General features: G+C 32.4%; 4 protein-coding genes, 1 long non-coding RNA gene, 2 other non-coding genes and 3 pseudogenes across 15 annotated transcripts; 2 read left to right on the top strand and 8 right to left on the bottom strand.

Moving 5' to 3' along the window:
• Positions 1–1,299: 1,299 nt before the first annotated feature.
• LOC7476653 (pathogen-associated molecular patterns-induced protein A70) lies at positions 1,300–2,508 on the bottom strand. Its single transcript, XM_002324138.4, has one exon. The coding sequence runs from the start codon at positions 2,419–2,421 to the stop codon at positions 1,468–1,470; it is 954 nt and encodes a 317-aa protein (XP_002324174.4). The 5' UTR covers positions 2,422–2,508; the 3' UTR covers positions 1,300–1,467.
• Positions 2,509–11,137: 8,629 nt separating this feature from the next.
• On the bottom strand, positions 11,138–15,619 carry LOC18107609 (probable beta-1,3-galactosyltransferase 12). Of its 9 annotated transcripts, none has more exons than XR_008057988.1 (6): positions 14,713–15,619; positions 13,338–13,455; positions 13,078–13,189; positions 12,697–12,955; positions 12,474–12,587; positions 11,138–11,542 (listed from the first exon to the last, which is right to left on the bottom strand). XR_008057988.1 is itself a non-coding variant. In XM_052448835.1 (4 exons), exons 2-4 carry the CDS (start codon positions 12,735–12,737, stop codon positions 11,322–11,324), a joined length of 369 nt encoding a protein of 122 aa, XP_052304795.1. In that variant the 5' UTR covers positions 12,738–13,455; positions 14,713–15,619; the 3' UTR covers positions 11,138–11,321. The 9 variants fall into 9 exon arrangements, 1 of the variants encoding a protein (XP_052304795.1); XR_008057987.1 differs by having other exon boundaries at positions 12,697–12,770; positions 12,873–12,955; positions 13,078–13,455; XR_008057986.1 differs by having other exon boundaries at positions 12,697–13,189; positions 14,756–15,619.
• LOC112325120 (small nucleolar RNA snoR69Y) lies at positions 13,349–13,442 on the bottom strand (annotated as a pseudogene).
• LOC112325122 (small nucleolar RNA snoR69Y) lies at positions 13,621–13,715 on the bottom strand. Its single transcript, XR_002979183.1, has one exon. It is a non-coding gene; the product is annotated as a small nucleolar RNA snoR69Y (small nucleolar RNA).
• Positions 13,772–13,868, bottom strand: LOC112325123 (small nucleolar RNA snoR69Y). Its single transcript, XR_002979184.1, has one exon. It is a non-coding gene; the product is annotated as a small nucleolar RNA snoR69Y (small nucleolar RNA).
• On the bottom strand, positions 13,921–14,008 carry LOC112325124 (small nucleolar RNA snoR69Y; annotated as a pseudogene).
• An 18,431-nt stretch (positions 15,620–34,050) lies between the features above and the next one.
• On the bottom strand, positions 34,051–37,120 carry LOC7476651 (zinc transporter 4, chloroplastic). The gene is made up of 4 exons (XM_002324137.4): positions 36,847–37,120; positions 36,704–36,761; positions 35,560–36,314; positions 34,051–35,018 (listed from the first exon to the last, which is right to left on the bottom strand). The coding sequence occupies exons 1-4, from the start codon at positions 36,859–36,861 to the stop codon at positions 34,563–34,565; spliced, it is 1,284 nt and encodes a 427-aa protein (XP_002324173.2). The 5' UTR covers positions 36,862–37,120; the 3' UTR covers positions 34,051–34,562.
• A 5,192-nt stretch (positions 37,121–42,312) lies between these two features.
• On the bottom strand, positions 42,313–42,998 carry LOC7463753 (uncharacterized). Its single transcript, XR_002978945.2, has 2 exons — positions 42,844–42,998; positions 42,313–42,754 (listed from the first exon to the last, which is right to left on the bottom strand). It is a non-coding gene; the product is annotated as an uncharacterized LOC7463753 (long non-coding RNA).
• Positions 42,999–58,672: 15,674 nt separating this feature from the next.
• On the top strand, positions 58,673–60,401 carry LOC18107608 (putative GATA transcription factor 22). Its single transcript, XM_024590041.2, has 3 exons — positions 58,673–58,979; positions 59,385–59,765; positions 59,883–60,401. The coding sequence occupies exons 1-3, from the start codon at positions 58,785–58,787 to the stop codon at positions 60,216–60,218; spliced, it is 912 nt and encodes a 303-aa protein (XP_024445809.1). The 5' UTR covers positions 58,673–58,784; the 3' UTR covers positions 60,219–60,401.
• A 7,379-nt stretch (positions 60,402–67,780) lies between these two features.
• The window catches only part of LOC18107607 (glycine dehydrogenase (decarboxylating), mitochondrial-like), a 4,809-nt pseudogene continuing 500 nt past the window's right edge, over positions 67,781–72,089 (top strand).

The raw sequence follows: 72,089 nt of genomic DNA on the forward strand, positions 1-72,089 counted from the left end.
GAAAAAATTAGGAAAACAAAATAAGGCATTATGCCTGATAAGCCAGGCCAACCTGTCTGGTCCATTTTGTTAGTGCATGTGAGTCTATGCTTTTATTTTTTTTCCTACAATGGGACATAAGACATGTCGTCCACCCCAATTTTTTTTTTTAAAAAAAATCAGACAACGTGTCGTTTGATCTTGCTCACAGTAGCTAGAAAATCAGGGCTTCAATTCTTTTTACCTAAAAACCCGTTTCTCAATTTATTTTTTACCCAAAACACATATAAAACACTTTAAAATCATGATAAATCTATTCAGGGGCTCAAAAAACAAAAAAAAAATTCATCCAAAAAACCGAGATCAACCCGAACTCATATTTGTTTTTTCAGTAACTTTAAAAGTAAAAAAAAAAACACCTAATATGAAATCACCTCATCAAAAGAAACAATTTGACATAAATATTATTTTTTTTGTGGCCTAAATCGATGTCAATGGCATGTTTCTCTCTCTATCACTAAAATTCAACGACCTCTCTCTCCCCACTCTCAACCCGAGACTAAAAAATAATAAGAACAAACTTTTAAAACAAAATTATATAATTTATGTTATTTTTTAAGTTTAAAGACCAAAGTGTATCTTTTTCAAAATTTATAGAACACCATCCATATTTGATATCTTTTTTATTTAGATCTTTTTTATTTTAATTCTACCCTTTTAAAAGAAATCAAAATCAATTGATTTTTAATTAAGATTAAATCACCTGAAAAATAATAAGGATAAAATTAAAAAAATAAAAACATTCGCAATAAACAGTGATACTTTATTAGTTTTATACTTGACACTTAATGTAGGTATCATGCAATAACAAGTAAATGTGAAGTGGAGGACCCTACAGTACCAAAATTAAATCTCCCATGTGCATTCGGGATAGCAAAATGCGGACACAAAACTGGTTTGACCAGACTGCCCACAACTTTTCTGTTGACATCAACAAAATTTCTTTGGGCAAATCAGTCAAAATACAATAAAGACACGAGCTCTCTGCCAAAGTACCCACTGCAACTGGGCTCTTGTCTTTAACTTTCCCAACCTGGCAACAGCTACAGCCTTCTTTCCCTGACTGGAAGCGAAACCTTGAAACAAAAAATACCCAAGAATCGAGAACCCAAATGGCCATTTTTTCAATCATTCTTTTTTATTTTGTTTTATGCCATTATTTTATCACATGAACTCGTGAAGTCAATGGGGTTCAGAGTCACCATTCACATTATAGTGTTGTCGTACATGAAATTAACAAATAATTAGATGGAGACCATGTTGCGGATAAATACGTCGACAAGCAGGAATATTAATTAATTAAGCAAGTAAATTTCAGGTGGAGATCTGATTGATCTACACAATAAAAATCCTAAATTTTCAACAAAAGCCCCCAAAACAAAACAAAAAATTAAAAACCAACCCCAGAAAACAAAACCAATTTTGAGTTCAACTCCCTCTAGTAATCATCTCTTTGTACTTCATAATAGAATTCATCCTCTGCAACTTCAACTGCTGCTTGAACCTATTAATGAAATCATCGGCTTTAGCATCCACTTCAGTGTCATCAAACTCAGTAGAGGTCTTCCCTTCTTTCACGGTAGCTGGCCTACGAGATTCAACAATGTCATCTTCTTCAAAATGGGCAAAAGCAGATTTTGCACTTGCAGATTTCTTCATTTTCTTCGGTAGCTTCTTGGGTACTTCACCAGAAGTTGGTTTCGTGTCTGACTTGGATTTGCTCAGTTTATTTCCTTGTAACTTGCTGTATATCTCTTCAAGAGTCTGTTCTTGATCTTCCTCTTCCTCTTCCTCTTCCTCTTGTTGTTCTTGAAGCTGTCCATCAAGTTCTTGTATGTGGCCGTACATTTGTTGAGAAGTGAAATGGGCTGCCGTAGTTTCTTGATCTTTGTGGTTATTAGTAATGGTGGGGTTAATGGGTTCTTGGGAGAAGTAATTGTAGAGGTTGATGGACTTGAGCCTCTGCAACATTGAAGGAGATCTAGTAATAGGTGGCTGGTTTTGATTTTGGTGGTATTGATAACCTTGTTGAGGGGTTTGTTGATGAAGAGTGAAATGCTGGTCAGATTCTTGAGGTTTTTCAAAAGTGAAGGTTGTAGGTTCTTGGGATCTATAACTATAAAAGTTGATAGATTTGAGTCTTTGTAGTACAGAAGGAGATCTAGCAAGCTGGTGGCCATGACCAAGACCAAGACCAAGACCATGACCATTTTGTGCTTGAACATGTCTTTCTTGTTCTTGATGTTGGTCACTAGGTTTGTGGGTGGCTAGGCTTGAAGTAATAAAAATGGTGCCAATCATAAGATTGAGAAGCACAAATAGAACAGTTGGGGTAAACCAACTACTCATAGAAGCCCAGATTGACATGGATTCTTCAAGCATGATTTTAGGCTGGGAGTGAAGAAATCGTGGAGAGAAAGGGAGATGGGGTTTGGTAATTGCTGTGGGAAGAGAATGGAAGGTAAAGCAATGTTCGAGGACAAATTTATTGGATGCCCACACTAGTATTTTTTTTATTTTTTATTTTTTTTAGGGCTAGGAATGCATTTTAATTTTGAGTATTTTGTTTTAGAATCTCGAGGGACACGTTGCAGCATTTGGGAGTCTCTGATAAGTGAACAAAAGGGAAGTAGATGACTAGATGCAAGTATAAGTGTGAGGCTGTAGTTGTGTTCGTTAAAGGGCAAAAGTGATGGGGACAGGTAAAGATCAAAGAGTAAAAGACCTCCAACTGGATTTGTAAAGCTGGTTTTTGGGGGTAAAATTCCACACTGACTTTAACTATGCTGACTTGAATTATGCTGACTTATTCATTACCTTCTTAATTTCAAACAAAATTACAGAACAGAGTTCATATAAACCATTCAAAAATCCTCATTCGACGTGAGAGAAAAGATGTAAAACGAGATATTTAGACGAACTAAAATGATATATATATTGAAGAAATACCTATAGATGATAAATATATTCATATTGATCTCGAATAAATTGGGATCAAACCCCTTGTCAGAAAAAATAAATATACTTTCATCATAATTGTTCACGGAGATGTTAAATTCTAAAATTTTTATGATTCATTACTAAGTTCTATAGAATTCAGTTTATGCAGTAATCATGTTTTCTTTGATTGTTATCTAAACCTTATTATATTCCTCAAAGAAAAAAAATATCTTACAGAGTATGATTCTATATATCAAAACTCATAACTACAATATGCTTGAAGAATCATTTCTTATAGCCTTGATCTTTAAAATCCATTATAAAGCAATGTTTTTTTTTTGTTTTTGCCAATAAACATAAATTCTAATCCTAAAAAGAAGAAACCTTACTCCTTCAAATAGACATTTCTAGATCAAATATAACTATACCAAAATCTATCCAGTGAAAAAATATAACCATATCAGAAGACTGGATCTTTAAAGGTATCACCCAACCTGAACCTTTATAACCACCACAACCAAATATCCAACTCAAACAAATAACTCAATATAATGATGGTAAAGTTAAATTGTCATTCCATAGACATTCAACTAGTTTTAGATTCTTAATTGAATCTTCTACATCCAATATAATAAATATTGGAAGAATTTCTTAGATTCTCTCTGTTATAAACATGCCTTATCACATAACTCATCTAAGAAATTCACCTCTAATATTCCTAGCACTAGTTTCCAAAATACAGATTATACTTCAAATATGCCTAAACCACTATTTACAAACAATGACCAACCTTCTCCACCAATCTCTTCAACATTCTCTTATGTAATAGAGAACATCCAAAATGAGCTGAATATTCTTGAAACAAATTTTGTTATAAACAAAAATATTTTATTCATGATTTTTATTGTAACCATAACTCTTAAAAGAGATTTTGGTTTTTCAAAAAATTTATGCATCAAAGAAAGAAAATTCAAAAATGTTTTTATGATTTCGTTGCATTACATAAAATATAAATCTTATTATTTGATTGCTTTGAAATGTATTATATGTTTGAAAATCATATTACATATTTATTTGCAAAACATGCATGTCCCATTATATTTAGAAATAAAACCTCTATCTGGGAGTTAGTAAACGACACTCCTATTGAGTCTAAGCATCCTCCTCTGAGAAACCTCAAAATCTCATAATAACCAGACAATAGAAGTTGCTCCTTACAAATCTCCAAATGAAGATGTTACTATCAATACCAAACACATCATCTAGCAAAAAAGACTTTATAAATACCAACCTCAACATCATAGAAAAGCAATTGACCAAACTTGAAAAGCATATCTAAAAGTCTTTAGTCTCTCCTATTAAAACTTCATCAAAGCCTATTGACCAAAAACTTAGAAATCCAGTTTTCAAACCATACTAGGTTACCAAAACTAATCAACCCAAATTAAAAAAAAAACAAAAATTACTTCCTCAAAGCTATCAAAGACCATCTCAATCACCTTGAAGCTTTATCTTCCACCTTAACTTCTCTTAATACACCTCAACTTAGTAACCATCATCCAACCTCCACAAGTCATATCAACATTATCCAAAATAACCAAATCTAAACTTCAGATGAAAAAACCTTTCATGAAAAAAGTCCTAAAATCAATAAACTAATTTGGAGAAACCCTAAAACATATGTTGCACCAGATATAGCAATCCAAAATGAACCAATCATCATAAACCAACATAGATTCAATGTCTCTTCCCTTTATAGTTGGAACATAAATGGAATGTCTGAATACAATATCCTAAACACTTTACAACATATAACAATAATTGTTAATGCCTACAAAACCCAAACTAGAACCCTAGACAAAGCTATAGTTAAACTCTTTATAGCTAGTTTTTTTGGCCAATTAAAAGGATAGTGGGATTACCATTTCACTGAAATACCACACCTTGAAATCTTAAACTTTATCCAAATGACTGAAGACCAAATACCTATTCTTGACTCTAATGAAAACATCATTCAAAATACAGTTTCAACCATTATCTTAACCATTATCTTATATTTTATAGGAGATCCTTCTCATCTTAAAGACAAAAATGTTGAACTCCTTTTAAACCTTAGATTCAAAAAACTCAGTGATTTTTAATGGTATAAAAATATTTTCTTTACCCGTGTCATGCTCTAAGAAGACTCAAATCAACCATTATAGAAAGAAAATTTACTTGTTGGTTTACCAACTCTTCCAGAAGAAAGAGTAAAAAATAAAATCAAAGACACATTTGCTACAAAAACCATTCCATATAACTAATTGACTTATGGTGGGCTTGTTAGCTTTACATAAAAGGGAGGTCTTTAGATATATCAAGACTTTAAACTCCAAAAACACCTTACATAGGAGATGAGAAGATCTAGATAGGAACTAAGTAGTTTTTGTCAACAATTTGACTTATCTATAAAGAAGACAATTTATAGTGGAAATTGTTTCAAACCCAACACAAAACCCAATAAACCACCTCATAAAAAATCAGCCCACAAATACAGAAAAAAATTTTATACCAAAATTGAGCTCTACTATAAAAAGACCAATAAAAACCCACAAAACCTTCCCAGTCAAAACCCAAACCCAAATTTGACCTTAAAGTCATTACCCATTATAAATGTAGCCAGAAAGGTCATACCTCTAGGTTTTGCTAAGTAAATACCAAACTCCATGAACTTCAATTAAAAAAAGAAGTCATTCATCATATCCAAACCCTTTTGATTGAAGCCATTGATTCTGAGACAAACTCTTCCAACACTTCTGAAGAACCCTTCCAAATAGATGAGTTAGCAATATCTAGTTTTGACTTAGAAAATTCAACCCATACTACTTCAAAACAAATAAATGTCTTATTCAGAGATTAGGAATTTATTCTTGAAGCTATCAAAAGTCTTGATGATCCTCAATTATATATAAAAAAAACCTATCTAGACAAGATAGTGAGTAATTTTGATAAACCAAAAACACAACAACCTGTTAAAAAAATTATTGTTACCATTAACCAGCACAATACATATGACCTTACCAAAATCCTTAACAAGAAAAAGAAATCTAAACATGTTGCTATTATCCAAGAATTACAATCTGAAATCAAAACCCTTAAGAAATCTAAACATGTTGCTACTATCCCAGAATTACAATCTGAAATCAAAACCCTTAAGACTAAACTACAAAACCTCAAACAAACCCAATAAAAATATTCTACTATTTTACAACAGCTTCTTACAAAGTTAGAGAGTCAGTTTGATTATAAACTAGAATCAGAATAACAAACCCCAAATAGTCGTGCATTGCCAAATATTGAGTATGTTCCTGAAGACTTTCTGCAAGTTTTAATTTAAATTACTTCAAAAAAGTATATCATAAAAATTACGTTGATCTTTTCAAATGAATTTAAAATATTTAAAATAAACACTATTGTCTTGTTTGATACAGGTGCAAATTTGAATTCTATTAAAGATGAAATAGTTCAAAACGATTTTTACAAAACACTTCTGAAAAACTTTATGCAACAAATAATACTAAATTAGTTATTAAATACAAAACTCAAGCATCAGTTTTTAATAATAGATTTTATCTTTAAAATTTATTTGTTGTTACAAATGATATTAATCGTATTGTTATGCTTGGCACTCCTTTTATTGACATGATTACTCTTTACAAAACATCTCATGAAAGTATTATTTCAAAAATCAATGGTTTGAAACTTGTTTTTCCTTTCTTAGAAAAACCAAAGACTAGGAATTTAAATTTGATCAAAGCATGTTTTATTCATACTAATCATTTCAATGCATTAATCCAAGGAAACCATATTCATCTCATGCATCTTAAACAAGATGTCTTTTTACAAAAACAAAATGAAAATCAGTTATAAAGTCCTGTTTTACAAAAAAGAATTTCAGATTTTCAAAAGAAAATAGAAAAACAAATTGTTCTAATTTACCAAATGCTTTTTGGAAGAGAAAACATCATGTTGTTGACCTTTTATATGATAAAAGTTTTAATGAAAAACAAATACCTATAAAAGTAAGACCTATTTAGATGAATGCTAAATTAAAACAGCATTGTAGACTCAAAATTCAGAATTCAGAGTCTAAAAGTCTTATACAAAAGTCCAAGTCACCTTGGTCATATGCACCTTTTTATGTTAACAAAAATTCTGAAATTGAATGAGGCACATCAATGTTTGTTATAAATTATAAACCTTTGAACAAAGCTTTAAAATGGATCAGGTATCTGATTCCAAACAAAAAAGATTTGTTACAAAAATTACACTCTACATTTATATTTTCAAAGTTTGATATGAAGTCAAGATTTTGGCAAATCCAAAGTCATCCAAAAGACCATTACAAAATTGCATTCATAGTTCCTTTTGGTCCATATGAGTGGAATTTTATGCCATTCGGTTTAAAAAATACTCCCTCGGAATTTCAAAGGATTATGAATGATATTTTTAATTTATATTCAAAATTCTGCATAGTTTATATTGATGATGTTCTTATTTTTTTCAATTCCATATAACAATATTTTAAACATTTACCAACATTATTTTATGTTGCAAAACATAATGGTTTAATTGTTTCAAAATTAAATATTTCTCTTTTTTAAATTCATGTTCATTTTCTTAGTCATAACATTTTCCAAGGAACTATCACACCTATTGAGAGATCCCTTACATTTGCTAGTAAGTTCCTTAATAAAATTCTAGACAAAACCCAACAACAAAGGTTTTTAGAAAGTCTTAATTATGTTTTAAACTTCTACCCCAATTTAAGCATAATAGCAAAACCCTTACATGATAGGTTGAGAAAGAATCGTATTCTATGGTCTGATGAACATATAAGAATTATCTGACATATTAAAAAATAGGTCTAAGAAATTCCTTACTTACATATTGTCAATCTCTTAGCTCCCAAAATAATTGACATAGATGCTTTTGAGTTAAGGTATGGGGGTATTCTTAAGCAAGTGTAAAATAACAAAGAATAAATTCTTTAATTTATATATGCACATTGGAAAGATTATTAAAAGAATTGTTCTACTATCGAAAAAGAACTTTTCATTAAGTTATGCATTACAAAATTCTCAAGTGATTTATTAAATCAAAATTTTCTTTTACGAATTGATTTCAAATCAGCAAAAAGAGGTTTTACATAAAGATGTTCAAAATATTGCATCAAAACAGATTTTTTTTCTCTATGGAAAGCTATACTTAGTATATTTGATTTTGATATATAATTTATAAAAAAAAGATAAAAAATTGTATCTTTAATTTTCTAACTAGAGAATTCCTTCAAAATAAGTCCTTATGCCACCAAAGCTCAAAGGCACAACCCCCCCTCCCCAACAAAACCTAGATTCTCTAAAATCTCAAAAATCCCAAAGCCCTACAAAACTCTTACCTCAGTTATTTCTTCTGCAAAACCAATTAAATCTTGGTATGAAGCAGTAACTAAAGATGAGGAGACATAACATTCTTCACAAATATAATATTGTGTAGAATCCTTATCCAAATCCTCAAAATTACTTTCTACTTTACAAAATATAAGCCAACAATCATTATAGAAAGATAATTCCTCTCAAGTAATTTCAAAATCCAAAGCAAGTTCTTCATCTAAAAACCCCCTGCTTCAACCTTTTTAAAATACAAATCTTCATGTTCCCAAATAGATTTATCTTAAAAAAATTCAAAAGAAAAATCAGAATGCATTATCAAAAATAATTTTCATAATGTTTTAGCTATTGAAAATGGATTCTTCCATCCCGATCCAAATGTAACAACATCAAAGATTTTCCCTCTAAGCTAATATTTTAAACCTTGGAATTTTACAAAACCTCAGCCTTATTACATGACAATTCTTGAAATCACAGGTTTAATTAAATTCAAACACTTTAAACTCCACCAAATCCATTTTGAACCTACATATTCCACTTGTATTAACCAAAAACATCCTTTACCCTGTTAATTTATTTTTAATATTTATATAATATTAGATTAATGAATCTAGAGTAAAGATAAAGTTCATGGGACAAAAATACTTTGCAAAGAAAATTATAAAGTTGTTATAATTGTCATAACTCATTTTTTGGTTATTCCTCAAAATTTACCTTTTTTTCTTTTAAAATAAATAATAATAATAGCAATAGGATTTAATTATTTTTAAGAATTAATTTGGGTCAGATTAAAGGATTTAATTAAGTACAATGAATTAATTATACTTTAAATGGGTTAAATTAATTTTATTAGAGACTTAATTAGTGAAAAATTAAGTTTGAGAGCCCAATTTGAGCTTAATTGAGAAGATTGGAATTTTAGAGGACCAAACTTAATTTTTATAAAGTCAATTGGTTCAAATTATGGGTAAACTTGCAAGAAAATTGGAAGTTTAGTATCATTTGGGGGCTAAATTGAAGGAATTCACAGTCAAGGTGTTGCGATGTCACGATCACACAAATTAATTACCCTAACTTAGACAAACAAGATAGTATAGAGCAAATAAGATGTCGATCCACGAGAAAAATCTAGTTCAGGTCTTTATGCTAGATGATTCAAAGTTGGGGGGGTTTTGAAGTTATCTAGACTATGCTATGGTAAACACAATAAAATAATCAAGCTAAATTAAATAAATCTAAAACTTATTAAGAAAAAAAATCTTGCTCTCAAGTAAACCTCCACCTATGAAAATCAAAATTGATCATTGAAATGATATGTCAATTTATATTATGAATATCTATATTTTCTTAACATTAATCAGTTAACCGATCCTCTATGTAACTAACTCTAACCATTAAACAACCACAATGTCAGCACTAGTAATTTAATTTAATGGTAGCTTTAAGAACTAGATAAGTTAATAAATCTAGACAATATAATTACCTGTAATTTGAAGAAAGGCCATAAATTCAGTAATCGATTGTGATGATATTCTAAAAAATAAATAGTTCGGGAATAAGATTTATACCTTTAACAATTAGTTAATCTTTTAGTTTTGATAATCTGATTTATTTTTACTCGAGATGGCTAATTCCTAGAATGACTTGAAATGTTATTAAAAAAACCAATGATTTTTTAATAAATTTTCCATAAATATCACTAATTAATAATGTCCCAAAAAATCAGATAGATCAGAAGTAAAGCTTATGCCTTGCAAATCGATGATTGAGCTCACTGGACTCTTCCTCTGAGCTAAACCCATAAAACATGGGTCTAAATATATTGTCTGAGACAGTTGGGTTTGTAGCCTTAGAAGGGTTTTTAGGCCTGTTAATCTTGAATTTATCAGATTGATTTTTCAAATTTACAAGGATCCAATTGGACACGTCCCTTGAAGTACCCCAAGAAGAATCAATGTCTTCCCCAATATCTTACACAAGCACATGATTTCGATAAGCCAAGCCAAACTGTGACCCAGTAAATAATAATAGCCTGAAAATGATATTTTGTTTGTTCTCCATATAAACACCAAATGAATATACTGGCACAGCATGTTCAAAAGTAGCCTTTCTGAAAGCAATCGAATATAATTTCTGGAGAAAAATAAAATTTAACTCAACAAGGCTTCTTCAAAATCACACATTGCAACAGGATCATTTGAAATCTCATCCTTAAACGTTCTTAATTTCATCTCGTTTCTTGCCCACTATCTTTCGCCTCGGCCATTTAGAGGAAGCATCTCTGCAAACATTAGTTAGATCATCTCCACTATATCCCACCGTCCTGCGAGCAACTTCACCACTATTTATATCAGCGGCCACCTGTAGAATAACAATGTTAATCAACGTGTACTCTTTATGGCTGCTCCACGCTCATCAAATGGACTAGCATGGTTGACATTGCCATTTACAGGAACCTTCGTAGCAACGCCAGACGGAAAAATAAGGCAATGGAAGCAATCCCAAGAACCAACTTGAGCTCCACTTAAATCAAAGATCTTATTCCTTCAAGCCATCACGTAGATTCTTAATAGATGCTCCATTACATGGTTTATTATTAAGCAAAGGAATTTTCCTTCAAGCCATCACACACTTGTTTGCTGCATGAAATGACATGAGCGAATTCCATGTTAATCAATGTGTCTATTTTATGTATTTATTTTTTATTTCTTTGTATTCCATAACATAACTACAGTTAAATGCATGACTGATTACAATTAAAAGAAATCTTTAGAGCATACAACTACATAGAAATGATATCGGTTTGTTTTAATGTGTGCTTCAAGTATTCCCGCATACTAGCTCAAGAAACAACATATTGATTGTATAATCTTAACTTCTTCACAATAAGAATTCAATGGGCTGAGAAGGAAATCAAGAGAACGTGTTTGGCCTATTGCTTATATGCAAAAGGAAAAATCTATAGGAATTCAAGGTACTATTACTAGAACATTTAGGAATATCCCAAACTGCTATAGATGTTGGAGTGCTTCGGGGATCACATATTTCTCGGTTGTCTTCATGATGAACATTCATAGCAACCATCCACGATCCAATGGTGACATCCTCATTGCTGAACATTCTCAAACTGAAAGCTAAACGATGCATCTATTTAGCAAGACAGACCAGAAGGGAGGGAATGACAATGACCCAAAGATGAAGGAAGAGAAAGAAAAGGCTGCTGTGTTTCACACACACAGATAAGTAAAAGCAGTAGCACTTCAAAAAAAAAAAAAAAACATCGCCACTGAATCCAAATGGAAATTTGGATCCGTATGTCAGTCCAAAATAACAGACCAGATGAATTACTGGACATCTTTTAATTCAACCTCATTTTCCATTGTTAATACAGAATAACAATAAACCTGTCTAATGTGAGAATTTGTAACCACAGCGTGCTGTCTTCTTTTTACAAGTAGCTTCTATATCCAAGAAATCTACTCCTGATAGGGAAGATATTTGCATGGCAGCATTGACAACAATTGAGGAATTTGGATGTCAAGAAAGAACATCGAGGAATGGAGCTGATCATCATAATATCATAGACATGTTCTCAAAGACCAATATGAAAGCCATTCATCTCATACAAAGTATTCCACAGGGGACCATCTAAAGTCCAGCATGTCTTGAAGATTGTCATTGAAGTATTATATAACAGCTATCATTGGCATGAATAACCATTTTGAGCAAAATTTTCAATAGCAAGAGTAAAGAATATAGAGGGCCTAAATCAAAACAGAAATTTGATTTGTCTCCTAAATTTTCAAGCATCCATTTGTTGCAACATCAAGCCTCTCATGATTCCTTGATTTTCAATTACGTCATGACAATTAACAAGGAAAGCCATCAACTGATTAATTAAAGAAAAGTATGCTGAGGTCTGCTGAAAATTACATCCAAAGTTTTTCTTAGGTTACCATGCAAGAGCAGATTATTAGAAGTGCAAATTATTAAGATCGCTGACTGGATATATAGAATGATAAACACAACAAATCAATGGGAACAAGTTCCATGTAAATGACAGACCTGTTATTTCTAGCAGCAGCCAATGAAGCCACAACCTCTGCAGAAGGAACATATATGGGTCCATAAGCATGCAAGAAGTACTCTTTTCCAATCAGATGTCCAGATTTCTCATACCTGAAATTGTAAATTACCTAAATCACGTAACCAGCAAGAGCTCATAACAACAAACTGTACAAAATAATCACAAATCCAACAGTAAATATAATATGCAATATCTGGGTACCACTTCTTATGAGGGTCAGTGATAACTGGTCCTTTCTTCATGCATCAGATATAAGTTGGTGAATGGATTATTTCCTTAGCAAGAAGAGTTGCAAGGCAATCAAACATAGCAGAAATATTAATGTTAATTAATCGCAGTTATCTCACTAATAAATCATTACATATGCTACTATATACCTGGACGCAAATAGATATCATCATCAGCTTTGACATAATAATCTGCTTCAAAAAGCTGAAAGGCTGTTTTGAAATAGGCCAACCTAATGACAGAAGAAAGGTATTAGAAAACTTAAGGTGGAAAAAGGAACTGTTATGCTTTGTATGGGAGCTTTAGATATTCTTCCTCAACATCTATGAACATGAAATCTTTGTACTTATCCACCTCTTTCTCAAGCAGGGCCATTTTCTTTGCATCTTTTGAACGTCCTATTAGGAACCTAAATGATAAACCAGTAGCTTGCTCCAACTTGCCATAGAGCAGCAGTGAACTTGGCCTTTTCAATATGATCAGTGCATGATCAGTTCGTAAAAAACCAAATTTTAAAGCAAAGAGTCACAGCAGAATAAAAGAAATAAAGGGAGAAATAGATGAAGAAACAATATAACCAAATTATATTTGAGTAAAAAAAATAATGATCTTACTCAAACAATGTTATCGGCTCAGATAGAAATTGATAACATGTAGTCCTTGACCTTCCAAATGAAGATCTCATAGAGCTGGGATTATCATTGGTCATCATTGCCATTTGCCAGCAAGTTTCTACAATGATATATTTTAGTTGAACAATGTTACAGGCTCAGAGAGAAAATATAATCTATGATTAGACCTTCCAATTGAAGATCTCATAGAGCTGGTATTATCATCAGTAGGCTCCTCAAGACTCAAAATCTCAAAAGCAAAACAAAAAATCTTATACAAACAGTGTTAGAGGCTCAGACAGAAGTCGATAACATCTATTCCCAGACCTTCCAATTGAAGATCTCATAGAGCTGGGATTATCAATGACATCATTGCCAGTAAGTTACTCAAAACTTAAAAATATAAAAGTAAACCAAAATATTTTACTCAAACAATGTTACAAGCTAAGAGAAAAAATAATAAACATCTATTACTAGACCTTCAAATTGAAGATCTCATAGAGCTGGGATTATCAATGGTCAGCATAGCCAGATCCTCAAGATTTACAATTATGAAAATAAAATGAAACATCTTACTAGAACAATGTTATAGATTCAGTGGATAACATCTATTCCTGGACCTTCCAATTGAAGATCTCATAGAGCTGGGATTATCAATGACATCATTGCCAGAAATTTCCTCTCAACGCTCCATATATATTTTAAGAGTAAAATGAAATACGGTGTACTCAAACAATGTTATAGGCTCAGAAAGAATTCCTAGACCTTGTATTTGAAGATCTCATCGAGCTGGGATTATCAATGACATTATTTCCAGTAAGTTCCTCGGGACTCAAAATTATAAACATAAAATGAAATATCTTCTCGGACAATGTTATAGGCTTGGACATAAAATGATAACATATACTCCTGGACCTTCCAATTGAAGATCACATAGAGTTGGGACGGTATTCATTGTTCCTCAAAATTAATAATACCCACGTTAATAAAAACAAAAATCACATAGAGCTGGGATTATCAGTGACATCATTGCCAGCCAAGTTCCTCTAGACATGAAATTATAGAAGTACAACTTTACTAGAATGTACAGCAACAGAGAGAGGCATGGTATTCATTTCTCCTCCCATTAATTCATGGCCCCCATTTGGTTCTTCACGAATTGTAATGAGATGAGGATGCGATTTCCATTTAATAAAATTCAGATTTTGATTATTATGAAATGCAATCTACATGGCTTAAACAGAGTAATTTCCTCAACTTAAAATACAATTACTCATTTTTATAGGATTACTTTATACAGCAAGACTCCAAAACAAAACAGAATAGCATATTTATTAATAGATCATCATCACTGTTCTTGATAAAAAAAAAAAAATACCTCTCAAAGCTCTCGACTTTCTACGCAAAAGTCATGGTTTTACCTCAAAATTCCATCTGGGTCACAAGGAAACCAAGTACTTCTAAGTGCAGCCCGGCGATCACCGGATTCAAACCCGGTTTGAGTCCCAACAAACCCAAGAAGTTTAGGCCTGTCAATCAATGCTCCGTCTACCCGAACCAGAATAAAATGCTCGAAAAGTGTCCTCAGATTTGCCACAACGAAAAACTGGAACAGGTTTGAGCCTGCAGATCCGAGATAGCGATCCCAGAAAGGCCAGTGAGAAGAGATATCAGTGAAAAGACTAGAAAAGGTAGAGGGTAACGGGTTGAGGGAGGGATAAAGTTGGGTTTTGAGGTTTTGGGATTGTTGGTGGTTGGGATGGCGGAGGAGAGGATGAGATGTAGCGGTGGGAGAAGAGTGGCATTTGATTTGGTGGAGAGCCACCGTGTTTGGTTGAACTGGAAGAGCGGAAGTGCGAAACAGGAGTAGAAGCAGGGTTCTGGGGATGTTGTAAAAAAATTCACAACTAACAATGCTACGCTGTGATTTAATTTATGTATTTATTTTACTGCACAATGAAATAAACTTTGAAAAAAAAAACAAAAATATTCATAAGACTTGTACTCTCAGTCTCAGGGCAGGGCATTTTCAAGGGAGCATGAAGCAGGCTCTGAAATACAAAACCCGACGTCGTTGGATAGTTTTTGCATGAGGCATGGATGTATCTAAAGCATCCAAACAAAAGGGTCATTAGCTACTTTCACAGGTGAAAAGCAAAAACAAAAACTCTCGAGAAGCCAAAACACCAACTGATCCCATTCAAAGAGGTGTTAGAAATGTCCTCGTATTCTGGGAGGAGAGAATTGTCTGTTTGTAACGAGGGAGGGGCAGGTGGGACAAGAATGAAGAATTGTCTGTTTGTAACCCCATATCTAGAGGAGGCATGTGTTTGTGTTTCTAAAGTGATTTAAAAAAATTAAATTTTTTTATTTTTTTTTATATTATTTATTTTAAATTATTTTAAAATATTAATATTAAAAATTATTTTAATATATTTTCAAATAAAAAAAACTTTCAAAAATAACACAAGCTGTTATAAAAGAGTCAGCTATCTATCTCAAGACTCGTGACTTTTAATGATTTAGATTTTATTTATTTTTATATTTTAAAAATATTTTAGAAATAATTTAAAAATAAATAAATTATGGGGGTTAGTTTTGACCAACTGCTGTGGTTTGGCATGCCATTGTTTCTTCGGCTCCCCCATGATTTTGCATCTTTTCTTTTGGTTTTGAGGGTGTGGTTAGGTTTCTTTGGCAGCTCTTTTACGTTTGTTTTAGGATCCCTGTCTATGAGGCTGTTTGCTCTCTTTTCTTTCCATTTCATTTCTAGTCATGGTTTCATATGCTTCTCTCCTTCTTTGCAAGCTTTCCTTTGTTACTTTTTTTTGTTGCAGCTCCGTGTTTTCCCGTACTGTTTTAGAGGAATAGCTTTTGGCTCGCCTTACTGGGGATATTTGTTTACTTTTTGTAGTTCTTTCATTGCCAGGTTCTTCATCGTCTCTCTTCTTTGTTTTTTTTTTTCTTTTTGTCTTGGTCGGTGTTCCTTGATTTGTCATCAGTTGTCTGTCGGACACTGAATAGTTTTTTTAGCTTTACATGTTGTCATCATGCTTCTTCTTTTTTGTTGTGGACTTCTGTTTTTGTGTACACAGAACTTCCTTTTCTTTGTAGGTTGATTTTACAGAAAAGAGCCTAGGCTTCAAAATTAAAGCATGCATATAGCCATCTGAATCTTCTAATTATCATGATCTTTGGATAATTGATAAAACTCAATTTATATCTTCCACCAAGGGCTAGGCTGTAAATTTACATGATCTTTGGATAATTGATTCTGGTGCCACTGATCATATGTCAAATAAATTAACCAGCATCGATAATTTTAAATCATTCGTTCATCACACTTTTGTATCTGTTGCTAACGGAAAAAATGCTTATGTTAAAGGAAAAGGTAAGATCAACCTACTGTCTAGTAAGATAGAATCAGATGTCCTTTTCTTACATTCTTTCCCATTTCAATTGCTTTCTGTTAGTAAAATTACAGCTACTCTCAACTGTGAAGTAATTTTTACCTCATCCAAGGTTGTGTTTCAGGATCTTGTCACCAAGAAGATGACTGGTGAAGGATTTTTCCTGCATGGTCTCTATTATATCTCTCATAAATCTCCAGTCCCCAGGATTTTTCAAGCAACCATTAATCATTAACATGAGCACCTCTTATGGCATCGTCGACTAGCGCACCCCTCAAAGTTTGTTCTCAGTAAAATAAAATCTGTCCCAATACAAGAACCTTTCAATTGTGAGATTTCTCATTTTTTGAAATCTACGCGACTTCCTTTTTCCCTTTCGAAGTCGAAAACCACTCATGTTTTTGAACTTATTCATTCAGATGTATGGGGACCTTTTTATGCTTTTATTGATGGTTTTAAGTATTTTGTCTCTTTCATCGATGATTTCTTTAGAGTCACTTGGGTGTATCTGCTGAAAACTAAACATGACGTATTTGATTGCTTTAAGGATTTTCATTCATTCATGCTTAATCAATATTCTACTTATATTAAAATCCTTCGATCTGATAATGGCACCGAATATATGTCCAAAGACATGTCAAAATATTTACATTCTAACAGAATTGTGCATCAGACTAGTTGTGTTGGTACACCTCAACAGAATGGGATATTTGAACGCAAAAATCGTGATCTGCTTGAAAAAACTCGTGCCATCATACTTCAAATGAATGTTCCAAAACACTTCTGGTCATATGGAATCCTTATTGCTGTTTATCTTGTCAATCGCTTACCCAGTCGAGTGCTGGAATTTAAATCTCCTCTTGAAGTTTTGCAGAATAAGGTTCCAGATATATCACACATCAAGGTGTTTGGCTGCACTTGTTTCATGCATTTATCAGCTACTCACCGGGATAAATTAGATCCTAAAGCAAGCAAGTGTATTTTTTTGGGCTACTCCACAACCCAAAAAGGATACAAATGTTATGACCCGTTGTTGAATAAATTGTATGTGTCCAGAGATGTTAGATTTATTGAAGGCACACCATATTTTACTGCAGGAAAACAGGGAGAAGTTTTTCCAATTTTTTTCCTTTGCCCAGTATTGAGAACATTAATCAGCTTCTGTCTACTGTTCCTAGTATTGATTGTGTTCTTCCCAATCCAGACCAACACACTCAGTCTTCCACTGGATTCATACGTACCCAGCAATGATGGTCTGGGACAACATCAACTTCTAGCTGCAACTAATCCTGCATTTAATCCCAGCAATGATATTCTGCGGCAACATCACTCACAGATTGACAAACAGATTCACCTCCAGCCTGCCACTTATTCCAGCAATTCCACAATTGACCATATCAGTAACTCAGAACTACCTGGTGCTCTTGATGCTCTGCCAGTCACTAAAAGAGTTTCTATTCGAACACGTCAACCGCCATCACGCATGCAAGACTATGTCACCTACAACGTGAGGTACCCTATTTCCAAATTTATGTCTTATCATCGACTGTCTCCAACACATAGTGCATTCCTTACCTCTATATCCAATGTTCATGAACCGAAGAACTTTAAAGAAGCTCAATTACAACCCGTATTGCAGCAGGCCATGCATAAAGAATTGAAGGCTCTTACTGAAAATCACACATGGAGTATAGTCTCATTACCTGCTGGAAAGGAAGTTGTTGGATGTCGTTGGATATTCAAGACAAAGTTTAAATCAGATGGGACAGTTGATCGCCACAAAGCTCGTCTAGTGGCACAAGGTTTTACTCAAAAATTTGGTGTTGATTACAAGGAGACATTTGCTCCTGTGGCCAAGATGACCACTGTTAGAGTTTTGCTTTCAGTTGCTATCAACCAGGGGTGGCCTCTCTTCCAAATGGATGTCAGCAATGCATTTTTACATGGAGATCTTGAAGAGGAAGTGTTCATGAAACTTCCTCCCAGACACCCTCACAGTGGAAACTCTATGTTGGTTTGCAAGCTTCACAGATCTATTTATGGCTTAAAGCAGAGCTCTCGTGCTTGGCATACAAAATTAAGCATTGCTCTTGAGAGTCTCGGTTTTACAAGAAGCTCTGCAGATTCCTCTTTGTTCATTAAAATTGTTTCTGATCATACATTGGTTGTACTGATATATGTCGATGATCTAATTATAACAGGGAGTAATGATGCTTCCATAGCCCAGCTTAAACGGTCTCTCCAGCAGCAATTTCCGATCAAAGATCTTGGTTCATTGAAATATTTCTTAGGCATTGAAATGGCAGCCTCCTGTAAAGAACTTTTTCTCAATCAGCGTAAATACATCATTGATTTATTGCAGGATGTTGATATGCTGCACACAAAGCCTGTTGCCAACCCTTTAGACAGCAAATTAACATTGGACTCTTCCAGTGAATCTCTTGGTTCTTGCACTTACTATCAGCAGATTGTTGGAAAACTCATTTACTTAACAATCACTCGACCGTATATTACATTTGTTGTCAGTCTTGTCAGTGGTTATATGCATGCTCCAACAGTTCAACATCTTGGTATGGTAAAATGTATCTTGCGATATCTGAAAGGCACCATTGGTCGTGGCATAGTTATGACTCGCAATGGTCATAACAACATCATGGGATATGTTGATTCTGACTGGGCAGGAAACTCTCTTGATCGTCGATCTACCACTCGCTATTGTATGTTTGTTGGTGGTAATTTGGTGTCCTGGAAAAGTAAGAAACAATCTGTCGTCGCTCGGTCAAGTGTTGAAGCGGAATATCGTGCTATGGCCTCTACTGCCTGTGAATTGATATGGCTTAAACAACTTCTTACTGATTTCGGTTTTCATGGGGTTACTCTTATGACATTGTTTTGTGACAATCAAGCTGCCATGCATATTGCGTCCAATCCGGTATTTCGTGATCGTACAAAGCACATCGAAGTTGATTGTCACTATATTCGTCAACAGGTTCAAGCCAAAGTTATTCAACCCCAGTATGTTTGCTCTCATGATCAATTAGCTGATGTGCTCACAAAAGCATTGTCATCTACTCAATTTCACCGGTTGTTGAGCAAACTTGGATCTACCAATCCGCTCGATCCAGCTTGAGGGGGAGTATTGAAGATACTGCAGAAGAGACAACATATATTGAAGAAGATATCCCAGCTGCAACTATTGATATAGAGATCCTGCAGATATTACAGTATTATAATGTTCCCTAATGTAATTTATTTATTACCTAGATTAGACATGATTTTATGCTCTGTTATTATTAGTCTGAAATCCTAGCGAGATTCTTGGAGAAATTATGTGCAAGATTGTCTTTCCTTGCCACATAATTTCCTGCTATATATACATGTATAGAACAACAGAAGAAAGATACGATTGAAGTTTTCTTTTTGTAAAACACTGACTTAAATTTCTTCACTCGCCTTACTGGCAGGGGCGGAAGGAAGGGGGGGCAAGCAGGGGCCCGGGCCCCCCCTAAAATATTCCGTCCCTGTATATATATATATAATTAGGTAATTATATATATATATATATATATATTATTAGGTAATTAAATGTGGAGGATGTTTTTTATTCTACAAAGGTGAGTTTTCTTAGTGTGATTTTTCAATTTGATTTTTTTAAAATTAATTTATGTAACCCTAATATAAATCCTGTAAATATAAAATTATTATTTTGCGCAATAAATTTTGCAGCCGGTCAAAAACAAAAATATAAATATAAATCATAAGTAAAATTTTTCAACGGAAAGATTGAAGCAGAGTCATCAATTAATTTATTTTTCATCAAACAAAACAAGGTAACTTAAATTTAAAATCTATTTTTATTTTGTTTTGAGATGTTTGTTAATAATTTGATGAGGTTTTTTTATATAATTCTACCATTTTTGCTTCTTTTTTTTCTCAGATCTGTTAATTTTACTAATTGTTTTTTAAATTCTTGTTATAGTGCTTTTTTTAATTAATTAGATATATTTTATTGGTTTGTTTTGATTATACTTTGATTTTTTTTATGTTTTGTTTTTAGCAGAATCACCAAAATTATCAATTTTTTCTCACGATATATGTTTTGATTTTAGGTTGAACCATGAGCAAAATAAGAAGAATTTGATTTTTTTTTCAAAAAAAATATTGATAACTCGCAGCCTAGTGAACCTACTCCAATATGTAATGTTAAAGTTATGGTTGAGCAACTCCAATGCGCCTCAGTTTACAAAGAACCCGCGTTGATTAGTGAGAATAGTTCTTTATTATTTTTTGTTTTATTTCAAAGTTTATCGAACATAAATAATGCTTCGTTTTAGCTAATGTTTCTTATACACTTTGTATGTTTATATTTGATAGATATAAAGATCAACAACATTAAAGTGATGAATATATTATGAAGATGAAATTAACTTCGTTGCTTTGACTCAATTTAGTATTTCTTCGAACCTTTTACCTTATACAAAGATCATTATATGTTTATAGTAAGTTATTTAAATAAAACTAAATTATACAGGTTTTTTTTATAACTCATGTACAATAAAGTAAAATAAATATTATATTTTATTATATTAATTATGGCCCCCCCTAACAAATAATTCTAGCTCCGCCCCTGCTTACTGGGGATATTTGTCTACTTTTTATAGTTCTTTCATTGCCAGGTTCTTCATCGTCTCTCTTCTTTGTTTTTTTTTTCTTTTTGTCTTGGTCGGTGTTCCTTGTAGTCATCAGTTGTCTGTCGGACACTGAATAGTTTTTTTAGCTTTACATGTTGTCATCATGCTTCTTTTTTGTTGTGGACTTCTGTTTTTGTGTATACAGAACTTCCTTTTCTTTGTAGGCTGATTTTACAGAAAAGAGCCTAGGCTTCAAAATTAAAGCATGCATATAGCCATCTGGATCTTCTAATTATCATCGTGCATGCATTACATTCAAAAATACTTTTGCAAAAGTTAGTTCAGAAGACAGTTTGTGGCTTTATATTTTCATATTTCTTAACATGCAACTCCAGTTTAACCATGTCAGATCTCCATCCTAACTGTTAACGCATGCAAGTTGCGCGCATTAACCACATATGAGCCCAGGTTGCTGCTGACGTATTTGTTTAGCCCAGGAGAAAATTAGCCGTTGGTACATAAATCAGCCACAAGAACTAGAAGCAAGTGTCATTTGCCCATGGTTGCAGCATGAAGTTGTAGGGGAAGAGCAAGCTTTTAATTTTACCTCGAACCTATAGTGGGTTCATAACAAGGATAAATGTCATTTGGAATCACAATTTATAAAGTTGAGGAGGATGTGCTACGGATGGAGAGAGCCAATCCTGAGTGAAATACCAAGACTCTTTCTTTCTCAGGTTGAGGAATGAGTCAGAATATTGCTGCTAGGTCTCTTTGCTTTTATGGTCGGGAGTATAAGAAATCCATTTCTAATCTTCAAGACCAGTCGATCTCCATGCTTTAACTCGACTGGAAATTAGGAAATACTTGCTCATTAGAAAGCACAGGTCCTATACCCGATCTCCAACAATAGAATCGTGAGATTCAGACCAAATATGGGTTCAGACCGACTTCTATAGGCACCCTAAACTCCAGTTTTCAGCTTAAAGGTGTTTGCCTTTGTCGAAATCTAAGGAAGCATTTACTTTTCACTCTTGCAAGTCAACTGTTGGGGAATGAAGCTGAGAGGTAAGGCATGAAAGAGAGATGGGGATGTAGTCTTGGTGTTTAATTTGTGCGACCTTATTTCATGATGATTCACTTAGATGGCAATGAAATCGATGTCATCATCATTGTAGGCATAACATACACATAGGAGAGACTAAAGAAGGGATTAAGATGCAAATAACTTATGGTTGGCCTCTTTCTCCATGTCAGATTAGGGAAGAAAATTGCTATGAGTTTTGTTTTTTTTAGAGTTACTACTGATTTAAGATGTAGAGCTTAAGCTTTTTCTCGGGGCTTGCTTTTTCTTTTTTTTCTTTTGATACTATAAAAAAATCAAAAAAAAAATAAAAAAAATTAAAATACAAGAGGATATATATTTATTTTTCAAGTTGATGGTGAAAGACCAAAATAACAAATAGAAAAGTTGGAGGATCAACATGTATACGATTGAAAAATTTAGTAACCTAATTCTAATTGATAAACGGTCTATTTGGTGAAAATGTTTTTATTTGGGGTAAAAAAATATAAATTTAAATAGGTAAGGACTCAATGAGAATTTTGAAAGGCTTGATTAATTTTATTCATGACTTAATTGCAAGAAAATTAATATTTGAAGTCAATTTAGGCTTTAATTGGAAGAAATTAAAGTCCGGGGGTTGATTTGTAATTTTAAAGAATTAATTTGGTCAAATCAATGGCTTAATTGTATAAATATTGAAGTTTGATGGGCAATTATGGACTTGATTAAAGAAATCCAACAAACCAAGAACCAAACTAAAAAAGTCGCATATTGTAGGGGTTGAAATTAACCAAATCAGGGTCCAAATTGAAGAAAATTAAAAGTTTGATGGTCAATTAAGAGGTCCAAGTGCACAAATTAGAAATCAAGGACCAAGATAAACATGACACTAAACTTTGGAGCTGATGATTTAGTTTGGATGGAGAGAAATTGCATGAAATTAAGAGTTTGGGAGGAAATTCAATTAAAAACAATTGGAAGAAAAGGGGTTAAAATGAAATATATCAGATCCCAAATTAAAAACCCTAATTTCTAAGGTTTAACCTAAACGACACCTCGTTCAGCCATTATTTAGCTCATTCTTCGACAGTTTTAGTTGATCGAGTAGGCACTTTCAAGCGAATAAATGTGGTGTTTTCAACCATCTCTGGCCTATAACTACCACCATTCAACTTAGAAACACTCCCTTTACAAAGATCAGCTACTCTCATCAAATGTTTACATCTCATTTTCTTTAATAAATTCAATAACATCTTGTCCCCGATCAGCCATCATACTTCAAGCCTTATTAGTGGGTTTTTATCAAAGGTTTGTCACATTTCTCTCAAGAACAAAAGCCTATAAACAAGCTCCTTGGTCTTCAAGTTTGAAAAATCACCAAAACCTTCAAAAACTAAGTTTGTTGCAAAACCACCTTTGAAAAACCAACATAAGTACAAACTAGAACCCTCTCATTTTGATCAAATGGCTAAACTTTGATCAATCTATGTTTGAACCCTCTTATTCTAGGGTTGTTGTCTATTAGATAAAAATAATTATGTAAGTCACAAAATAGAGAGCTAGCATTTTATGCATAGCAATCCCTCTCTCTTAAATAGGGATTTAGAAGATATCTCATTGGTAGTTCGTGTAGATTACCGTTGAAGGCCGGATAATTGGACGACTTGTAGTTTTTGACAACTCAGCCTTTAAATAATATTTAAAGTTAAAGAAGATCAAATCTTCAAGTAATAAATCATTAAACAACTCTAGATTTGTCTAATGAAATCGTAGAAACTCTCAAATAATCTTGTTTTATTGTTATCAATGCGTGTATGATATTCGGGACCCAACATAAGCTCCAAGTGGTCAAAAAGACATGGGAAAAATTATGATGGAATAGCAGTCGTGTACATCAACTAAAAAGACAAAAAAAATTACAAACTCTACCTCTCGAGTGATCGAACAAAACTAAGCAAAATTTTATTGTGAGAATGAACAAAATTTACCGGGAGAAATATTGCTTAAGTCCACAGTAAAAACCTGACCTATTTTAGTTTTTTTTTTTTTAATAACATTCTCTTTGAATGCATAAAAGGGACATCTCATCCACTTCATTTTATGTCAATTGTATTTAAAAAAATCCCTTAAAAGATTCTAAAAAAATGAATGTAATTCAAAATGATGCTATGATTATGTGATATAGATTATCTACTAGTTATTTTACCCCGTTTTGCCATGAGTCGGATAATGTTTTTTGGCAAAAAAATCAATATGCAAGCTTTTCAAATGTGTTTTTTTTTTAATTCTAATTATAAATCAAAAGGCCCATGCATGGATTTAATTAAATATATTGAAAATCATTTGTGCTAATAAATGCAAAAAAACAAAGAGTTAACGTTTTTATTCAACTCGCTACACTACAGGTCGAATAATTTTTTTTAATGCAAAAGAATTAATGTGTCAGTGTTGTTAGCATGTTTTTTGACATCGACTAGAAAATATAACCATGAATCAAAAAGTCATTGATTACATATAATAAAATATAGTAAAGATCATGTGCGTTAATAAAAATACGTAAGATCTCAAGCTAATTTTTAACGTAGCAGAAAAATAGAACAATGTTGCAATTGCTATAGTAAAACACTATTTTCTTAGTCTTTGTATAATAATTTTTTAAAAGAAAAAGAAATTAAAAACAAATAAAAAAGAATAAAGATAACAACGAAAAGAATGATATAAATAACCAAGTGCAGAGTGATAAACATTCAAAGTGTAAAAAATAGAAAATAATTTTTTTTTTCAAAAAAAAGTGTAAAGAAAAAAAAAGAAAAACTAAAAAAGGATTACAAAAAAAAATTAAGACAAGAAAGAAAACGATGATAAATAGACCAAGTGTAAAATGATAAAAATTCCAAGTATAAAGAGAAGAAAAACTTGTTTTAAAAAAAAACCCTGAAAATTACAATTGTGCCACCACTACACTAAAAAAAATTGCAAAAATTTACAATTATACCATTCCTACAGAAAAAATAATTAAAAAAACAACAAATTACAAAATGATAAAGATAAGAACCAAAAGAACTGTATAAATAGGCTAAAGTGTATAATGATAAATATTCAAAGTATAAAAATAAAAAATTATATTTTTTTCCAAAAAAAGTGTAAAGAAAAAAGGAAAAACTAAAAAACTATTATAAGAAAATGAAGATAATAAAAAATATTGGTGATAAATAGACCAACTGTAAAATGATAAAAATATCAAGTATAGGGAGAAAACAATTAAAAGAACAACCTGAAAATTACAATTTTATCACCACTACAATAAAAATAATTGTCAAAATTTACAATTATATCATTTTCATATGAAAACATCATCTCCTTTTAGTATATAATTAGTTAAGTGACCCGTGCTACGCCGTGAGCTCACCTTTTATTTTCATAAAAAATTGGGTCCTAACGATGGCAAAACCCAAGCCTAATTGGGTCCTGCATGTGCAGGACCAAAGTCTATTTTAGGCCCTGCACAGCGGCAGACAGCCAAAGCGCCACGTGTGAGAAGGGGTGTGCCCAGCACAGAGGCAGGAGCCCAAGCGCCACGTGTGCGCAGGGGGTGTGCCCAGCACTGAGGCAATCGCTCAGCGCCACGTGTGTGCAGGGGTGTGCCCACAGCCGAGGCACGAGCCCAAGCGCCATGTGCGGTGGGATGTGCCCAGCACTGAGGCATAGCCCAAGCGCCACATGTGCGCATGGTGTGTCAGGCACTAAGACAGGAGCCCAAGCGCCACGTGTGCGCAGGGGGTGTAAGAGCACTGATGCAATAGCTCAGTGCCACGTGTGCGCAGGGGTGTGCCCACAACAGAGGCACAAGCTCAAGTGCCACGTGTGCGCAGGGGGTGTGCCCAGCCCCCAGACAGGAGACCAAGCGCCACGCGTGCACAGGGTGTGCCCAGCACTAAGGCAGAGCCCAAGCTCCACGTGTGCGCTCAGCCCCAGGCAGGAGCCCAAGCGCCACATGTGCGCAGGGGGTGCACGTTTTTCTTCGATAGTAATAACAATTTTTTAAAATTTATTAATGATGATAATAATAATACTAATAGTAATTTTTAATTTTACCTTTCAAATCAAATCTTTGGTTGTTTTTCAATATTAAGAATAATAGTACGCCACGGGCTCACTCTTTATTTTTATAAAAAATGCCAAAAAAAATTATAATATAAATAATAAGATTTTCTTTCAAATTTATTAATTATTTTATTAATAATATTAATTATAATAAAAATAATCATATTTCTAAAATAAATAATAATATTTAGAATCCTAAGACCCATGAACATTGAGTCTTGATGAAGAACCCAATAAAATTGGGTCCTTACGCTAGACCCATTGATCATGGGTCCTGACGCCCGACCTATTCCCCTTGAGTCCGAAGTCATGACCCAAGTGCCACTTGTCCCCAACCCAACGCTGCCCAAGCGCCACGTGTGCGCTGGGATGTGCCCAGCCCAAGCGCCACGTGTGCATTGGGGTAGGCCCAGCGCCCGTCCAGCCTGGTGCTTGGTTCTGCAGGCTGCAGCCTCCCCACATGCCCCCACCAACAGTGCAGTCCACAGTGAAAGCACTCACAGTCTACAATACCTGCGCTACAGTGCAGAACAATGCAATCCACAGTGAACAGTATTCCACATTACAGTGAAACACTGATAAGTTTTAATTATAGTTAATACAATACAATACAATACAATATAATATAATATAATATAGTATGTCCATGTATTTAAGTTTAAACTAATAAGATTTTGACATCTATTAAAAAAATTAAATACGCATTGGGTTGATTATGTCACATGTAGATATAGAAAAATCAAAATATTGATCAAGTTGACAAAATGAGAAAAATGAGAAAGAAATCTCAACTAAATACTTTGAATAACAATTTTTTGACATGGTTGTATTGTTAATTTTTTTTTTCTTAACCCACTAGAAAACTCATATCATAAGTTTTAGCTAAAGCTATGAAATCAGACGATACAATAGAATTTTTTTAAAAAATAAAGAATACTTAAAATCTAAATTCAATACATATTGAGAAAATAAAATATATTGTCGTTAAAAAACAATTACCTTTGACTTTACTTTTAGGATATAAATTTTCTAACTTGAACTTCGATCAATAAACAATTAAAAAATGATATATAGTTGAGAAAAAATAATAAAATGCTATAAACATTATTCAAGATTTTGGTCAAACATTTTTATAGATACGACATCAGTTAATATTTCTGTTCAAATACACATGATATAATGCCTACGATATAATACAATAACAAGATTATCTAAAACTACTAAATAATTGATTATATATGAATAATTGAATAACTAAAATTATATCATCCCAACAACGCAGCAGGGCATGCGGCTAGTTACTAGCGTGTTTGGGAGTGTGATTGCTGTTATTTTTTACTCGGAAAAACATCAAAATAATATTTTTTTTATTTTTTAAAAATTATTTTTGACATTAACACATCAAAATGATCCGAAAATACCAAAAAAATATTAATTTGAAGCAAAAATAAATAAAAAAAATTTAAATTTTTTTAAAAATACTTTTGAAACGCAAAAACAAACAGGTCTATATAATTAATTATAAATATACTTAGAATGATAAGTCTTTATTAATTTGTTGTAGTGAAATGGAAATTTTAAGTTTGTTTATTAGATTTTTTTTCAACTTTTAACAATTTCGTTGTAACATTTTCTATTAATTTCAAGAATGGGTAGAAATTTTAATCCTTATGTGAATGAGATAAAAATTAAAAAAAAAAAAAAAGCAGGAAAGAAAAAAGTAACCGGATCGAATCATCCAAACCTGCTAAAATCACTTAAATTGCCATGCTTTTTCTTCGTGGTCGCTTTCCTGGTTGAAAATTTGGGGTTCGATTAGAAATTCATAAGGAACACACACTCTCAATTATCAAATAGGTTTACCTCATTTCAATTAATTACATTATAATTACTATCTAGGGAAAAATTGTTTTCTTATACCTATAAATATTGTAAATTATTGTTGTGTTTTTTGGGATTTAAACTTAATGATTTATTTTAATTCATATATTATATGGTTATGGTAGTATCGATCGAAAAATATCCCGATATTAATTTGATACTCAATTTTGCAAGATATTGTTTATATTTTTAATTTTTTAAGAGAAAGAAAAAGAAAAAAAGAATGAGTTCTCAAAGCTACATCAGACCTCTCACTACCACATGCATTGTTCTATAGGGGAAAAGACACTTCAAATATTCCAATGACATCAAAGAAGAACTGATCAGAGTATGGAGGAAGGCTCACTCACCGCTCAAATGCAATGACCTCCCTCATGCCCTGACGAGTGTTTCCCATGCGCTATGCGCTTTTGCCTCATTCTTTTAATTTAGCCTCTTAACTTTTAAAATCTCTTTGATTCAGTCCTAGATTCTTTTTTTAAAAAAAAGTTGTAACTTTTCGCTTCTTCTTTTAGTTTAGTCCATCGATTTAGTTCTAATTTTCTTAATTAATTTTTTTTTAGGTTTGTTTTTTAATTTCACCATTTAACATTGAATTGATTAGAAACTGGACTTTATAATTTGTTTCTTTTTATTTTTTCTTTTTATAGGCTTATCGTGATGCCAAATAAACATCCCGACATTTGGTGGATGATCGATTTTGTGATTGTCTACTTTTTAACATTTAGTTAAATAAAAAATAGTTTTTTAAAAAAATAAAGATATTAAACTATGTGGGGTCAATGACCTGGGTTACAGGTTTGACAAGGTAACTCGGGTTGCCTTAATTTGCGAGTTTGGCAGGTTTAACTTTTCTCTATATTTTTTAATTAGTTTTTTTTCAAATTCATCCTTTGAAATTGGAATAATTAAAAATTGAGTTTCATAATTTATTTTATTTCTCTTTCTATGAGGTTATTACGATCTCAAAAAACATCTCGATATTGGGTTGGTGCTCGATTTTGTAATTGTCTATTTTTGTTATCATATAGTTAAATAAAAAAAATTAAAAAAAACAACAAGTTATTAATCTCAATGGAGTCCATAACCCAGTTCGTGGGCTTCACGTGTTGACTCGGGTTACTCGATTCACGGATTCGATGGGTTTACCCACCAAACCCGATATGAAATATTAAAAAAAAAAACAAGTTATTAATCCCAATAGAGTCCATGACCCAATTCATGGGCTTCACGTGTTGACTCGGGTTACTCGATTCACGGATTCGATGAGTTTACCCACCAAACCCAATATGTTTGTTTTTTTAGTTTTTGGTACTTTAATTTGTTTTATTGATTTTTCTTATTTCATCCTTCAATATACTTCATGATTTATTTATTTATACTTTATATAGGGTTATCACGATCTTAATTAAAACATCTATTTTAGGGTTGGTGCTACATTTTGTGAACATCTATTTTTTATTATGTAATTAAAGAAAAATATTTTACAAAAAAAGTTATTAAACCCAATAGAGTCCATTACCCTAGTTATAGGGTGATCAAGGTCAATTTAATATGGCTTCGTCTCACTATTTTTTAAAAAAATTATCATCTTAAAAAAAAATTAAAAGCTAAACCATGTTTTTATCGGTCATTAAAATTGTGTTTAGACCTGTAAAATCGGCTGATTCATGTCAGGTTAGCTCCCACGTGATTTAATTGGAAACTTAAGTTAGGCAAGCGGTTGAGTCAGGAGATTTCAAGATTAATCCTTTTGGTTGGGTTTAATAACATCACCAAAAATTTTGTTCATGCTCTTAACATTGTTTTTTACACTTAAAAAAAATTGTTAACTCATAGCAAAGCGAGAACCAATGAGCAAGTTATCTTTGTTTAGTATAGAGTTGTTTACGCATCTTATTAGTCTCTCATGGTCCCTACAAGAATTATACATGTGCCCCAACATCAAGATTGGTTTAGGGTCTTTTTGCTCAACTATGATTATTATTAACTATAAACTAAAAGAGAAATGGGATTTACTATACCCCTCCTCACAAAACATTATTCATGACCCGAAAATAGAGCTTAACGGATTAACCCGAGTTGACTTGAGTTGTTTTTTTGTGTCTTTTATTTAATTTATTTGTTTTTTTATTTTATCATTCAACATTGGGTCAGTTGGAAATTGAGCTTTATAATCTGTTTTGATTTGTTTTTTATTAGAATATTTTGGTCTCACGATCAAAGTCACAAGTTTTGACATTTTAACCCTTGTTAAATCGGGTCATTTTTTTTTTCTAAGATGTTATATCGGTCTCATAATTCAAGTCATGAGTCTTTCAATATTGGACTTACTTTTTATTGGGTTGTCCCTGTCTTATGACCTGGGTTTTGGGTTTGACAGGTTAACCCAATTAACTCGATTTTTTCTTTTTCTTTTTAATTGATTTTTTTTCAATTTCATAAATTAATATTGTATTTGATTAGGAATTAAGTTTCATGATTTATTTTGGTTTATTTTTTATTAGGTTATCATGGTCTTATGACCTGAGAATAATGCTTAATGATTAACTTGGGTTGATTTGACTTACTTTTAATGTCATTTTTTTAATTAAGATTCTGACAAATTTCATTGTTCAATATTAAATCCGACAGGGACGATTGAGAATCAAGTTTTATAATTTATTTCGACTTTCTCTCTATGGGATTATCTCAGTCATTCTCAAGACCAAAGTCACAGATTTAATAGGTTAACCGGAGTTAAATTAGGTTATTTTTTTATTTTGTTATATCAGGTTGTCTCGGTCTGATAACCCGGGTCATGAGTTTTGTGGATTAACTCAGGTTGTTTTTTATGTTTTGTTTTTAATTGATTTCTTTTTCAATCTCATCCTTCAATATTGCGCTGGTTGGGGATTGAAATTCATAATTTGTTTTGATTTGCTTTTCATAGGGTTATCTTAGTTTTATGACACGGGTTACAAGTTTGACATATTAACTCGGGTCTTTTTTTAAGTTTCTTTTATCGCACATGTGCGGCGTCGCGGCGAAAACATTCACCCTCAAAATTTTTGTATTATCTAAAAATATAGCAAATGTGGGGAGACAAGGAATTCTTGTCTTTTATTAGTGGAAAAATTAGAATAGGAGTCACCACCTAGTATTTTGGTCACTAGGAACCATAACTAGTCTCAGAGATCGAGTACGAGGACTGATTGCGTAAAGGGAAGGTATTAGCACCCCAAATACGCCCTACCTAAGGTAAGCTGCATTGTTTTATTGTATGATAAAATTTAAAGTCTTGTTGTGTTTTCTAGTTGTTGGTTCGTCTATGGTTTAAGAAAAAATTCTCTTCGGTAAAGAAATCCTTATCTTATTGGGTAAAACCTAACCGTTCTAACATCAACAAATAATTTAATATCTGGAATACGTCTTACGTATAAGATCGTAACCCCAGATATTAAAAGAAAACAAAATATTTTTTTGGAATTTTTGAAATATTAGTCAGTTCTCGTGACTTTAATAAACTAGTTATTAAAGTCAAAATGCATGCTAAAACTTTTTTTTTATGAATATACAATATGATTTTTTTTTTTAGAGACTTAGCCGTATGCATGAAAACAAAACAATTTTTTTTTGTTATGTTTTGACAAAAACCAGGTATTTCAATACCGAATTTGTATTTTTATAGTATAAAAATACAAACCAATATTGATCAAAATACAGTAAAATATTTGCAGAAAATCACAGCTTTTTTAAATAATTTTTGAAGAAAATTTTCTATTTTTCTTTTTTTCGGGCTGGGACCAGCCCAACCCATATTGCGGGGCTGGACCCAGCCACCCATGTGGCTTGACCCAACTAAGCCATGCACGCGTAAAATTCTACGCGTGCATGGAACAGTGCGAAGGTAATTATATTACCTTCGCACTGCTCATCCTTTGTTTTTGCAGATAGCAAAAACGAAGACCCCTGGTTATTAACAGAGCAAAAACAAAATGGTGATCTTTTGGCTTGCTTCGTCTCCTGTTTCTTTTTGTTTTTCTAGACAAACCTGGCATCAATTGATGCGAAGAAAGGACATATAATCATACCTGCTTCTGGAGAAAGGAAACCGATGGTGGTGTTAACCTCCCCTACTGTCTTTGTGTTTTGGCTTCACCGTTCAGTTTCTCCTACTGCCGTTCCTTTGCTCTTCTGTTTCTATATCCTCGTGCGGCTTTCCTTTGTGTTTCACTCTCCTGAATTTCCCACTGTGTTCTCTCCTCTGTTCTTCTTTCTCCTCTCTCGTTCCCCCCTGTCTCGTTCTTTTTTCTCTCTCTGCAAGGCATTTTCCCTTTGTTGTTGCAGGGACGGAGTAACGGTCGGCGTGCATCATGGTAGCTGTGAAACATGCCCCCTTGATTGAAGCAAATCGCGCCTTCGCCGCTGCAAACTTTTCTCGGCCAGCTCACGTAACGTCTTCTAAAAAAGACAGTGGACAGTAATAAAACGGCACCGTTTTGCAACTTTAAATGACATTTCCGATTTGGTCCTTGGATGTTTATGCAATTTTGTAATCAAGCCCCCAGAACAATTGTAATTAGATCTCTTGATTTTATCGCCTTTTCCGGTTTGGTCCTTGGTTTTGGATTGTTTCAATTACATCCCTAATTGGCCATCAAACTTCAATAATTATGCAATTAAACCCCTGATTTGACCAAATTAACTCTTCAAAATTATAATTAGACCCCAGAACTTTAATTTCATCCAATAAAAGCTGAAATTGACTTAAAAATTAATTTTTCTTACAATCAAACACTCCATAAATTCAATTAAACCTTGGATAAGATTTAATTGAGTCCATAAACATTTGATTTTGAACTTTTCTTCCTCAAATTAATTTTTTCTTGTCAACAGAGCGCTCACCAGTTAAAAATATACTCTCAAATTTCAACCTTTTGTATTTTTGAACCTCCTCAACCAATTTTGGTATTTTTTCGACATTCCAGCATCATTTTCTCAACCAATTTTGGTTTTGTTTTTTCAATTCAATATTTAGTATTAGCTTTATTTTATATATATATATATATATATATATATATATATATATATATATATATATTGTATTTTTTTTTTGTGGCAACCCAAAAATAGGTAACACCTTTTTAAATAATTTTTTTTCACTTTCATTCATTACTATTTGGTTGATTGAGAATTAGACTTCATAATTTATTTTGATTTATTTTCTATAGAATTATTATAGTTAAGTCACGAATTTAACACGTTAACTCCTTGTTCAAGGTCAATTCAATATGTTTTTATTTTAACATTAAGAAATCATGAAATTTTATTTAGTTGAATATTATTTTCACGGGTTGTCTGGATTATTTTTTTTACTAGTAATGTCAACCAAGTTACATCAAATAAACCCTTACACAATTTATTATTTTTTCTCTAGGAAAAAACATTAATAACATTTAAATATATTTTTTAAAATTAACTTAACCCACAACATACCACTTCTGAATACCACTTCTGAATCATCTAGTACATCCTATAGTGAGATCCCTCCTCATCTAATCCTCATTCCTGAGCTACATTAAGCTGGGTAATCTTGTCTTTAATCAACTCTTCTTACAGTTAAAATAGAATTGCTACACTGATGGCAAAAATTCTGGTCCATTTATAGCAGTAATCCAGCCAAGTCATGCTCTATTACAATTGGAAGTTAGGCTATTAAAATTCTGGTCCACTAGGCAGGTAGCTAGCTTCTTCAACTCCATTACAGGACCTCATCATTGTAGGTTTGACAACAACAAAGGCCAAGGATAATCTTGCTATGTAGTGCTTTCAGCTCAGCAAAGTGCGTACAATAGAACACATTACAAGACAGACACCAGCTTTGGTTATCTATGAATATGTCCACCAACAACTGGTGGAATCGCCGCTTGTTCTTTCTATTTTTTTCCCTCCATTGTAGTACATACATGTGATTTCATGAATCTGAAAAACAAAGGCTATAGCTTCTGGTTCTTTTCTCCCTATATCTTCTTGTATTTTTCCTAAAAGCAATCAAAAAATCGATGGACGAATTTTTGCACATTCTGCTCTGAAGTGAACACCCAGAAAGGGCCAAAACGAGAGAAACTAAACAGTTCATCTAAAACCAATAAGCTCAAGCCCAGACTGCAAGTGAAGACATCAATCCAGCCCCGAGGAAAAGCATGCAATAAGACACTACTTGAAGTCTAAAATTGCAGCTCATCCTCTTACTAAGAAAATCAGCAGCAATTAGGTCCACTAAAGCCATGTAAACAAGAATCCCGGCCGACAGAGAATCTAAGATGCCTTCAGCGGCTAATGCTCTTGGGCTGTTCGGATTGTAAAATGAAGAAATGGCTGTCCCAATGCCGATTCCCGCAGGGGTTGTTATGGCAAAAAAACATGCCATTATTGTAGTCGACAGAGTCTTAAATTGTGCCTGGGATATGCAGCCTCCAAGCGCAAATCCTTCAAAAAACTGGTGAAATGATAACGCAGCAATCAACGGCCTTATGGTACACGGACTCTGTGAAACTCCTAGAGATAACCCAATGATCACAGAATGTGAGAGAATCCCAAGTTCCAATATCTGCAAATCAAAACAGAACAAAAACCATCAAGCTCACAGTCGGCAAGAAGAAAGTTCCTTACCAACCATCAAAACAACACACTAAACGTTTGACTGGCAAACTACTTTTTTCAAGCAAGACGCAACTTCACCACGTGGACAAATGGACACTTGATTAGACATGAGAAAATAAAAACATCGGGCTGAACTAGCCGTGCAAGTACCTTCGACTAATCAGGTCATTGCCGACCAAACACTAAAGACCATAAACAAAGTAAAAATATCAAATTGAACAATCCTTGCAAGTTGCGACTGCTTTACCCTAATAATTATTTGCAGATTTACCAAGCAAGAAATACACGCGCCACCTAAATTACATCATTGACCATTCCTTGTGGGTCCCACAGCATTGAATATGGGTATTGGCATTAATCACTTTGTAGTTTGTACAGTAATAAACCTAAAACTACCATTAAGATCGCAAATTTACACAGCGGCGGCCACCGCTAGCAAGTACAGCAACCGTGCAACAAAAAGGAAAGAAAAGAAACCACATGCTTACCTGTGAAACGACAACGTGCCTCAAACCACTTTCCACATCAGTGACATCACTCTCTCCATGCTCATGACCGTGCTCGTGCCCAGATCCATGCGCATGCCCATGGTCACGACTGCTGACAAGCCCATCACAGGCATCCTGCCCATGAGGATGGTTATGTCTATGGTGTGCTGCGTGCGCATGCATCCCCACAATGTGCATCCCACCATGCTCCTCTTCACCAAACACCTTCCCACTAGACCCATTCAACTCTTTAACTTCTATAATGGGCACGATACCTGATTCATGACCCGGATTCGCATCCACCGACCCGACTCGAACTTGCTCCTCACTAGCCTTGTTCAACCCTTGCTTCCTCTCATAATATTGGGTCCCAACAAAATCAAGAAGCAGGGTTAGCAGAGAAGCCGTCATAGCAAAAAACCCTGAAAATGGAAACTTCTTCCACGGGTATTCGGGTAAGCAAGGATCCGAAAGGGCCTCGGACGCGGCTGATAGCATGTGAACAAAACCGGTGGCTAAAATTACGCCTGCTGCAAAAGCCTTTGCAGACACAAAGAGGCTACCATCGGTCTTGAGGAAGTGGCTGTGCTTTCCGATTATCGGTATTGCAATGCCAATTATGCCACCGAAGAGAATTGAAGCTATGGCAATGAGTTTGAGAATGAGTGCTGATGAGTGGTCTCTGCAGATTTCCAGTTCGGAGGATCCACAGCTAGAATTTGACATTGATTTAGAGATTGCTTCAAATAAAACGTCTGCGTTATAAAATCAAAATAAAAATAAGTTAGCTTTGAGTTAAATTGGCAACAATCAATGTGAAGGTTACAACTCCTCGTGATTTTGAAGTCATGAAACAGAAAACTCCACTCAATTATAGATCTACAACACAACAAATAGCACTAAAACAAAAGGCATCATCTTTGATTGAAAAGAAAATAGTGGAGGTTTTAGGTAGCATCATTTCACAATTTTGGAGTGCTAAAACAGAGGATTGGGTTCAATTTAGGATACAACACAAGAAATTAACACTGCATAACATTATTGACATAAATAAACAAAGCCCAAGACCCAAAATTCTGCCTTGCTTGAACAGGAAAAAGAAAACCCAATCCGAGTGTTAGAATCTAGAATTACGAGAAATTACCCGAAAAGGCTTGAGCTTGTGATTGGAAATGATCCAGGTAAAGCAATTCCCAAAGATCCTGTTACAAATCCCAAGAAGCCAAAATCAACAAAACCATCAAGTATTTTTTTATAAGAGAAAAAGAAAATATATTAGCTACCAACCTCGTTGAATAACATGGGAATTTGGGAAGAGAATACGGGGAGTATAAATAAGGAGGTTGAAATATGATGGGGAAACACAATTTCCAAATATTAAAAAGAGAAAAGCAGCAGAAGCTGCGATCATAAAGAGAGAAAGGGTATAGGAAAAGTCTTATCCTGGGTGTAGCGCCACTGTGGGATTGCTGAAATAGGTAGGAAGAGAGCGAGAGTGGGAATATTTTCATGGGGATTATGGGAGAGTGTCGACATTGTTTGACGAAAGCCAAGGGAATGCAAAGAGGTGGCTTCTACAGTTGCCACTTTATGGTTGAGAATGAGCACGATTATGTCGACACTTTTTGTAACTCTCCCCATCTCTGTCACTTTCTTTTTTTTAATTTCTTTCTCTCTCTTTTCTTCATTAATTATTTTCAGAGCGTTATATATTATTACCGCCAATACTAAATTATTTTCAGAGGGTTATTTTTTCCTTTTCTGTTTTGGACAACCTCCATTTCAGTCCTCCAATTATGACGAAGATCACGCCTTCGTCCACAAACTCTTATAATTTTACCACTAGGAATCATGAGAAAGTAGTGATAGTGCTAGTAGTTTTGTGGGTCTCAGATGCTTTTTAAGCTAGTTAGTGCATGGTCGGTTTATTAGCTATTTGGGATTGTGGTAGCGATTACGGTTTAAAGTGTTTTTTCCTTAAAAATATATTAAAATAATATTTTTTTTTATTTTAAAACTATTTTTGATATCAGCATATCAAAACGATCTGAAAATATAAAAAATAATAATTTTTAACAAAACCAATTTAAAATTTAGGGGAACACGGTTTTCACCGCGTTCCCAATACTAACAGGTCGTCTTGTTTGTTTTTGCTGTTGAAAAGCGTTTTTTTTTAAATTTAAATTTTTTTTATTTTTTTTCTTTACTTCAAATTAATATTTTTTTGGTGTTTTATGATCATTTTGATGTGATGATATTAAAAATAATTTTTTTTAAAAAAAAATATTATTTTAATGCATTTTTTAATAAAAATACACTTTAAAAAATAACCGCAACCTACATTCTCATACACACTAGAAAAGCTTTGTTTTGGTTTACATTTGTTGCTGAATGAAAAGTTCTTCCAGAGTGTTTGGTTAAAATGTGTTTTTTGAAACTGTTGTCGCATATAAATTGGCATGAAAATACATATATTATTTATGTAATCTTAGACTGAAAATAAGAAGAATTTATTCATTGATACACAATAATTAAAGCAACACAACTTTCTTGACAGAAGAAATAAAGATTTGAGTGCCACTGTGGCAACCTTTGATTCATTGTTGTTACCAAAATAGAGTTAAAAAAAAAAAACCAACCACGCAATTTAAATTAATTAAAAAAAACTTGTTATTTAAGATGAGATTGTTTGTTAGACAAAAAAAACCTATATAAACATAAAAGTAGAGCTAACACTTTAGACATAGCTTACCAAATAGGAACTTAGAAGATTTCTCACCGTTGGTTCATATAGATAATAATTGGAGATCAGACAATTGAACGACTTGTTATTTGTGACAACCCAACCTTTAAATAATTATTCAAAAGCGAAGAAGATCACATTTTCATGTGATAAATATCTAAACAACTCTAGATCTATTTAATAAGATCCTAGAAACTCCCACCTAATTTTATTTTTCCTAGATATTTTAGTAAAAAATTTTAACATAAATATTCAGTTTATAGGAAACTCTCCAACAATGTCATTCAAATAAGTATAATAAGTCATCTTTGAAATCATGTAAGACATGCCTAGGTAATCTAATTAACTAGATGGATCGAAAAACAACTCAAATGATCGCTAAAAATATAATCTAGCTAAAAAAATATTCCAATACAATATTTTTTCTTAAATATTAAGATTATAATATATTAGATCGACTTAAGTTTCACGACTTAACCCCCTGAACCCATGACTTGGGTCCTAGACATCACTAGATTTAATAACTTTTTTGTAAACTATTTTTTATTTAATTATATGTTTACAAAAATAAATACTTACAAAATCAAGCATCAATCCAATATCAAAATATTTTTTTGAGACAGAAATAACTTCATAGAAAGTAAATGAAATAAATTAAAAAGTTTAATTTTCAATCAACTCAAGTACGTCAAACTTGTGATTTAAATCATGAACTCTTTAATAAATTTTGAAAAATTAATCATTAATTTAAGCATAGAAGACTACAATTGAAAAAAAAAACTTGAGAACAAAAATAAAATCTTTTCTGACTACTGTAAATTACTATAGTATTTTTCTCAGATATTTTAGTAAATGTTGTAATTGTAATGTAATAATGTAATTCTTGTCATAAATTATGTTATTGAGGACTAAATTGACTTCATAGCCAGGAAGAAAATATGACTAGTATAATTTTTTTGTAACATGGATATTTGGTCAGTTTGTATGTACCTTGATTAATTTTATGAGCCTTGAAGTTAACGACCATGTAAGTCTCTAGTGGCTCTGTGGTTTGTAGAACTCGAACTAATGATTTTTATGGAACAAATTTAGAATCTGACTAGTTAAATTATACCACTTAAAATTAATATAACTAATATTTTTGCATCATGCCGTGTTGGTTTTGGAATGCATCTCCTCGGGAGGCAGAATAATTTCACCATGATGTGCTCATCACGATGGATACTCCTCCCTTGTCAAGGATTGTTTTTTCCTCCAACAATCATTGCTCACACGCTAGAGAAAGTCATGTAATAAACTAATACTTTATTGTTTTTAAAAAAATTGAAGTCTAGAAAAAGAAAAGAAATTTTATTTAAATATAATATCTTTTTATTTAGAAAATTAAGAAACTAGTTATTTGAATTTATTCCTGGCTTAAAAAAACATATCTTCAAAACTCTCCAGAGTTTTTCTTTATAAAATTTTCATTATTTTTCAAATGAAAAAAAACATAAACAATATATTTTTTTTATATACAAGCATTCTTAACAATGTAATTTCTTCATATTTAGTTAGCATTATAAATTTAATTTTTAATATAAATATATTTTTTAGTGAGTAATATAAAGTTTTTATGATGATTTTAAATTTGAATAAAATAAAATCAATGATCTAAAATTAAGTTATTGCAAATATAAAATATTAAGATGATATATATAAATTATGGTTTGGGTTTCTTATGAAAAAATGATCAGAATTTTATTGAAAAAAAAGGTTTTTTTCTTTATAAATGAACATATTTTTTATTTTCCTTATTAAAAAAAATTAAAAGAAACTGAATGAAAAATAATTTTATGTTATCCCACAAGTTATTTCCGAATAATTCCGAAAAAGAAATTTATCTTTCCAAAGGTCCTTTTCCTCGCTAAATTCATTATTATTCAGTGGAGCTATCTTGTCCACGTCCACTCGTGTCTAGTGGCAATTTGCATATTTATAAATCCAAAAACAGGTTTAAAACTGAGGCACGGCAAGGTGGCTATCACGTCAATTGTCAACGATTTGATTACCAATTATTTCTAGTTTAAAACGGAGCGCTTTAGTAACTCCGCAAAGTCAGACAATTTTTTAAGTAAAATAACACGCGCAAATAAATAATTAAGAAACCAGCATGCTTGATTAAGTTATATTCACAACGATTTGTAGATACTATATTTGACTTTTTTAATAAATTAATATTAGAATATTTTTTATTATTATTATCTTTATATCTAAAAATAGTAAATTTTTTAATTCAAATAATTAAATTTTCAGTATCAAAACACAATTCATATAAGTAGCACATAATATATTTAATCATAAGTAATAAAATTAGATTGAAGATTAATATAAAATAATATTTTATTGAAATTAAATCAATTATATATCTATTCATAATTCTCATAACATATAATAACATGTAATTATATCTAATAATCGGCTCGTATCGTAAAAATATGTGGAGCACTCGTAAATGAATCTAGAGCATCACCCCAACTCTTTCAACTCGATGACAAATTTGTAATATCCATGTTGGTGTGAGGAGGACCAACATCATCCCAGCTTGTGGATGGACCTGAAATGCTTGTGGACGGGTTGAGACGCTCATGGATGAGTCTGGGATGCTCGTGGACGGACAAGCATCCCTAACACTCCCATGATAAGCAGTCTTATCTTCCGGTAATGCCACTTCAAGATGTTCAACTTCTTGAAGTCCACCACAATATAAATTAAGCGTGATGTTGGCCACAATACATCTTATCTCATCGACACCTTCACGGATAGTCATTAGTACTGTATGAGCCTCTCGTACCAAGTAATGAATTTATATACATACATTAAAAATCAACAATTAGTAGTCATCATCCATAATAAAATTAATTTTATATATAATAAATAATGTATTAATGACTATCAGGGTGCATAATGCATTGGATTGCATGGACACCTTAGGAAACATGACTAGATAGGTGTAAAGAAATAATGCGTAATAGACAGATACTATCTCATGTAGGTATCTACATCAATATTTGGATGTCGCTCCTTAAAAACACGATCTCTTTTAACATCTCATAGATCTAGGTAAGATGCATAAATCACCAATCAATTCCCCTCGAGCATACCTTGTCAAATAATACTATACAGCTCGTCACCGGTATCAACATAATCCAATATATGTTGAGATAGTCCAAACTATTACATTACTTGATCTGGACAATGTATCTCAACAATGTCAAAGCAGTGCAATATGACTTGTGCTAATCAAATGTTAGATCCCTCACGCCATGTAGGTGAAGTTGAAAGTATCAAGTCATTTGTATATAACATCCATATGACCTATTAAAACATATGAAAAACTTATATTTGATAACAAATCGAAACTAAATAATTTACATTCAAATAACAAAAAAAAAATTTAAACATTTGTAACACATACCTAACGTGGAAACTGTGCATCCAACTCATCTCGGTAAAACTCGTGGATATAAGTGGGATTTACCATGAAATATCTAGCCCCACACCATTTGACGTGATAAGCCAAAAAAATTAGTATATTTTTTTACATTCAATTTATATAAATAACATGTTAACTATAATCAATTTTATTTTATCATTACCTATAACCAATGGATAATGGCATCTGAATGACAGTGTCAAACATATTATTACCCAAACTATCTGGACGTCCGACATTGATATGCTTCTATGACTAGAACTATATTAATTAACATTGACAATTACAAATTATTATTTAAAATGCTATTAATTATATTAATCAAATAATTTAAAATATATATACATGAAGAAATAGGAGACACACGACAATTTGTCTTCTCTTTTTTAGACATGCTTTACCTAGTTGCTAATATAGATATGTAAGCACGTCCCCTAACTGTAATTAGAAATGACCCAAAAATCCTCAAATAGTGTCAGAAAGAACAACGGTATTGCATCGCCAGCAATACTCATGAAAATAAAACCTTTAAACATATGTAATATGTATGCCCGAGCATGCATAATCAATTAGTTCTTTGTCACATCTGCTGAGGAGGTCTTAAAATTTATGTTCAACCATGTCAACTTGATGCAGTCTCTTCTATAAGCATCGGTTAGAGGCACCAATCCTAATAAATGATCACATAAAATATCTCTATCAATAGACCCTCAACGGCCTGTCGTAGGAGGTTCATCTATTAGAAGACTGGTCATCATGGCAACATCCTGGAGTGTGAGTGTCATCTCACCAACACATAGATGGAAGGTGTGTGTCTCACACCTTTATCGCTCAACTAATATTGCAATCAATGCGTGGTCAAGATATATGTCATGTAGCTGACTGATCTTATAAAAACCTGCATCGATAACAAACAGGTGGATAAGCTCATGCAACTCCATCAAAGTATGTTGTTGAGGTGTTATAGGATCATTGCCCTGAAAAATCAATCAATTTAGTTATTTAAACAATTAAAATCATTAATATTTTAATAATTTACAATGCTCAATTAAAATATTTATCTGACCTCTCCACTCCAAATATCATTAGAACAATACTGATCCTGCATATATAAAATCGACCTATCATCAGAACTTGCCTCAATAACAAGGTGGTTTTGCCTGTCAGCACTCATTGAAGCAGAGGAACCTCTTCTAGTTCGAACAATGTCTTTCTCGAGGTCCTATATAAAAAATTATTAGCCTTTGCAATACAATTGAAATCCATATAGTTAGGATCTTTGAAGGGCATAATACATCATGACTAAAAAAAATCTTCAACTTTTCTCTACGTTCCACAAAATATTTATTATACCTTAAAAACATTATCAACACTATAACTGAAACAAGCAAGCCACATATAATTTTTAAAACATTATTAAAAACCTCTGACAAACTCATGGTCATATTTCCATAATGACGACCACCATAATCATATGACAGTGCCTATTTTTCTTTAGGTTCAGCTTTTAGCCATGCTCTAATTGCATCATTAGTCTCCACCAATACCTCATATAAAATGTCAAACTCCTGTTTAGAAGGATTGTACACATCCTATGCAATATATTTTTTAAGGCAACATTGTTGAAATTTGTGTTAAAGTTACTCACAAAGTGTTGTGAACAATATCGATGATATTCAATAAGCTTAGGGAAAATCTAATATAATACACAACATAATTTGTCCGCTTATCACATATCGATGAAGTAAATATAAAAATGAACTCCATATACTGTTCATCTCTTATTCCACAATAGCAAAACACAACAGATAAACTATATTATTCACATCATAAGCAATTGCAACCATTAACTTTTCCTTGTACCTACCATAAAAGTGAGTACTATCAATATTAATTAGACGACAATATTGAGACCCGTCAATTGAAGCATCAAATGCCCAAAATGCTCTCCTAAATGTTATCTTATTTCCATCAACCATTTTATGATTCTAAGTGACAACTGTTCCTGGATTTGAATCTCTGATGGCCAGTAGCATTCTAGGTAGGTTTTAAAATGACTCTCCGTATGTATCAAATAACTGCTCCAATATTTTTTGTTTAGTCATCCACGTCTTCCAATAGGAGACTTCATGCCCATAATCTCTCTCCACATTACCTTGAATCATTGCACCATTTTTACTTTGCTCCCTCCTTACAATTATCAACATCATCTCAACAATTAAATCTGAATCAATCTAAAAATGACGTTGCAAAATAAGAAGATTCTGACATGTGTGTGACCCTTTCAATTTTGAAATCTCTTATGAATTAAACCTTTAGTTATATCTCCCATGCAAATACCATCTATAAATTGGTTCTTTATATGCCATTGCTTTGCTGCATTAACACATTTAAACTTGTCTCTGAATTTTTTTCCCAAGCTTCAATTCATCAACTGATAAACCCAAATGCCTACGACTATTAGCCCAATCATTGCATCCGTATTGGTCATCCGCACTAATAACTTAATTTAAATTAAGGACCAAAAGGTGTTGTATAATTATTAACAAGCTCAACTAACTCATCATCCCTATCTTCCCCATTATCCCCATCTTCCCCCTCAACCTCAACTCTATTAGTGTGACGGTCATCTTCGTCATCACTTGGTTTGGATTCTTCATAGCAATATGGAGCAAATACCATACCCAACTGAGGTTCTATATTAATAATTTCCTACACCGATATTTGTCTACTAGCATTACAACCTAACCTAGATGGACTAATTGATCGTGAAGCCTGTATGGTAGTCTAAGAGTTACTTGGAACCTGAGTAAACTCTATACTAAAAGAGTTTCTTTGTCTAGATCTATTATTCAAGTAGAGCTTCAACATATTAATCCCATTAATCCTCACAAACCCAAACATTGAAATCACACTCTCATCACTATAGGGTACACTAACATAATGAGCTTGACTGATCTCGATTTGCAACATCCTGCATGTAATTTCAATTTTTATTTCAAATATATTTCAACCAAGTCGATCACTTAACATTCTAGATAACTCGTTAAGGGACATGTCTGATGTAACATTTAGGAATTCATGGCTTTCTCTATTATAAGTTATACTATTATCGGTATTGACAATGATACCACCATGGAAGCATAATATTCCTAAATTATCAGACATTTTGTCAAACAACAAAACACAATTCTAATTTATTAATATCCTGAGGTTAATCAAAGTGCATAATTTATCAACAAAATCATAACGATAATATAATCAGCTGAAATATAAATTCATTAAATTAATCGACGAACACCTGCATTCATCAAATTTCACTATCATAATAAAATTATCAATCAAATTCATGCATTTCATAGCTTGTATTATTATTGTATACGTAATGTGATATAATTCATAATTTAACTTAAATTAATAGTAACTCTTTCAACACATAATTTTGTTAATTCACAATCAACAACAACCTAAAATCAATGATTATTTAACAAAATAACCTAATTATCAACTTAAACTATATCTAATTAGCATAATCCATAATTTAACCTAAATCAACACTAACTACCCCATCACATAATTTTGTTAATTCACAATCAACAACAACCTAAGTTCATTGATTATTTAATAAAATAATCTAATTATCAATTTAAATTATATCTAGTTAACCTAATCCCTAATTCAAACCCTAACATTTAATAAAATCAAATTAACACACATTAAGCATAAATTATATCAAATTGATAAAGAGAAAGTGTTTAATATACCTCTCTAAACGTAGAATGTTGGTAATGATGGTGATTGATAGTGGCCGCCCGGGGGGGTGGGGGGGTTTGGATGGTGAGAAGGGAGAGGCATTTAGTCGTGGGGAGTGAGAAAAAAGGGGAAGAAAAGAGTCTCTAGGGTTAAATTTTGAATGAAGTCGTAGATTCTGTGAGATGAAAAGATATGCTAGATTTTTAATTATTTTCTCAAACGGTTTTTTTTTTTTTTTAACTATGCTAAAAAAACACTGCCATTTTAAGGAATCCAGGCTCAATTAAACATTAGCTAGACAAAATACGAAATGGCCCAAGAGATGAACTGTAAAATAAGCCCATGTATTGGAATAATCAAATTTCCAAACCCTATGGACTATGCATCCTGTGATTCATTGATAAATCTTTATATATCTATATATATATATATATATATATATATATATATATATATGAAAAAGCCCATATTTCAGTTTTGGACTGGCACTTTAGTAGTGGGCCACCTGACCTAGAGATTGTTTTTTTGGGTTTTGGTTTTAGCCACCAAACCATGATCTTTTGAACCAGTTTCTTTCCTTCTTTTTTCAACTTTAGAGGATTGTTGTAATCAGTCCTTGACAGCGTTGGCTTTGTTTCTTTCTTTTAAGAATATATTTTTGACGTATTCGTGTATTTTTCAACATTTTAAGTTGCTTGAGAAAAATAAAAAAATAAAATTTATAAATATTAAAAAAAATACTTAAAAAGACAATGGGACCAAAGGCATAAAAATAAAAAAATAAAATAAAATTAAGTTTCTTGAGAACTAAACAATTAAAAAAAATTAATTTATAAATATTAAAAAATCTTGATAAAAAAAATAGCTAGAACATTACAAGAGAGCCACACAAAAAAAAAAAAAAACACGTAGACAATTAGTTAGAGAATTATCCACCACACTCTTTCCCACAAAAACAAAACGCTCACCCAAAAATCCAAAAAAAAAATCCCCCATCACATTCTCTGCCACGCACTCAAAAACCTAGCAAAAAATTTCTACCTCAGCCGCCACTTACAAAAAATGAAGAAGGCTATTGTTTTTTTTTTTTTTTAATCTCAGGAAACAGGAGAAAAAAACCGTTATCTAGATTCTGTTTTGGCCATAGTTTTTATATCCGGTCCAGTGACGGGTCCGGTTCAAGGTTCAGGTTTTGGGTTTTGACAGGATCACCGGATTTTGACTGGATCATTGGGTCGCCTGGGTCAATTCTTTTTTTTTTAAATTAAAACGATGTCATTTTAGTAAAAAAAAAAAAATTCAACGGGTTACAACCAGGTTTTTGACCGGTTCAACCGGATTACCGGGTCAACCGGGTCACACCGGGTTTTTCCTTCCTCTATTTTTTCTTCAACCCGGTCCGGTTCCAGCCCCGGATCGACCTGTCGGGCCGGGCCGGGTTTCAAAACTATGGTTTTGGATGTTAAACAGTATTTTTATTTTTTTTAAAATTAATTTTTTAATATATTTTTGAATTATGTAATAATATTAAAAATAAATTTTAAAAAATTTTAAAAAATATTATTTTAATATTTATAAATAAAAAAAAAACACTTTTAAAAATTAAAATCTACTTCTGCACCTCAGTCTCCCTCTCCTTCATCTTCTAAAACAAGCCCCACTCACTCTACAACAGCACACACTGTCACACTCGTGAAAAAAGAAGTCAAATACATCTTCATCTTCAACCTCTCTCCTTTGCCGACAAAAACTCTCCCCTTCACCTGCATCATAACCATTACCATCACAAAACCCATAAGCACCCACTAATTAAAAAACGCAACTAATTAACCATTATTTTCTCTCCATCAAACCAAAGAAACACAGGCCCATTTCCTTAACTCTCTCAGCGACACAGCACACCAGCCACCACTCCGTTGTCCCCTCCACGTCGACGGTGGAGGACCCAACCGAACCAACAATGGAAAAAGCTCTTTTCTCCTTGACACCGACCGAAAATCAACCCAACAGTAACTCCATCTCGCACCATTTTCCCGGCCTTGAACCACTACTGTAGCCACTACCACCTGAAAACAGACCTCACAATGTCATTTCAATCTCCCAAACCAACCCTTTTTTGTAGCTACTGCCAGTGGTTTTCTTCTGATAAACCATCACCCACAACCAGAAGTTTGTTGTCTTTTTTTCCCATAATAGGTCTCGGCGCTTTTTTTTTAGGTTAAAGAAGACACGTGAGTACTACTTACACGCACCGTTGTTGTCAAGGAACACCCATAGACCGCGCATGCCATCCACACGCCGACACTATCACACCATCTCCAGCATATTCTGGCTAATACCCAGTTTCCATTGGAGGTTGAATTCATGAACCTCAAGCATAGTTAATTCATGTGTCTTCATCATGTTTCTATGACAAGGACCATCAACTTTCAATAACACAAGAATATTACGCCAAACTATTACGAGAAAACCTCTTCGTTCAGAGGTGACACAATTGCCAAACTTATAGGCCCAGTTTGGAAAATCTTTCACTGGTGTTCATCATCGGAGAAGAGGGCAGCTCAGGCCGCTTCGAATGATGAATCCAACAGTCATGAACTTTTGATATTAAATCCAGTCAAACCACAATATCTCCAGGTAATAAATTATTCCCCCTTCGGTCACTCATCCATTGTGATATATAACTTAAAACAAAATACTTAAACAAATTCCAGGGGGACCAAAAAAATTCAGGGTGTTATACTAAATATCAAACATTAAAATGTTAAGTATATTTATAAATCAAAGACAGATTAAGCTACTTGATTAAATGGAAAAATCAGTTTCAAAGTACTACTATAGCCTGAACAAAACTTTCATAAAGTATATATTGAATCTATACAAGCATCAAATACAATAATACAATAGCTACAAAAGACAAATTGATCATGTTTCTATTTAGCATCTATGATCGATCCTCTAATTAAATATCATCCAAACGATACCAATCTTGCGTATATAGAATTGATCTATTATCACGACCTGTCTTAATAATAAGGTGGTTTTATTTGTGGACACTTCTAGAAATAGTAGAACCTCTTCTAGTCCGAACCATGCCTCTTTTAAGTCCTCCATCAATAAATTATTAGTCTTTGCAATATAATTAAACATCCATATAGTTGAATTAAAAATATATGCAGGCCACTACAACGTATCAGGCATGAGTCGAAAACAAGAACTATGTGTATTTTTGTATGACAAGTTTAATAAAAAATCATCAATAAATTGCACATAGTCCATATTTTGTAAAGTACAACATATAATTAGGTGTGAACATAATCGATGAAACTGTTGTCATTTACCACAAGTATAAATTGCTTCATTGATGTTAATTGTTTTTCGCACTTTTTTTGTAACCCCAACTGTTAGAGGTGTATCAAATTGAAATGTCCTGCCACCAATATCAAATAAAGATATCATATGTGATCTATAAATTACCACATCAATAAGTAATTCAGCTAGGATATTTGGAGGGCTCAATACATCGTGACTAAAAAAATCTTCAACCTTTTCTTTACACTCCACAAAATACTTATTACATCTAAAAAACATTATTTGCACTATATGATACAGGTAAACCACAAACACTTTTTAAAAAATTATTAAAAACTTATAATAAATACGTGATTATATTTTCATAGCAATAACCATTATAATCATGTGATAATACTCATTTTTTCTTTAGATTTAATTTCTAGTTATATTCTAATAGCATCATCAATACCCACCAAATTCTCATATAAAATATCAAAATTTAGAAGAATTTGTACCCACCCTAAACAAACATATCTTTAAAAGCAATTTTTGTTTTCAACTTTAAGTTAAAGTTACGTGAACAACTTTTTTTTTTCCTTCTGCTGAGTACATCTTGCTAGTACATGGGCCAATTGAAAGGTGACAAAACTTTGAGTTGATTGGGTACATGACAGTTGTTTTGAAAGAAAGAGGCATGTAAAGCCTTATCTTAAAAATAAAAATAAATGGAGCACATATGTACGAGGTGTTAGAAGCACAATCAACAACAATTGAGGATAAAAAAATAACACTTTCGTTAATTGCAAAATCAAAAACCTTAATCTCCACTCATCTCGAAGCAGAACAACCATTGATGAACAAAGCCCTATTTTCTTCCCCATCTCCTCAAAGGTATGAATCTCCTACCTGTGCCTCTAATCATCTTAATACTTTTTTGTTTCTTTTGTTTTAAGGAATTATTAGTGTTTTGTTTTATTTTGTTGTGTTTGCAGCCCAAGTGCTCTAGTTTAAATATAAATTAAAAATATATATTTAAAAACATATTAAAAAAAGATATTAATTTAAAAAAAGTAGATATAAAAAAAGATTTAGGTGCTACTGGATCTGGCAAGCCAGGTTCGCACTACTACTACGTACTAACCTATTTTGAAAAAACAAAAATGACATGTTATCTGCCCCATTAAAAAAAAAAAAAAACCCCCATGTGCGGGCTTGCAAATATAGAGTGATAAATATTTTAAGTGTCAAGAATAAGAAATAAGAACTCCTTTTCAAACAAAAAAGTTTAAAGAAAAACAATTACAAAAGAACGAAGATAAAAAGAAAAAGAAAAGTGATAAATAGATTAAGTATAAAGTGATAAATATGACAAGTGTAAAGAAAAAAAAGGAAAAAAAGTGAAAACAAATTTTTTTGCATAAACAAAATTTACAAATTTACCATTGCTACAATAAAAAATTACAAATTTGCCATCTCTACAATACCGATTATATTAAGAAAATTAGAAAAATTTATAAACTTACTATATTTCATTTTAGTATATTGTACTTGGTGTGGACCCGTGCTATACTATAGGGCTAGACTATTTTTTTTCCATAAAAAACATTGTTCAACTAGCGCAAACATATTTTAAAAATAAAAAGAATTCATAACTCAGGTCAGAGATCTAATTGAGTTAAATAAATTGATTTTATTTTTATTATATGATAAAAAAAATAAGAAAAGATATAAGATGAACTACTTTTTTTTTAAAAAAATTATCATGTTAACCTTGAGAATTTATTTTTTCAAAAAGAGATAATAACTTAATTGATAAGCTATTAAATAAAGAAGGATGAAATATGGTAAAAAAAAGACTTAAAAATCAACCTTGGTTAACCCGAGATAGCATAACAAACATGTGACCTCGATAATCAGATTGAGCCAACCCGAGTTATCATGTGAACCCGCAGTTCAGATCATGAGATTGAAATAACCCAATAAAAAAATAAAAGAAATTACAAACCTATTTTTTTTAAATGTCAACCTGCGTAAACTTTTCAAACCCATGACTTAGATCTTTAGACCCGAAGCATCCTATCTAAAAAAAAATCATAAAGTCCAATTTTCAATCAATCAAATATTAAAGGATGAAATCAAATGTAGACGCCTCCCACATGCTGGCACGTGCATAACTCGTGCAAACTATTTTTTTTATTTCATTTCTTAATTAATAGACCCAATTGTTCATATACTGATTTGATAATAACAAAAAAATCTTTGTAAAAGACTAAAAAACCCCATAAGGCAAAATCTTAATTTTTTTTTGGCTTTTGAAGACATTTTGGTCGTTTTACTGTGTTTTTTTTCTTCTTATTACTATTTTTTATGTCTAGTCAAATATTAAATTGTTCCTCATTTGACATGATGATTATAAAAAAATCATTGTGAAAACACGAAATTGCCCCTTGGCTCTAGTTTTATATTTTTTATTCTAATTGTATTTTAGTAATTTTACTGTGCAATTGAGATGAGAAAAAAACTTATTTTCCTCCTGTTAATTTGATAATAACTAATGTGACTGTGAAAAGACTTTAATACTACAAATAATCAGTTTTAAATCTTTTGATACGAGGGGCAAAACAATAAACAATGTTATCACTCACAAATTACAATAAAATCCCTTTTATTTTAGCTTTGATTAATGAGTTCAATGTCTATAAATGGCATTAAAATCTTTTCACATATGTATTAGTCATTATCAAATCTACACAAGAGAGAGATCAGTGACCCTCATTCCTTTTTATTGTGACTATTGAATTAGAAAAGAAGTTTTAGCAGATGTTAATAAAGAAGGTATAGCAGAAATAATTGTCCTGTGCTTTTCATGGGCCAAATAATTAGTCAAAAATGTCACATTCTATTGAACTTGGGCTCAAATGGGAGCTTGATTCACATTTCCATCAAATCATATTGCATGTGTGGCAGTTTATCCAGGCGCAGTGCATCATGGCATTGTATGATTTGGCCATACACTGATCCGCAATACCAAGATATCATCACCAAGAAACAACTTCCTTCCACCCCAGAATTGGATCATCCATCATTTAGCAAGTATATGGATAGTAGAGATTTTCCCTGTGGGTATGCAAAGATGTCAATTTGCACGCAAATCTACAGATAATCGAAGTATGCAACTAAAATTGATAGTGCTTGAAACTCTCTCTTTTCCAGAACGTTTCCATGCATTGAGGAAAGGCCCTTTTGTTGCCCCTGGCAGCCCTTGATTAGCTAAGGAATCAAATTATTAGAGAAGCAACAGCACTAGCCAGGAGACACTCTTCAAGCTGTTCTGTGAAGATGTCTCCGTCATCGGAGTCACGTCATATCTGTCGGAGTTCAATACATACTTGAACAGGAGTGACTCATACGTAGCCTGTTTTATGAACTTAAAAAATCTCGGATCAATCCAAAGGGATTGGAAATTATGCATATTTATCTGGTCAACCAAAGTCATCGAGCTGTGATGAAGAGAAACAGAACATTTCCCTCTGGGTGGTGCCAAAGTGAGGAGCTCTGTGAATCACTTATTCCTCAGGTATCTGATAATGTTTCGTACAGTTGTTTTGTCTTTCTTGCTAAATGATTTAGCTAATTTTAATGCGACTTGAGAGGTCGAATTTGACATGAGATATCAATCTACCAATAATCTTTAGTCTTTTACTAAAAGACAGTTTTGGAGAGGACAGGCTGATAATTTGAGTTTTAAACTTTTAATAAACAATTGAGACTTTATAGAGTAATTAAATAATACAAAAAACACAACTAAACCCCAAGGCTCTTTTACTGACCGCTCACACACAAATAACTATTCACTATAATATTGTGTTGTTTTTCCCTTTCTAAAAAAAAAAAATAAAACTATATGCTTTGGTATTTTCCCATTAATTACTTTAAATTTGTTTGGGAATATATTTGTTCTTTTCATATTATTTTTGTATAATAAAATAATATCATTAATCTCCGGTTCAGATTTTCTTAAACTTGTTCAGGAGAGTTTTTTGTCTTTTTATTTTTTGAAAAACAGTTAAAAGACATGTTTGTCCTTACTTAAAAATAAATAAAAAATTCATCTAGGAGCCCTTCACACAGTCTTTTCTTATAGTTTTTTTTATGTTAATTTCATTTGCGGTCCTTAATTTTTTGATTTATAATAATTTTTTGGCCATTTTGTTAAAATTTTATTATTTTTCAATGTAATCCTTCAAGTCTAATTTGTCATATATAAGTTTTTCTAATTTGGTCCTTCTTATAATTTCCATTTTTTTTCCTTTGCTATTTTGTAAAAGTTTTGATAGTTTTCAATTTCATCTTTCAATCCAAGTTTTTTGGTGTATTGTTTTTTTTTTCTTCTAATTTGATCTTTATTCTTTTGATTTTTAATTTATTTTGTTAAATTTATTTTCCTTATCAATTTAACCCTCCAATAACAAATTTGTTCTTACCCTCTAATTTATTTTATATTTTGATTTTCACCCTCACTCTTTTAATTGTTATTTTTTATTTTGGATTATTTTGTGTAATTGATTTTTTATCCTGATTTTATTCTTTGGAATTTCATTTGCTGTAGGTTGGGCTTCATATTGTTTTTCATGCATGGTGTTTCCGGTCTAATGACTCGGGTTATGAGTTTGAAGTATCAATACTAGTTAATGTCCTCTTTTTTTGGATTATTTTCTTTTCAAATTCCATCTTTCAACAATATTTTTTTAAAAAATAAAAATTGACTTTATGGTTTTTTTTAATTTTATTTTTCAAATTATGGTCTAATTACTCGGCTTATACCTTTGTTTTCAAATAGCAGAATCTTCTCAACACCATCATACTCCTACCAAGGCATCCTAGAAAAGAATTAAGGGATCCATTCATAATTGTTTAACATCCCTTAAGATCTTAACCACACCTCTTACCACTACACGTGATGAGGTGTTGCTTCAATTTAGAGAAAGGATTCCGTGCAATACCATCTCATATAAAGGGTGGAAAGAACACAAAAAAACCCTAACACGTCTTGTTACTTTCACCATGTCCATAATCATGATACTAAAGAATGTCATACCTTGAAAAAGATTATAAAGAGTGATTTCTATGGGATACCTCTAATAATTTATAAAGAAAGATATAAAACATGAACAAATAAGGAAAATTTCTCACGATGCACCACCCGAGATTAAATAATTTTCAAAAATTATATCTCCATTATCTTTGAAATTTTGAATTAAAGTAGTAATGTTTCTCTATGTCTCCAATATCTCAAATGAAAAATCTCTATGATGAGATCTTCATATCTTTATTGAAATCATTTTCATCCTAGTTGTCTTCATTTAAACATATTATGTCCATTTAGTTTTAGACTTTTATATTGAGGTTTTAAACTTTTTTTTTACATTCCCACCCTTAAGTTTTAAGACATGAGAGAGAACATCGCTAAAAAATAAAGAAGGATAGAGAAAGTGGTGTCCAATAAAACAAGTGTTGATCTTGATGTCAATGAGTTTTTATTGATAAGAGGAATGCCAATAATGTGTTTTTGAACTTTCATCTTGTTGAAAAAAGTAGATTGAGATTAAAAAATATTTTTTTTATTCAGTTTAATTTTGTGTTGTTTTGATATTGAAAATGAGTTTATAGAGAATTTTTAGGGTGTTTAAATATGAAAGTAGGTTAGAAATTGGGTTTTTAAGGTCCAAAGAACTTGTAACCTAATTTTTTAGCTAGAATCTAAACCAGCAAACAATGTGTAGTTGGTTTTATTTTAAAAAATAAAAATAAAAAAATGAATAACATATTGTTTACCCTTAAATATAAAAAAATATTAATGAAGGCTAGATAATGGCTTAGCCTTGTAAGCTCACATGTTAGGTTTTTTTTCTATTCTGCTAGGCGTGAGAGCTCAATCTCCTAAATCCATACACCTCACCTCTTTGTATAGTTTATTTTTCTTTCCAAAATTGATATATATATATATATATATATATTGATTGAAATGCACAATAAATAAAATTCATAACATGATATTTAAATTATTAATAGGTTTTTAAGGGAATGTTAATAATTGTTTTTTAATTACTATATACCTAATATGAAAAAACAATTAAAAATGTGCTCATGAATATTCAATGAAATTTTTTTTTCTTTTTTTCATAAATTATTGACATGATTTTATAACATTAATTAATTTGTTTTTCCCTCAATCACATATAAAATATTAAGATATTATTTTAATATTTTTTATTAAACTTTTCATTTAAGATCATGATAATTTTTTATAAAACAATACTTTTGATAAAAAAAATGCTTTCATTAAAAAATTAAAAATTAAAAATAAAATTATAAGGAAATAGAGTTTAGATTGATGCTGTTTTTTCTATTTATTTCAAATGACTAAAGTTTTTAACATACCTTTATTTTAAGTATCGCTACCTTTATTCAAAAAATATATTGCTAATAAAAAAATATGTTTTATTAAAAAAAATGAATAAGAAAAGAATAAATCTTCCAAGAAAATGTATTTTTTATTCAAAACTTAATTCATTGTATTCCTTTCAAATATATAATTTAATTATAAAACAACTAAATGGAAATAGATTTCGATAACTATGTTGCATGTGAGAATTATTTCTTTTATTAATAAAAATTTTCATTTCATCTCCCAAGTTTTTATTTTTATATTTTGGTCCTTATAAGTTAGATGTGTATGATTTTTATATTTTGGTCCTTATAATTTGATCCATGAATTATAGAAAAATCAATTTGGTTCCTCAATTTTTTTTTTTCATTTTTAGTACTTGTAGTTTTTGTAAAGGTTGAATTTCATTCTAAAAGATTTCAATTTTTGTATTTTTAGTCCCTATAGTTTTAGGTTTTTACATTTCAGTGCTAAATTTCATTTTCTTTATGTTGAAAATTGAAAATCTGACTTGAAAGGGTAAAATGATCTTTTCATGAGACATATTTGTTATTCTATAGTTGTTAAGGGGTAGATTTGTATTTTCCTAATTTTTTGCACAATAAAATTACTTGAATACTTTTAAAAGCAAAAACAATATGGTCTAGGAGCATTTTTTATTTTTTACTTTTTTAAGCACGGTGTAATGACTCAATCGCCCTTAGAATCAAAATTCTAAAAGCATGACTTTAGGGGTTCTGCATAATTTCATAGTAATTATTCGGTCATAGGGGCAATGTGGTAATTTGATAAAGAAAATAAAAAAATTGTTGACACTTGCATTGCACGCGTCAGCTACTCCACTACCTTCAAGTAACTCGTATGACTAACTTTAGCAGTGAGAACTTCCTTCTGTCGTGTCAATAGATTCCCCGTAGTGTCCTTATCTTCTAGAGGTGACGCGAGTTGGTTGGTTCTTGACGGAATGTCGCCGATATAGTTTTTTTTTCTCTCCTCCTTTGAGATTCACATTGGCCATTTAAAATTTCAGGGTGGTCCCCTTGGTTGCACGTATTAGGGTATTTATCCTCGCTTTTTTGATTTGTTATTTTTGTCCTTGGCCCTTTTTTAAGTTTTTTATTTTTTTTTTCAATTTCATCTTTCAATCTAAATTTATTTATTTTTTAATTTTGGTCCTAATTCTTTTTTTTTTATTTAATTAGTCCTAATTCTTTTGATGGTTTCTTCTTTTAATGCTTTAGTGAAATTGATTCTTCTTTTCAATTTCATCATTTGACATTTGATTTATTGAAAATTGAACTTCATGGTTTTTCTAGGTTTGGTGCTTCTAATTAAATGGACTGAGTCATGAGTTTTATAAGCTAACAAGGGTAGATATAATTTTTTTATTACTTATTTTCTTTTTCAATCTCATTAATCGACATTGATTTATTTTTTTACAAATAAGCTTCATGGTTTTCTTTGTTTTTCTTTTTATTGGGTTATCGCAATCTCATGACTTAATCCGTGAGTTTGGCGGGTTAATTAGTGTGGACTCATGTCTTTTTTTTTTTTTTTTTGCTTTTAATTACTCTTTCTTCTTTAGGATCCCTTTGTGTGGTTGACTTTTTTTCTTTAAAAAAATTCATCCTTCAATATTTAGTTTGTCGGGAATTGAGCTTCTTGGTTTTTTCATATTTGGTGCTTCCGATTAAATGACCCAAGTCATGGGCTTTATAAGATATATAACAATGGTTTTTTTAAAATTGGGTTTCATGATCTTCATCATTTTTCTTTCTATTAAGTTATTTCAATCTCATAATTTGATATGTGGGTTTAACGGGTTGATCCAAGTGGGCTCGAGTATTATTTTGGCTTATAATAGCTATTTTTTAAATCTTTTTGTATGATTGATTTTATTTTTTTTAAATTTCATCATTTTAAATTTGATTAGTTGAAAATTTAGTTTCAAATTTTTTTCAAATTTGATGCTTTTAATCAAATAACTTAAATCATGAGCTTAATAGGTTAAATGAGGTCAATATTGTTTTTTTATTTTTATTTAATCATTTTCTATTGATTTTTCTCATCAGACATTGATTTTTCCTCTTATTTATAACATTTTTGTATTGACTACACATTATTTTTTTTATTTTTTTTTAAGTAACTCAACTTGTGTGAGCTATATAGTTAGCTGCCGACGTGTGAATATCGGAGAAGTAAACCCTAGGTCCTAAACCTAAAGATCCAAAAAGGGCTTTCCATGTTCTATCTTTTAGCTAATTTTGGTAGCTCCTTCACATATCTGGAACAATATTAGTCCATATATATATGTGGCTATAGAGAGACCTTTCCACCTCGATATTTGAGCTATCTTTGATGAATCAAAGAGACAGATCAGACGAAAAAAAAGAAAAAGCTGGACAATTTCTCGTTTTAACAGATGGTGGTAATTAAAACAAAATTGGAAAGATCAGAACTAAACAAGTTGATCGAAATTTGTGTGGGGACTAAAGAGGCTGTCGCTGTCCCTAGCTATAGGCCTCCTAATTACAATGCCTTTTGGCAAGGCTAAGAGGGGATGCTATCTCCCATGCAAATCTCTGCCCACCCATTTCCTCATATGTCTGCACAAACCTCTAAAGCACCTCTCTCCATGCTTGTGTGTTTGTGTGTGTGTGTGTGTGTGTGTGTGTGTGTGTATATATATATATCTCCATTGATTTGCAAGAATTATACCGCGCTTGAGTGAAAAATTCAAACACACACACTCAAAATCAATACCCCCTGCTAGCTAGATTTATAAGCAATCAGACGCTTTTAATTATGTGAAGAGGTGATACAAGAAGTCTCAATTTTTCATCCTAAAAGAGAATAGAACAAGTCAGCGATGATCAAGACATTAGATGATTTCATCTCTTTTTTCTTCTAGCAATCATATGTCGTAGGGTAACCGAGCAACTCTGAAGCAGTACTCTCAAATCAGTGTAACACTACATATTCATCTTCATTACATATACGCTTATATACATGTAGATCTTAAGGAATAATATGATTACAACTTGATGTCAAAGTGGGAAATGCATTTATGGGTTTTGATCAATGACCCTAAGGACAAATAGAGGCATGTGCTATGTAGGGTACATCAACCTTAACCTTAAATGCAGTAAAAAAAAAAAAACATATAGCAAGCTGTGTATATAACTGGTATTTCTTCATGGAGTTAATTTCGATCTGGTAAAGGGGCGAATACAGCAGATACAGATTTGTCATACTGAGTCGAGTAGTAGCAGTCTACACCTCCTTTTAATTTGTCTTCATATAATTTGTTTGCTTGGGTGACATGTGGTCACGTGAAAGGCTTTCAGGCCTCTTCTTGCCCTTTACCCCTTCCTTTATAAGACTCCTGCTACTATTAATTAAAGCCTTTTTGGACTTGCTCGCTCGCTATTCTATCCTATCCCATATTGTCCATCTTTACTGGACAGCGGGTGCAGCAAAACTCTCTATTATCTTTCTCCCCCTCGCCCTCCATGACTCCCGTCTATCTGAACCCAGCATCCTCTTCTTTCCCTTTTGTGGATCTTAAAGAGGAGCAACACCTGCAGCTCTTTCTGTCACCACATCAAGCTGCCACTTCTCTCTCAGGTCCTACTAATTTCTTTAACACGACTCATGATCAAAGAGAAAGCAAACTTGCAGAGTCGCGCCAGCATGATGATCATGAGGCAAGGACAGCATATTTTAATTGCATGGTTTTATGGCTTCATTTTTCTTTTTGTCTTACCATTTTATTTTTCAATGTGATCTCAACTTCTGGTGTAGAGAAGCACTGTGTGGTGCCCGTACATCCTTTTCTAATGCCAATATTTACATGATCATGACATAATCAATAACTGTTTGCATTTAATCTCACAGAATCTTTTGATCTTAGTTTTTTTTCTTTAATTTCATCCTCTACTAATTCTTAAGTTCCATGAGGATTAGTGTTTATTAACATTCATGATATATATATATATATATATATATATATATATATATATATATATAATTGTAATATTCTTTGATCAATTAATAGGTGTATGTATGGCCTGCTTGAGTAACTTTGTATACTTTGATGATGATCTGATCAGGTTGACAAGTACAGCATATCACTTGGCAGATCGAGTGATCATAAACTATTTCCATCATCTTCATTCCAACCTGTGGTAAATGATGATGATGATGATAGCAATTTCCACAAATTATTCTCATCGAAAACGGAGGACGGTACTGAAGGAAGTGGTGATAGTTCAGTCAATTGGATGCCCTCAAGGATGACGACGATGCAAGAAATGACCAACTCAAATCGCTCAGAAACTGATCATCAACCAATGAAATTTATGCTCAAGTTTCACAATCAGCAATGTCAGAATAACGACATCAACTCCTCCAGCAACAGCAATATTAGAGTCTGCTCTGACTGTAACACCACCTCAACCCCACTTTGGAGGAGTGGCCCTCGCGGTCCTAAGGTTTATATATATATAAGAAATTATAAACCAAAGCACACACGATAAATTAAGGAGAATTAATGATGTATGCATAAAAAATGATTGCTAAAAAATGCAAATTTGTTTTTTATGATGCAGTCACTTTGCAATGCCTGTGGGATTCGGCAAAGGAAGGCCAGACGAGCTATGGCGGCGGCTGAAAATGGCGCGGTTATTTCCGTTGAGGCATCATCTTCTACGAAGAGTAAGGTAAACAGCAAGGTAAAGAAATTGCGGACGAGCCATGTTGTGCAAGGCAAGAAACTGAGCAACAAGCCTCCTAATCCACCTCTTCAGAGCCAAAAGAAGCTTTGTTTCAAGAATCTTGCATTAAGTTTGAGTAAAAATCCAGCCTTACGACAAGTGCTTCCACATGATGTGGAAGAAGCTGCAATCCTACTAATGGAACTATCTTGTGGCTTTATTCACAGTTAAATCTTTTTTATTTTCTTTTGTTCTTTGATTTTGTTCCTAGGAATTTGTCAGCTTGTTTAATTTCTGTCAGCGAGAGAGATCCTTTTTTTTTTCCTGCATGCCGCAAACAAAGTATGGCTGGCTTCCTATCAGTCTGTCTTGAAATAATTGAAATCAGTAATAATATCTAAGGTCTTCCAGGCACATCTATCAATATTGATTCAATTTCTTGCAGCTCTTCTACTACTTGTATATGATACTTCAATGTCCTAGAATGTTAGATTAATTAGCACTGTCCATTGTAAGATATTTTTCAGCTATATTCTATGATGCCTAAATCTTCTGAAACATACACAGGTTTTTTTTGTTCAAGTATTGTCAGAATGTACAATCAATCAATTTAATTTTTTGGCTAACAAGTACAGGTTATTTTTAAAAGAAAAATGTTACATAAAATAAACCCAGAAAAAAGAAAGAAAAAGGCAACGTATACAAGCACCGTGGATTAAGAGCGTACAAAAACAAATGTACATGCGCCACAAAAATTGCTTGAGTTTCTTGTTGGTAGTTTTGTGTGATGCTGAAGTGCCACAGACAAGCTGATCCATGTCGAAAACCTTCCCTTGTAGCAGCATTGACAGCGCAGAGATGGTGAAATGATTGGTCTCATCCTCCACATGGAAAGAAATCATGGAAAAAAGAAATCCGAAGCTAAGAAATAGGGCAATGGATCAGTAATGTTTGGTTAGTTTTGGAGGATAAGGTTTGCAGGCCAATGAACAAGAAATTTTTTTTATTAGTGTACGTCGATGTTGGCCTGAAAGGTGAGTGAATTTGGCATGGAACGATCGAATGGTTGTGTCTCACAATATGAGATAAGGGAAGGAAAAAAGGTATTCTTGCAAAGGTATCACAGCTCGCAAGTCATTGTTGTAAGTAAAACAATGTCACTCCTCCAAAATCATCTTCCGCGCCATTAATAGCACAAATAGAACACAATTTAAGTCAATTTTGCTCAGTAGTAGCTAAATAAATTACTCCTTGCTTTGTTTTCTTAGTGTGGTGAAACTTATTCCAAGGAAAGACATGGTTTCCTTTTTATTTTTCTCATTATTTCACCTCTATCACACCCTATTATGGTCCACATAACTCAAATTCAAGGCAATTTACATTTCCTTCAAATTGACTCCTAAAACCCTAACATTAATTTATAAAATTAAGCATTAATTCTACTTATATTTATTTAAACTCTTTATACGGTGATGAAATAAAGTTCGAATCAAAACCAATAAAATTTTTTCCACACTTCTCTTTTCTTCCCTCTTTACTTTACTGTGAGTTCTCACTTTAGAATCACATGTCTCTTCACTTGTTCTTCTTTAATTTCATGTTTTTGAAAAATTAAACACTCTTCCCTTCTTAAATAAGCTCTAAATCTTGGTCTTTCTCTAAGTGTTTTAGTGTAAAATTGATAAAGAAAAGAAGAAATGCTCTATTTTCTCTCTCTATTAAACCGACAGCTTATAAAAGATGGAAAAGAGAATTTGTTTTCTATTCTATTACCATTTTACCCTCCTTTAACCCATGTCTCTTAATTTTCAGGTAAAATTTCAGACTTCTGGTATAACCCCAATATTAAAGTTGATTTATTTTATTTTTTACTTTCTCACGGTAAAATCCTCATTATGATTCATTTACTGTTATTTAAAATTCTCGAGGTTTACAAATATCCTCTCTATTGAGAGAATTTGTTGTGAAAATAAAATCATCATTATAAAGCTTTAAGGGTTAGGTAAAAACTCTTGGTATTGGTGAGGAGATTTCACCAAAGAAAAAAAAAAAATCTTGAAGAGGATATATTTTCGAGTTGAAAAAATCTTGAAAAAGGATTTTTTTCAAGAGGTGTAAAAAGCTTTATGTAGATTCATCAAGTAGAATTGTACTTTGAGTTTGGACAAGTAAAGGAAGACAATACTCAAGTACGATGTGGTACTTGAGGTGTGGAAGTAAACTTGCTGAATCATGTTAACATGAAATTACAAATTCTCTTCCTTAACTCTTTACTTTAAGTACTTTAATAATATTGTTGATTATTATATTTACTTGAAGTAATTTGTCTTAATTGTAAATTTTAGTGATACACCTAATTCACCCTTCTCTTAGGTGTTAAGTTGCTTTAATCCTTAAATAATAATTGGTATCAGAACTTAGTTCTTATATATAAAGTTTTCTTAAACTTTGAGTAGAATTACAACCACTAATTATAATCTCCAAAATGAAGGATCATCTACATTTAGATCATATTTTTTTTATGCTAAATGCATATTGCAAAGCTAGAGTGATAATTTATCTTCAATCTATTGATTTTGATTTGTGATTATATGTAGAAAATGGACTTCATAGATCTAATAAAATTGAAAATAGTATTGAGATTCCTAAAACTAGAAGTGAATATATGAATAATGATAAGAAATTGCTTCACATGGATGCCAAAGCTATGAACACCTTATATTGTGCTTTAAGTAAAAGTGGATTAAATAGACATACATCATGCAAAAATACTAGAGATATTTGGCATGCTTTGGAAGTAACTCATGAAGAAATTAACCAAGTCAAATAGTAAAAAATTAACATAGTTCATCAATATGAGTTGTTTAAAATGCTTTCTAGTGAATCCATTACTAGCTTGTTAACTAGAATGAATACCAATACAAATATTTTGGAGGCACTTGGTAGAACATACATTAATGCCAAAATTATAAGTAAAATTCTTAGGTTTCTACCAAAAACTTGGGAAGCAAATGTAACAACAATTCGAGAAGCCAAATATATCACCAAACTTCCATTAAAGGAGCTTATTGGTTTTTTAAAGACTCATGAGATCACTATGGATAAGCAAGAACAAGAAGAAAAGCCAAAGAAGAACTTGGCATTCAAAACTATTCATCACATTGGAGATGATGAGGATGATGATGATGAAGGTGATCATGAAGGCATTAAAGAGAACATTTTCTTAATCATAAAGTACTTCTAAAGTTTTCTAAAGAAGAAGTAAAGCAAGAAAGATCCTCAAACTACAAGAAAGATTCAAGCAAAGAGCTCTTAAGATGCTATAAATGCAACATAACTGGTCTCACATCAAAGTAGATTATCCACTTCTTCAAAACAAGAAGAAGAGTCATCATTATAAGAAGGTAATGAAAGCTACTTGGAGTGATGATCCAAATTCAGGCTCAAGTGATGAAGAAAAACATGTTGCAAACATGTGCTTTATGACAATAAAAAATAAAAATGATGTATAATCTTCGCATGATAAATCTGACCCTATATTTGATGAATTGCATGATACACGTGAATCTATACGATAAATTTAAGAAATTAAGTTCAAAATATAGTACCTCGAAAAAGAATCGTGCATACTTACTTGTAGAGAAAAAAACTTTAGAAAAGAAAGTTTGTATTGTGATTGATAATAGCAATGAGATAAATAAACTTGAAGATGAAAACAAATCGTTAAGAGAAAAAATAAACAAGTTGAATAAAACCTTAGCAAAATTCACACAAGGCTCTAAAATTATAGAAACGATGCTTTTCAAGCCAAATATGTGTTTTTAATATAAAAAAAGGTTTAGGTTATCAACTTAAGAAGAACCAAAAGTATTTAAAGAACTATTTTGTTAAAGCTAAACAATCTTATGACCCTAACTATAAATGTAACTATTGTAGAGCTATACATCATTTGATTTTACATGTCCCATTAAAAAGGATAAAGTTTATAATGTGACTTGGGTTTCAAAAGGAACCACCTCTAATAATAAAAAAACCCAAAAAGGTATGGGTACAAAATGCCTCATCTTGATTTTTATGTGTAGGAATCAAGGGAGTATAGGAAATAGTTTTTGGATAGTGCTTGCTATATATATATGATCGGAAACAACTCATTATTTTCAAGCATTACCAAAATAAATGGAGGAAAAGTCATATTTAGAGACAACTTAAAAGGAAAAACAATTACAGTTGGCAATATTAGAGATAAATCTTCTCCTTCTATTGAAAAAGTTTTTCTTGTTAATAGCCTAAAGAACAACTTGCTTAGCATTAGTCAATTATGTGATAAAGGCTGTAAAATTGTTATTAATCATACAAGTTGTTTAATTCTTGAAAATGATAAAGTAATCTATGTAAAAATTAGAAAAGAAAATGTCTACAAGATTAAAATTGATGCATGCATGAGAATAAAAAGTTGTCTTGTTATTATTATAAATGATTTTTTTTTTTGCATTGAAGACTATGTCATATTAGCATGGACATCATTTCTAAGCTAGTTAAAAATAAACTAGTTAAAGGTCTCCCACATATAGTATTTAAAAAGAAAAATTTATGTGATGCTTGACAAATGGGTAAACAGGTGAAAACTTCTTTTAAGAGCAAAAATCACATTTCAACAAAAAAATCTTTAGAATTACTACACATAGATATTTTTGGACCCACTAGGACTAAAAGTATTAGTTGTGATAGATATATATATATATATTTGTAATTGTTCATGACTTTACAAGACTTGAGTATTTTTTTTAAGTCTAAAAATGAAACAATTTATGAATTTATAAAGTTTTCAAAGAAATTTAAAAATGAAAAAGAGTTTTTCTATAATAAATATAAAAAGTGATCATAATGGTGAATTAATAATTGGATTTATTTGAAATGTTTTTTTGAAGAAAAAAGATACCTTACCTTCATAACTTTTCAACTCATAAAACTCTCAAACAAAATAGAATTGTGAAAAGAAAAAACTAGTCTCTTCATAAAATGGCAAGAGCTATGTTTAAATGAATTTGACACACCTAAATGTTTTTGGGTATAAGCTATAAAGACTTATTGCTATGTTTAAAATCACGTTACTTTGATACCACAGTTGAAAAAGACTCCTTATAAGCTTTGAAGATGAAGAAAACCCAATATATCTTATTTTAAAGTTTTTAATTAAAAAAGCCTTATTCTCAATGCTAAAGATAATTTAGATAAGTTTTATTCAAAATTCAATGTTAGAATGTTTCTTGGTTATTCCTCCTCTAGCAAAGCATATAGAGTTTATAACAATAAAATACTTTATCTTGAGGAATCCAAGCATGTTGCCTTTGAGGAAAATTAAAATGAAAAAAATGTTGAGATTCTAAATGAAATAAATAAAAGTATTTAACATTTAAGTCTTAATGATAAGAACCCTGTGAAGGCAAACAACAAAGCATTAGACAAAGACTAACCAAGCTCATGCAATCAATTAGAGATGGTAAGTAACTCCTTTATGCCTCTAAAAGAGCTGATGTATGTAAGCTTTCACCCTCATAAATTAATTATCGGAAATCATTTTGAAGGGACACTAGAGCTTCATTTAGAAATATTAGTGGTCATTTTGAATTTGTTTCTCAAATAGAATCTAAATCATTTTTAAAAGTAAAAAAAGATGAAGAAAAAAGGATTTCAGCTATGTAAGATGGGCTAAATCAATTTGAAAGAAATAGTGTTTTGGGAACTAGCCCCTAGGCTTAATAATCAATCAATAATTAGAACAAAATGTGTGTTTAGGAACAAGGTTGAGGAACATAGTTTTAAACAAAGCCAGACTAGTTGCTAATGGTTATAATCAAGAAGAAGGTATAAATTATAAGAAAACCACATGTTTTTGAAAATTTTCATTTTCCCAATCATGTTTTCAAACTTAAAAAGGCCTTGTATGATTTAAAATGAACACCTAGAGCATGTTATGATAGACTCAAGTCTTTTCTTATTGATAATGATTTTAACATTGGTAAAATTAAGAGCACCCTTTTTAGAAAAAAAAAAAAAAGGACAAAGATATCTTGATTGTACAAATTTATATTGATGATATTATATTTGATGCTACTAATGAGTATCTTTGTAAGGATTTTGCAAAATGCTTGCAAGATAAATTTGAAATGAGCATGATGAGAGAGTTGAATTTCTTTCTTGGATTGCAAATTAAAGAAACAAAAGATGACATCTTCATCAACCAAAGAAAGTACATCAAGGATCTTCTAAAAAGATTTGGAATGGAACATGTCAAAATAATCGATATACTAATGAGAATATCAATAAAGCTTGATATTGGTGAAAATAGTATGAATGTAGACATTACCAAATATCGAGGTATGATCATATCACTTTTATACTTAATTGCTAGCAGACATGATATTATGTTTTGTGCATGTTTTCGTCAAACTTGCCTTAAAGAATCACATGTTAGTGTCGTAAAACACATTTTTTTTTTATTATTTTCATGTTATTATAGATTTAGGGTTGTGGTATTCAAAAAAAAGTAGTTGAGTCTAATAAGCTATTCGAATACGAACTTTACCGAATGTAAAGTTAATAGAAAAAGTACTAATAGATTGTGAAGAGAAGATCATATTACCTCTTTATGTCTTGGCTACAATGAAGCCATGATTCTTTTAGGGTTTTTTTTTTTTTTTTAATGTAATCTTAATTTTTATATTTTAGGACCCGATGGTGATGGTTTCCTAAAAAACTGCTCACTTCTTATGAACAAAATCATACAAATAAATTAACAAAATATTGTTTCCTTCTCATACTCAATCAACAATTTCATTCCATACAAATCAGTGAGATAGAAATTTCATAAATTCAATACTCTTTTTGTCAAACATGTGCATATATTGAAATTTAAATATGATTTTTTTTATTTCCTTGCATCGTTGCGGTCGGATAATTGGGCATTGAGTATCCTTGACTATTAATTATATTGTATTGTGTTAAATTGTATTGCGAGTCTTCAGTGGCATTTGCATAAACAAAAACATATTATATTTAATTCCATTCATTGGCTCATTGAATTCAAAAGAATTTATTAGTTAAAAAAATATATATATAACAAAAAGATTTAATCTCAAAAACAACTAACAATAATGTCATGCAGATATAGTTACCTTTCAAGCCGGTTAAATCAAGATGGGAGAGAGCACTCACTCCTTCACGTTTGTCATTTGCTCCAGACCGAAATCCTAGCAGATAGATAGCCTAATTATGACTGGCATTGTTTTTTTTTAATTAACGTGAGTGTTCGGGGTATCTTGTATACATCTTAACTAATTTTATAAATTATAAAGTTAATAATTATGTAAGTTTTCGGTGATTATGAGAAGACTCGGACTGTAATAATTAGAAAGCGAACTCAAGACGTGATGAATTGAAAATCAACTTCGTTTTTGTTAAGACGGGAAGAAGTGATTGGTGAGGCGTAAAGATAAGCACGAGTATGAAAGTGCTTATGCCACCAAAGAACTTCAGATCTTATGGATTTGCATTTGCATGTATTAAATACCAGATAAAATAGCTCTTGTCTGCAATGAAATTTGAACGCATCTTGATCCATGGATACCAATCCCTTTTGGTTCAATAACATCCTTTCGTTTTTTTTTTTTTGTTTCTTGTTGAGATCTGCTAAATTTCTGCAGATTGTGATATCCTCAAAACTGTCCTTTTCCTCTAGTTGCCTTTGCCACTCACCGCCATCGGATCTTGAAGCCTGGAATTTCTTTTTGAAACTTGGATTTCTTAAATATTAAACACACACACATGACACAACCAGCCAACTTACACCATAAATATTACAGTACTAAAATCTATACTGAGACAAAATTCACCCCAGATATTCCATGGAGCAAAAATAATCATCACTTACCTTCAAACTTTATTTCCTCCCTCCCTCCCTCAACAAACCTATTTCCTTTTTTCCTTCCTCTCTCAGTTATAACAACAAAAAAAGCATTGAACTTTCTGTCCTTTTCTGTCCCTCTCTTTTTCTCCGTGTGTGTTCCACTCATGGAACGTGCAAGGAGGCCAGCTAATCGGGCCATCTTGAAAAGGCTGGTTAATGGATCAAAGCAAAGCCACAACCAGGCCATAAATGAATCATCTTTGTTAAATTCTTCATCTTCTGTATCATGCACTCCTTCTAGGTATCTTTCCTCATTGTCATCATTTGGCTCTACACGTCCTAGATCAGGTTTATTTCCTGGAAACGAAAATAGTATATCCCATAATGTTGCTGCTGTTTCTGCTGGTTATTATGGTGTTGGGTCCCAGATAAGATCCATTTCGGTTGAATCTTTGAAACCAAATGACCATTTCCCTCGCCGCCATAACTGAGCCACCCCAGAAGAACAAACCAAAATGGCTGAATTATGTGGCTTTGATACACTTGATTCATTGATAGATGCAACTGTGCCTAAATCGATTAGACTTGATTCTATGAAGTTCTCAAAGTTTGATGGAGGGTTAACTGAGAGCCAAATGATTGAACATATGAAATACTTGGCATCAAAGAATAAGGTTTTCAAGTCCTATATTGGGATGGGATATTATGACACTCAAGTTCCCCCCGTCATTTTGAGGAATATAATGGAGAATCCAGCTTGGTATACGCAATACACACGTACCAAGCTGAGATATCTCAGGGTAGATTGGAGTCTTTGCTCAATTACCAAAACCATGATTACGGATCTTACTGGATTGCCTATGTCAAACGCTTCATTGCTTGATGAAGGGACTGCGGCTGCAGAGGCAATGACTATATTCTTAAGGGAAAGAAAAAGACTTTTATTATTGCTAACAATTGCCACCCTCAAACTATTGATATTTGCAAGACTAGAGCTGGTGGTTTCAATCTTAAGGTAGTCACCACAGATCTTAAGGATATTGATTATAAATCTGGGGATGTTTGTGGTGTCTTAGTTTAGTATCCAGGGACTGAGGGTGGAGTTTTGGATTATGGGGAGTTTATAAAGAATGCTCATGCTCGTGGAGTTAAGGTTGTTATGGCATCGGATTTGTTGGCGTTGACGATGTTGAAACCTCCCGGTGAACTGGGCGCAGATATCGTTGTTGGTTCGGCTCAGAGGTTTGGTGTTCTAATGGGGTATCGGGGTCCTCATGCAGCATTTTTGGCTACCTCACAAGAGTACAAGAGGATGATGCCTGGTAGAATTATTGGTGTTAGTGTTGACTCTTCGGGAAAGCCTGCTCTGCGTATGGCAATGCAAACTAGGGAGCAGCATATTCGCAGGGACAAGACTACCAGCAACATCTGTACGTACTGCTCAAGTAAGAAATTACTGTTTATACTGTTCTTTTTTTGTTTAATATTTTGAGAAATGCTTGTATAGAGTAATGAAACTTATTAAGTTGCCCTGTCTTTGACGAAGTTACGAGACAGAGTGTGCCTAGCTCATAATCATTGGCCCTTTGCACATTTAGTAAGCTGGTTGTTCTTTGGTTAAAAGGAATCTCTTGTTTTGTTTAGGCTTTGCTTGCAAACATGGCTGCAATGTATGCTGTCTATCATGGACCTGGAGGCCTTAAAACCATTGCCCAAAGGGTCCATGGTCTTGCTGGAGCGTTTGCTGTTGGACTGAAGAAACTTGGGACAGTTGAAGTACAGGGCCTTCCCTTCTTTGACACTGTGAAGGTTAAGTGTGTTGATGTAACTGCAATTGTTGATGCTGCTTACAAAAGCGAGATAAATTTGAGAGTTATAGATGCAAACACTGTAAGTGTGATCCCATCTGTTGTGTAATTTGACTAATACTCTATGTCATGCAATTATGAGAACATGGTTTGCTTTCAGATTACCGTTTCCTTTGATGAAACAACCACCTTAGAGGATGTTGATAAACTTTTCAAAGTTTTTGCTAGTGGAAAGCCTGTGAGTACTACTCTGCTACTGCATGTTTCTATTAAGGTTGTTACCATAAATCATAATCTTGAAAATAATATTATGCACTTCTTTCTTTCAAATGTCAGGTCCCTTTCACAGCTGCATCTCTGGCACCAGAGGTTCAGAATGTGATCCCATCTGGACTAACAAGGGAGAGCCCTTATCTGGCTCATCCAATCTTCAACCTGTATAGACTATTCCTCAAAATCTGAACTACTCTGGGTTATTATTTGGAAGCCACTCTGATTTCTGTTTGATTTTATCAGGTACCATACCGAGCATGAGCTGCTCAGGTATTTGCATAGACTGAAATCAAAAGATCTTTCTTTGTGCCACAGTATGATTCCACTAGGATCTTTTACAATGAAATTGAATGCTACAAGTGAAATGATGCCAGTGATATTTCCTAATTTCACTGATATTCACCCTTTTGCGTCAAGTGAACATTCTCAAGGTTACCAGGTAGATAGTTGCACATGTTACTTAAAAAGAAATTTGAGAGATATGCTATGCTAAGGATGGTCCTGGCATGGAGGGGGTGGTCCTGGCATGGGCCCTGTTGGTGTGAAGAAGCACTTAGCACCATACCTACCTTCACAGCCTGTGGTAACTACCTCCTTCACCGCGAACAACTTCATCCGTATCTTCAGACTTGTTTTTAGCTTCTAACTAAGGATGACGTGACACTGATCGGAGAAATGCTTCCTTAATTTTTATTGGACTTAAGATATGCATGAAGAAACTATTTTCATTCTTTATTGCATCCAGCATCATCCAGCTGGTAATTGGAAGATGCTGCTTGAAATTGGAGCAAATCATTTCTTCTTTTTGTGAAGTCATATTGTTTGATCTGTTTTAAGTAGTCATCACTCGCGTTGTATGTTTTTTTATGGAATTATTACTGTCAAATGTCTTCGTCATCATGTTTTCATTGTTCAGTTTTTAATTTCTTTGTCATTGTTCTGTATCTATCCACAGGTGGTATACCAGCCCCCGAACAATCTCAGCCACTTGGCACCATTTCAGCTGCGCCTTGGGGCTCTGCACTAATCTTGCCAGTATCATACACTTACATAGCAATGATGGGTTCTAAGGGCCTAACTGATGCTTCAAAGATTGCTATACTGAACGCAAACTACATGGTAAAGCGTCTGGAGGTAATCAATCTTTCCTTGATTCGCTTTCTTGCTGTTGAGATTAATTTATAAGTATTTTTACTCTCTGATTTCTTTGTTATTGGTTTGCTTCTTAGAATTACTACCCCATTCTTTTCCGCGGTGTCAATGGAACAGTTGCCCATGAATTCATTGTGGACTTGAGAGGCTTTAAGGTAGTTGTTGTTATTACATGTCTGTGTTTTAGTTATTCCCCTTCTGAAATGAAGCGAGTAATCGAAAACATTCGTTTTGCAGAACACTGCTGGCATTGGGCCTGAAGATGTAGCCTAACGTCTTATGGACTAGGGATTTCATGCACCTACAATGTCATGGCCAGTTCCAGGAACACTTATGATTGAGCCCACTGAGAGTGAAAGCAAGGTAATATCTGGAGAGGATTCCTCGCCTTTTTTCATAACCCAATCCCGTCCCGCCTCTCCCTTTCTCACATACTGAGTTCCAATCGTATTTGACATCTTTTGCAGGCAGAGTTAGACAGGTTCTGTGTTGCACTTATCTCCATTAGGGAAGAAATTGCAGAGATTGAGAAAGAAAAAGCTGATATCCACAACAACGTCCTTAAGGTGAAGTTGCCTGTTGTTTTCCTGCTGTACCCTAGAAAGCACAAAGAGCATCTTTAGTTTGATTTTTTCTACCTGCATTATATTGATTCATTTTGGCATCTGTTGTTATTCATCGATTTTGGAGTGATTGTGGAAATCTAATGCAGGGAGCTCCTCATCCACCATCTTTGGTCATGGGAGATGCATGGACAAAACCATATTCTCGGGAATATGCAGCCTTCTCTGCTTCTTGTCTCCGTGTTGCCAAGTTCTGGCCTAGCTCAGGTATGCATGCCCACCTTACTGTTTACTTGCTTCAAACTTCCCATTTTATCATCCTTACATTCAGTTGCCTTCTTTAATCTTATCCTTTCCATTGCTTGCTTTCTTTCTGCATGAATTAAGTTTACTTTCGTTT

This window comes from Populus trichocarpa, chromosome 18, assembly GCF_000002775.5.
Source record: "Populus trichocarpa isolate Nisqually-1 chromosome 18, P.trichocarpa_v4.1, whole genome shotgun sequence".
Lineage (NCBI taxonomy): Eukaryota > Viridiplantae > Streptophyta > Magnoliopsida > Malpighiales > Salicaceae > Populus > Populus trichocarpa.

Excerpts from the sequence above, each read along its gene's own strand:
- LOC7476653 (XM_002324138.4), bottom strand. The coding sequence starts at position 2,421 with ATGCTTGAAGAATCCATGTCAATCTGGGCTTCTATGAGTAGTTGGTTT.
- LOC18107609 (XM_052448835.1), bottom strand. The coding sequence starts at position 12,737 with ATGAAGAAAGGACCAGTTATCACTGACCCTCATAAGAAGTG. Across the intron at positions 12,588-12,696 it reads ACTGACCCTCATAAGAAGTG|GTATGAGAAATCTGGACATC; the intron begins GTACCCAGATAT and ends TTACAATTTCAG. Across the intron at positions 11,536-12,473 it reads GCTGCTGCTAGAAATAACAG|TTTGAGAATGTTCAGCAATG; the intron begins GTCTGTCATTTA and ends TTTAGCTTTCAG.
- LOC7476651 (XM_002324137.4), bottom strand. Across the intron at positions 36,315-36,703 it reads ACAAGCTCAAGCCTTTTCGG|ACGTTTTATTTGAAGCAATC; the intron begins GTAATTTCTCGT and ends TTTATAACGCAG. Across the intron at positions 35,019-35,559 it reads GGCACGTTGTCGTTTCACAG|ATATTGGAACTTGGGATTCT; the intron begins GTAAGCATGTGG and ends TTTGATTTGCAG.
- LOC18107608 (XM_024590041.2), top strand. The coding sequence starts at position 58,785 with ATGACTCCCGTCTATCTGAACCCAGCATCCTCTTCTTTCCCTTTTGTG. Across the intron at positions 58,980-59,384 it reads GCCAGCATGATGATCATGAG|GTTGACAAGTACAGCATATC; the intron begins GCAAGGACAGCA and ends TGATCTGATCAG. Across the intron at positions 59,766-59,882 it reads GTGGCCCTCGCGGTCCTAAG|TCACTTTGCAATGCCTGTGG; the intron begins GTTTATATATAT and ends TTTATGATGCAG.